This window comes from Solanum lycopersicum, chromosome 3, assembly GCF_036512215.1.
Source record: "Solanum lycopersicum chromosome 3, SLM_r2.1".
NCBI classification, from domain to species: domain Eukaryota; kingdom Viridiplantae; phylum Streptophyta; class Magnoliopsida; order Solanales; family Solanaceae; genus Solanum; species Solanum lycopersicum.
In genome coordinates, this window is record NC_090802.1 from 48,695,125 (window position 1) to 48,767,213 (window position 72,089).

At 30.2% G+C, this 72,089-nt stretch overlaps 7 protein-coding genes, 1 long non-coding RNA gene and 1 other non-coding gene across 11 annotated transcripts; 8 read left to right on the plus strand and 1 right to left on the minus strand.

The window, feature by feature from the left end:
* The first annotated feature begins 2,050 nt into the window (after positions 1–2,050).
* On the plus strand, positions 2,051–5,428 carry LOC101259517 (WAT1-related protein At5g64700-like). Its single transcript, XM_010319764.4, has 7 exons — positions 2,051–2,407; positions 2,493–2,555; positions 3,940–4,056; positions 4,154–4,379; positions 4,447–4,605; positions 4,773–4,924; positions 4,990–5,428. Exons 1-7 carry the CDS (start codon positions 2,205–2,207, stop codon positions 5,249–5,251), a joined length of 1,182 nt encoding a protein of 393 aa, XP_010318066.1. The 5' UTR covers positions 2,051–2,204; the 3' UTR covers positions 5,252–5,428.
* A 9,077-nt stretch (positions 5,429–14,505) lies between these two features.
* LOC138347627 (uncharacterized) lies at positions 14,506–15,564 on the plus strand. Its single transcript, XM_069295932.1, has 2 exons — positions 14,506–15,211; positions 15,368–15,564. The coding sequence occupies exons 1-2, from the start codon at positions 14,506–14,508 to the stop codon at positions 15,562–15,564; spliced, it is 903 nt and encodes a 300-aa protein (XP_069152033.1).
* Positions 15,565–18,400: 2,836 nt separating this feature from the next.
* On the plus strand, positions 18,401–19,210 carry LOC138347628 (secreted RxLR effector protein 161-like). The gene is made up of 2 exons (XM_069295933.1): positions 18,401–18,885; positions 19,006–19,210. Exons 1-2 carry the CDS (start codon positions 18,401–18,403, stop codon positions 19,208–19,210), a joined length of 690 nt encoding a protein of 229 aa, XP_069152034.1.
* A 3,038-nt stretch (positions 19,211–22,248) lies between these two features.
* On the plus strand, positions 22,249–23,721 carry LOC138347235 (uncharacterized). Its single transcript, XR_011220013.1, has 3 exons — positions 22,249–22,355; positions 23,308–23,357; positions 23,594–23,721. It is a non-coding gene; the product is annotated as an uncharacterized lncRNA (long non-coding RNA).
* A 593-nt stretch (positions 23,722–24,314) lies between these two features.
* LOC101253871 (uncharacterized calcium-binding protein At1g02270) lies at positions 24,315–28,669 on the plus strand. 2 transcript variants are annotated; one of them, XM_010319763.4, is made up of 10 exons: positions 24,315–24,828; positions 25,082–25,186; positions 25,280–25,385; positions 25,941–26,161; positions 26,258–26,334; positions 26,420–26,528; positions 26,615–26,740; positions 27,093–27,203; positions 27,354–27,461; positions 27,894–28,669. In XM_010319763.4, the coding sequence occupies exons 1-10, from the start codon at positions 24,682–24,684 to the stop codon at positions 28,131–28,133; spliced, it is 1,350 nt and encodes a 449-aa protein (XP_010318065.1). In that variant the 5' UTR covers positions 24,315–24,681; the 3' UTR covers positions 28,134–28,669. The 2 variants fall into 2 exon arrangements, with proteins under 2 accessions (XP_010318065.1, XP_004235036.1); XM_004234988.5 differs by having other exon boundaries at positions 24,326–24,828; positions 27,897–28,669.
* A 9,471-nt stretch (positions 28,670–38,140) lies between these two features.
* On the plus strand, positions 38,141–43,131 carry NACMTF2 (putative NAC domain containing protein NACMTF2). 2 transcript variants are annotated; one of them, XM_069294827.1, is made up of 6 exons: positions 38,141–38,646; positions 39,458–39,738; positions 41,161–41,463; positions 41,579–41,938; positions 42,033–42,530; positions 42,637–43,131. In XM_069294827.1, exons 1-6 carry the CDS (start codon positions 38,424–38,426, stop codon positions 42,895–42,897), a joined length of 1,926 nt encoding a protein of 641 aa, XP_069150928.1. In that variant the 5' UTR covers positions 38,141–38,423; the 3' UTR covers positions 42,898–43,131.
* Positions 43,132–43,380: 249 nt separating this feature from the next.
* TRNAM-CAU (transfer RNA methionine (anticodon CAU)) lies at positions 43,381–43,465 on the minus strand. The gene is given in 2 exon segments: positions 43,381–43,416; positions 43,428–43,465. It is a non-coding gene; the product is annotated as a tRNA-Met (tRNA).
* A 6,713-nt stretch (positions 43,466–50,178) lies between these two features.
* Positions 50,179–52,711, plus strand: LOC101253261 (heavy metal-associated isoprenylated plant protein 9-like). The gene is made up of 5 exons (XM_004234986.5): positions 50,179–50,501; positions 50,587–50,722; positions 50,856–51,028; positions 51,114–51,204; positions 51,999–52,711. Exons 1-5 carry the CDS (start codon positions 50,481–50,483, stop codon positions 52,454–52,456), a joined length of 879 nt encoding a protein of 292 aa, XP_004235034.1. The 5' UTR covers positions 50,179–50,480; the 3' UTR covers positions 52,457–52,711.
* Positions 52,712–56,156: 3,445 nt separating this feature from the next.
* LOC101252962 (heavy metal-associated isoprenylated plant protein 28) lies at positions 56,157–57,675 on the plus strand. The gene is made up of 2 exons (XM_004234985.5): positions 56,157–56,393; positions 57,252–57,675. Exons 1-2 carry the CDS (start codon positions 56,264–56,266, stop codon positions 57,536–57,538), a joined length of 417 nt encoding a protein of 138 aa, XP_004235033.2. The 5' UTR covers positions 56,157–56,263; the 3' UTR covers positions 57,539–57,675.
* Positions 57,676–72,089: the final 14,414 nt, after the last annotated feature.

A 72,089-nucleotide genomic window follows, 5' to 3' on the forward strand; every position in this document is an offset into this window, starting at 1 on the left:
TACGAATTGACAAGTGCCACTTTTATTTTAGTAGTTCTCTCTCCATCCATTGTTTGACGGGGTATACTAAACATAGATATTTAAGATTAATTGTTAATTTAACTAATCACGAAATAATTAATTATTATTATTTTCAATTATATCCTTAATAATTAGTTCATTTTGTTTAATTGAAAAGTTATGTAAGCTTTTGATATACTTGCTATAGTAGAATTATATTAGTCAAGTTATACTTTATATTAAATTTTTCTTGAAAAAAGTATATGATCTTATCCTGACAAATAATTGTGGACAAGGAAAAAACATAAAAGGATTTAAATCATAAATTTTAACATGTAAAAGTTAATTAGGGTGGACTTATTAAGACACAAGTATAGTATTGGTTAAGTGTTTAGAATTGTGTTTAATTAGGGAATGTTACGTGTAACAGAATTCTGTTACACATATCTTTAATGCTGTCTATCTGGATTTAAATATGTGTACACAAAAACTGCACCGCTACTAAATTAAGTTAAAACTAAATATATTGAAATTTCGAACATAAATATAAAGATACTTGTGCATTATCCCTACATAGAACAATAAAAATTCTTTTAATTTTTGGTACAACTAATAATGACTTTTTTGTGGAAGTCTTATTTTTCAACCCAAAATATTGGTCAATTCTTCTTTAAAAAATCAAAATACGTAACTTTATAATTAGTTCAGCAAAAAAATAATTATTATTTACCCTTATTTTACCTTAAAATAGTAAACTTTTTCTTCAAAACTACCACAACTTCGCTAATAACACATATAATAAGGCTATTATTATAAATATATATTTCCTCCGTCCATTATTTTTTGTCATAATTTCTATTTTTAGAGTCAAACTATAAGAATTTCGATTAACATTTTAAGATGTATTTTTCATCATATTGATATGCGAAAAATTGCAATTTATAGTACTTTTTATATAGTTATTGGATATCTAAATTTTTTGGTTAAAATATTGAATTAATGTAATTTAATTTGATTTTAAAAATTAATCAAATTGACTTTTAAAAAATATGTCGTGACAAATAAAAATGGACGAAGGAAGTATATTTCAGGTCGTTCCTTCATTTACTTTTATTTTAAAAATAAATTATCATTTTAATATACTAAAACATTATAAATATATTTTGTATTTAACATTAATTATTTAATCCTTAAATTGTTTTCAAAATCTAATGAGTATTAAATATTAGCTAACTTAAATATTATAATATCATACGGAAAAATAAAAATAGACAAAGAAATATTATACTTTAATTACTTGTCTAATTTTTTTTGTCCATTTTAACAAATTAAGAAATAATTATTTTTTTATTTATTAGATTCTTAATTAATTACTTTGAAAAAAATTTAAAAATTCTTATAACTTTTAAGTTTTAAATTTATCTTCTTCATATTATATGAGTAAAATGATAAAGTTATTATATCAATAATAATTTTTAAATCAGGTGTGTCAAAAATGGAGAAATAATAAAAAAACAAATCTGTCAAACGGATGTGGAAAATCAATGAAATGGAATCTAACAATAGTAATTTGTACACGTGGTGTGAGTTTATAAGATGGAAAGTAGTATTCCTTTCGTTTTTTAAAAAAATAATCTAGTTTGATTTAGAACGGAGTTTAAGAAAAGAAAAATACTTTTTATTCTTGTGGTTCAAAATTGAAGTTATATCAAATGTATCAAAATGTACTTTAATCTTGTGGTATTAAATATACCACGTGAAAATTTAAAGTTAAATAATTGTTAACAAAAAAAAAAAGTCATTCTTTTTTAAACAAATTAAAAAAAAATATGATCATTTTTTTGCAAGGGAAAGAAGTATTACTAGAGGAGATTTTCCCAACAGTTTTCATTTACACACATGGGTTAAGTATTCATAAATAAAAGAGAAAAATCTGTTTATAAGTTGGAGAGTAGTATAAATACAGGAGATTTTCCCAACAGTTTTCATTTATACACATGGGTTAAGTATTCTTAAATAGAAAATCGGAAGTATTATAAATTCTCACACAAAGAAACCACGTTTGCTCATTTTCGTTATTCCCTTAAAAACATGGGAAGATGAAAGAAAAAAACTAACACATAAAAAGATTGTGAGTTTACTTTCATTGTTTTTCTCTCTGTATTTTTTTTTTTTGTGTACCAGAAATAATATCGCGTTACGATATGAAGAAGATGATGGAGATAAAGAAAAAGTTGAAAGGATCAAATGTATTGATTGGGATGTTAATAGTTCAAGTGATAGCAACTGGATTACAACTTCTTTCAAAAGTGATTTTAAGTCACGGGACATTCGTTTTTGCCCTAATGACTTATCGTCATGTTGTTGCTACTCTATGCATAGCCCCTTTTGCTTTAATTTGGGAAAGGTTTGTTACTTTTTATCGATGCTAATCGTTAAAAAATTTTTGTTATCTTGTAAATTAATTTATCATTTTTCGATTTAATTTGTAGGGATAGTTTGGTGAAAGTGACGTGGTCAGTTTTATTCTGGCTGTTCATGATCGCATTAATTGGGTAAGTTTGTTGTTGTTTAGAGTTATCGTATTTATGGATTGTGTAACTAATTAAAAAGGGTTAATGTTTAACAACCCACGTACCGGGAATTGAGCCATTTCATGACGATACTTGCATGCGCCACCTTTCATAGTTTCATGACAAATGTCTCTTTTTTCCCTTTTTTCCGCGATACATATTGACTGTGAATTGAATTTATGAAAATACATTGAATATGTTACTATTATTTTGATATTTTACTTTTCTTTTTGTGAAATTGAACCAAAAACACTAATCACTTATTGTTATTTTGCAAAAATAGAATTTGAAAAATAGACTTTTCAGATAAATAATAAAAATAATATATTCAATGTAATCTGCAAATTTAATTATCAAGTAAGATATACTATTTGTTGCTGATAATATGTTGATTTGCACTTGTGGACGCTGCATTGAGTTTTATACAGTGTGATGTGAGATAATTTAAACTTGCATTAGATTCTATTTGGCATGGATTAGCACTAACTAATCTTTATGAACAATGCATTAGATTCTATTTGGCATGGATTAGCACTAACTAATCTTTATGAACAATTTGGTGATCTTATTGTTTGGTAGATTTTAGTGTAAATAAGCTAAGATTTCATTGAACTTCTTGGGTTAGCTAAGAGCTAGAAATGAAAGGAATTTATTTATTGATTCTATTAAGAAAGGATTAGGCTTCACTCCATTTCTTATTATCTTTATTTCTTCAAGTTTCTACTTTAATAAAGAACGTATCATTTCGAGATTAATAATTTAGATTTAATTAACTAGAATAAGAACAAATTAAAGAAAAAGGAAGCTCAATCAAAAAACATGTAAAAATTAACTTAAAATATAGAAGCTAATAATCAGAAGTTTAAAAAGTTCCAAATGGAGGATATATCGAAAATAAACTAATGAGAAAATATTTGACACTAATAAAAGATTCTTTCACCATTCGTCATAATGTTGATCGCTATGAGAAAATTTACAAACTTCAAATTATAGATCGTAAAAATCTGCTAAAAGACCTTACCATTTCTATTATAAAGATTTTTTTTTTTGAGATTTCTATTATGAAGATGAAGAAAAGAGTGTACCTATTTAACATCCTCCCCAAATGGGCTTATTCATAAGTCTTTAGGTGAAGGAATAATGGGCCAACTAAGTAGCAGCAGCTCTTAATGGATGGACTAGGCCCAAATAAAATCTCCAAAATTATTTTCATGATTGATCAGTATTCCTCCTTTGTGTATCATGTGGATACCTTTTTATGTATTGTAATACTTACAAATTACAATCTTCAAGTATTTGCGTTATTTATTTGATTTAATACTAGCATTTTGCATAGCTTCTTAATAGTTTTGTACCTATGTAACAGGATCATCATGGCTATGGGTTTTTTCTATTATGGCCTCAAAGATACAAGTGCTACATATGCTACTAACTTTCTCAATCTAGTTCCAATTGTGACCTTTATCTTCTCAACTGTGTCACGGTAAGAAACTACTCGATGTTTCGGACATGTAATTTATATATCGAATAGCTCCTTTAATTTGTTCTGATTCTGCGTTGTATATATGCAATTGTTGTAGTGTGGAAAAGTTAAGATGGAAGACGAGGCTTGGTAAAATTAAACTTTTAGGTGCAATTTTGTGCTTGGCTGGAGCATTGACAATCACTTTTTACAAAGGGAAAGTTTTCTATATCAGTCATCACCACAAGCATCAAAACAGTTCCAATTATCATGAGCATAAACTTCGTGGGACTATATTTTTGATGTGTAGTTGTATGTCTTACGGTTGTTGGTTCCTTATACAGGTAAAATTGTAGTTCAAAATTGACAGTATATAAGACGCGTATTTTATGATGTTAAATTGTGTTACAGTCTAAGGTGTCCAAATTGTTCCCGTACAAATATTCTGCAACGTTTATTATATCCATCATCGCGACTATCCAAAGCGCGATTATTGGAGTATCAATGGATAGAAGAAAAGCCTCTTGGAAGCTGGGATTCGATATGCAGCTAATTACAATTGTTTACTCGGTAAGAATACTTAATTAGCCAATCATAAACAGGTTCGTCTGAATTCAGTAACTTTCTCAGAAGTATAAATAATAGATTTTGTATTTAGTTAATCAACTAGACTGTGGTAGAATTGCTTACTCACATTTATAATTCATAATGTTGTAATCCTGAATACGCTTTTGCAGGGCGGATTGGCAACGGCAGCATCATTGTGCCTCATATCATGGGCAGTTACAAAAAGAGGACCAACTTACCCTTCTATGTTCAATCCTCTGTCATTGATATTTGTAGCTGTCGCGGAAGCTTTCTTCCTTGGTGAAGAAATCAGTATCGGAAGGTAAAAAAAAAATAAAAATACGATCCTTCATGTAATTCAAGATAAATGTTGTTTATTGATTGCAGGTTGCTTGGCATGTTTCTTATCATAGTGGGATTGTATTCATTCCTTCGGGCAAAAAGCAAAGAGTTCAGTCAAATTGGATCACCAAATGTAGGGGCCGCTGAAGCACCAGTACCTGAAATTGAAGCAACAACGCCTCGTTCAAACATGGAATTACCAATTTTAGCACGCGAAAGTGCTAGATTTCAATCAACAACAATACAAGTTGCTAGTCCAATTCTAAAACAGGACGAAGACAAAGAAGAGGAAAAACAATACATATGATTTTTTTTGTTTTTTAAAATAGGAGTGTGCTGTTCAGATTCCAAAAGGATCAATTTTTGTCCCTTGGAATATTTGAAGAGTCAGTAACCCTCAGGTGTTTGTATACAAAACACTAAAATTAAAGAAGAAAAAGTCATCCAATCTATACAAGTCAACTTGGTTCGGACTTGCGTCCTACTATGTAGCTTATCAAACTTGTTTCACTTAAATTGTTTTAAACTTTGTCAAATGACAATATTATTAAGACATTGATAGGTTAATTAGTTAAATAAACATAATATATAGCATGTCGTCTCATACTGAATTCATGGAGAATTCCCCATTTAAGTTGACAATATTTTTCTATGGTCTTGAACGGCCAGAAAAGTTAATATCCACAACTATTTTCCACTCAATAAGTGTTCCGATACCGTTGAACTTTTTAATATTTTGCACGCCCTTCGTGAAATGTTTTACTCCGTTACTGTCGCGATAATGATGTTTAAAATTAGCTCATTAAAATATGATTCATTCCATTTAAGTTCGAAGGGTTATGCATCCATCAATTTATTTGCTCAACTTACATTGATCCACCCAATTCAACCTTGGGTCGATACATTATCAATTTATTGAAAGAAAAGTTTTTTTTTTATTTGATATGTTATGTACAGTCATAATGAAGAAAACAATTTACTAGACACTTTATTATTAAAAGATAAAATGAAAATTGAGTTAAAAATAGGTAAATTGGGTTATGACCTACTCTTTTTTGGGTCATTATTAACACAATTTATTTTGACTAGTTTGAATTCAACTAAACCCGTTCATTTGACATTGCTATTTATTTGCAGTCCAGCATAGTGAGCAATCGTTGAGGTTTCATTGTCATTGAGAGGGCTAACCAGAACATAGAGAAAGATTTTACAAGTAATACTCAAAAAAGAAGAAAACATTTATGATCAAAACAAAAAGTCTTCATAAGAACAGTGAACAGTATATATTACTAATATTTACATTAAATTTTACTTCATTGAGAGGACTTTCTAAAGTGGGAGATTTTGTTTGCTTGACGTAGTCATTAAACTACTTTTGATAATAAATTAATTATTGACTTGATTTTGTTGTTGGACTTTTGGCGACAAGCAGAGACAATTTGGCTTTTGATGTGTTAAAAAAAAGGGCAAACTAAAGTCAAAACTCAAAATAGAGTTTAAATGGTGCCAAATGGAGTTTTATTAGTGATCCAATTTGTTATGTTAATCTGACTTCGGAGTCAAAAGGGTAAAAAAAAATTATCAAAAATTTTAAAAAGGCATATCAATTTTCTTTTTAATCAAATTGCAAAAACGCTCCGTTAAGAGTGATTTTTCTTGACAAAATTGACGTTGTTACTTCACTAAAAAAACGTGAAATCGCTACCCTTACAACCAAAGTGAAAAAAATATACTAATTCTGCTCAATTGTCTTTCACTTTTTTTCTAAAAAAATTACTGATTTTTTTAAAAAAAATTATTGCTTTCTTCGAGGCAGCAATATGTTTAAAATTAAAAAAAAATGTTATCGCTACCTGACAAGTGATTTAACAAAAAAAATTCAACTTTTTAAAGAATCGCTACGATTTCAAATTTAGAAAGTTTTCTTTTTTTGAAAAAAATGTTGCAGAGGCAGCGATATTTAAAAGAAAAATAATAATAAAGTCACTGTTGGGGGAACGATTTTTATGTAAAGACGTGAATTTTGTCAGAAGAAAATCACTCCATCAGGAGCGACTTTACCCTCTTGATTAAAAAGAAAATTGTTGTTATGAATTCAGTGAATGGGATATGACAAATTAGTCATCCTTTTTTTTTTGTTATTTCATGCTTAGCTAGCGTTTGGCCATAGATTTCCAAATATTCTTGGCAAATATTATTTGAGTGAAAATTTGGGTGAAATTTCACAATGTGTTTGGCCATAAAATTTGGGAAATATATTTCACCTTTTTAGAAAAATATGATTTATACACACAAGTTTTAAAAACTATCAAAACTAACTAAAAGTTTGTATTACAAGTCAATTGAATGTTAGTTACAACAATAACAAATAATGTCCATGACACTGAAGCAATGTGGTAATTTGGAGTGCAACAAGAATTATTCCATACATCGTGAAGTAGATAAAGTACATGACTTTGTTACCTAAAATCAATTTTTAATAATTTTCATCAACAATCATATCATTATTTAATATTCACTAAATATGTCATCACTATTTTGGTGTTCACGTAAAAAATGATATAATACAACGCAAGCAAATACTAGAGAGGGTGTTTTTGTAAAAGATAAAAGATTGGGGTAAAATTTTAATTTTTAAAATATCCCAAATAATGATATTTGGCCCAAATACTAGAAAAAACTAGTATTTGGAAATTTGGGATATTTGCCAAAAATATTTGCCAAATAATGAAAAATTGTATGGACAAATATTATTTGCCAAATTTTTCCCAAATATTATTTGTCTTGGATTGGACCCATAAAACGAGTTCAGAAATATTATCTGTCGGTGCGCCTAACGCTATGATTTGTTTTCTGTGTTAAAATACTCAAACGCAAAAGATTTTTATTTTTATATATAAGATAAATTATTAGCTTATACGTGATAATTTTATTGTATTAAATCTAATGATAATCCTAATATATTGTGATATTGTTTGCTAAACACTAGTGCACCTTATGTGTCATTCGTTTTCTTACTAGTATTGACTTTCAATATGAGAGTTTGTTTGCATATATAACAATTTTACATTCGAACTTAGTTTTATATGACATATTATCATTATAATATTGAGATTTGTATTGAATTTCTTTTTATTTGCACTCTTTAATCTTTACCATAAATGTATTTATTTTTGAAAAAAAATTTCAATATAAATTTTTTTTTGATAAAACATAAATATTTTATATCAAGCATTGTAATAAGCTTGAAAGTTGAGCCCCACATAGGCTCACTAATGAATGATTTTAAATAATTTGTATAATTTAAAGAGAAAAAAAGAACTGATTTTTTAAAAATTTGGCAGGTTTGTTTTGATACATATAAGTGGTGTAGCGGTCCTGCATTCTTGTCTTGTAATCCAACTGTCCCTCAAAAAGCTCCAGCTTAGGTCACCGACACCAATAAAAAGTCATCTTTTGCATTTAAAAAATAATTAAAAGAAGAAAAACAAATTAGTTTATTGTTGTTTTTTAACCAGTAGAATAATATTAAAGAGAACAATCATTACTATCAACCGACAGAATCTACCAATGTTCACATTTCTCGTTATTATTTATAATAAAATACCTGTACTGCTTCTGGGACAAATTAACTAATTAATTAATTAATTGTTTTACCTACAACTTAAATATCCTTTTTGGCCTAAATGTCATCGTAATATTGGAAAACCTGTCTTTTTTATGAGGGAAAACGATTCTTCTTATTATTCAAAAAAAAAAAAAAACTTGTTATTTTTTGACTAAACAATTTAGCTAGCGTTTGATAAAAAATTTCTAAATATATTTGTGTGTAAAATTTCACCATGTGTTTAGCCATAGTATTACAGAAATATATTTATTTTTTTAAAAAAATATAATTTATACTCATAACTTTTAAAAATATCAAAACTAACCACAAGTTTTATTACAAGTCAAATTGGATCTTTGTTACAACAATAATGATAGTGTCCATGATACTAGAGCAATTTGGTAATTTGGAGCGAGTGCAACAAGCATCATTTCATACATCGTGAAGTAGACAAAACACATGACTTAGTTATGTTGAGCCAGTTGTTCGTCATTTTCATCAATACTCATATCATGATTTAACATTCACCGGATATTTTATCATTATTTTAGAATTAACGTAAAAAAAATTATGTAATACAACGTAAACAACAACTATAAAAGGTGTTTTTGTAAATGATAAAAGTTTGGGTAAAACTTTAATTTTTAAAAGATACCAAAATAATGAGATATTGATCAAAAATATTTATTAAATAATGACAAAGTGTATGGAAAAACACTATTTGTGAAGTTTTTTCCCAAATGGGTCCTTAGTTCAGAGAGTTGAAGGTATTCTGCCATTTTATTTATTTAATAAATAAATAACACAAAATGATTTTCAACGGTGAAAGAAATTATATGTTGTTAAGGAAAAAAAAACAGAATTTTATAACTGTTCTTGTAAATGGTTATTTTTTTCGAAAGTAAAATTATATTTTTTAAAACTTATTAATTTACTTATATTAAGCTTCAAAAGAAGTAAATCTAGAATTTAGAATTTGAAGACAATAGGGGTTGGGTGCACCATTAACGGTTAATGCACGTTTATTGAAGCATGCTACACAGTGTCGATTTGTATGATAAGTTTATTAAATATAATTATGTAAAACAAAAGTACTAATGTATAAATATGAGTTAATTAACTCTATTTGATCATGTTTTCTTTGTGGAATTGTTATTTTAAAATTCACTTTACAACAAGATGTCGCAAGATCGAAATTAGAAAATGAGATTCGAGCCAAATCCCCTCACCTATGTGTGTGTAACTCAAACCTTTGCGCTCAAATAGTTTTATCTATCTCAAAGTATGTATATATATAATTTTTTGAAGTTAACAACATGTGACACTTACATGGACACGTGAGTCCGCCTCTGCCACATCAGAATGGGTGGTCGGCACTTTTCTTAGATATTTTTATATTTATTCTTATAAAAGTTAGTCTTTTGTGGAGTTAAATTAGGTTTAACGTTTAGTTTTATCGGATAATTTATACAAATATTTCCTTTAGAGGTTATTATTTAGATTTTGTCTTGCTCTGAGTTCGGAGCAAAAATTAATTTATCATGAAAATATCTATAAAATTTTAGATTGTAATTTTAAAAAGTTCAAAAATGTTAAGGGAAAAAAACTCATTTATTAAGAAATTATCCTAAAAGAGTAATAACTAGCAAAAATTTCTAATTTCTATCATGATATCAAACCTAAACTCTATCATAATTTTGATATACTTGATATTGGGGATAAACTATATCAATATTCAATTTTAGGACCGTTAATTTAAGACATAACTAAAAGTTTTTTTTTTCTTTCAAATATACTATTTTGAAATTGCTTCAAATATGCGGCATAAAAATTGCATAAATTCGTGCCTAAAATTTGAAAAACTTTAGATAAAGCTCGACTTTGTTAAGATCAAATATCAGATATTTTTGTATAAAGTTTGGTCATGTTTTTTAAGGTCAACTTAAGATAGTTTCTACTAAACACTTGTTTACTAAAGTTGTAACCTTGCCAAGTTTGAACTTTAGAGATGTAATAATTGCACTTCAACAACATAATATCTTACAGACTAATTTTAGGCTTTTTTTTTTCTTATTAAGGTTATAATTTTGAAAAGACAAAACTTCAATCAACAATTTGATATGGAGTTCAAGCATATATATAGAATTATACTTTATGTATTTTAATATGAAATTTAGATAAATACAATTTTTTCATAGAAAAGATAATAATTCTTCAAATTTTAACAATTTATTGTATCAGTGGTGAATTTAACAAACTATTTTGCCACAATAATAATACCATAGTCTATTTTGGCCACAATAGTAATTAATACCATTGTCCTCAAAAAATGTTAACAACACCCACTTAATTCAAATTTACTTTTCATATTCAAAATTATTTATAACATTATTTATCAAAATGTTTATGAGGTTATGGATTAAATATATTATTTGAGGAGCTGACTTAAAATGCAATTAGATTTTTTTTTTTAAAAAAAAAATCGAGTGGGTGAACCCCCTTTGACTTAAGCAAATGAAAAAGATCAGATTTGAACTAGAAGTTACAACAACCATGAAATTGTCAATTGATTCTATTTTTATGTGGCAAATATCTATGTTAATTGTATCCACAAAATGCAGAATCCAAATAAATGGGCCAAATGTTATCCTTAAGATAACTAATAACTGGACATTAGCAAATACAGTTTTTTTCCAAGACTACAAAGTCTTTTAATTATGGGTATTATAACTTGTTGAAGTTGTTAAATTAATTTTTTCTCACCTAGGTGTTGATTTAGATGTTCTACTCATTTTATAATTTTATTGATATGTTAGCCAGGTGATTTTGACAATTACATGTACATTAACAAAGACACATAAATCGAATAAAATATTTATAACTTAGATATAAATAAAATTAAATAGTCAAAAATCCTTTCTATATGATACATCCTCCATCACAATTTACATCTCAGCGTTTGATTGGTATAATGTCTAAGATATTATTACATCATTCTAAAAAGAATGATCTTGTTTAGCTTAATATAGGCTTTTTTAAACGGGAGACTACTACCAAAATTACTAAGTTTGATTTTTTACCTCCCCAGAATAAAATGTTAGTGAAATTCAATAAGAATGAAATGCGAGTGATAGCCATTAGAAGTCGTCATGTAAAATAAACGCTTATATGAATTACTTTTTTTAGTCATAATAATTATCACATAAATATTTTCAAAAAAAAAATCATTTAGACGAGCTCATAAGTGAAAGTACGAATTTGAGAAAACAGTGGGCGAAGCGTGGGAACCCAAAAACATGTAGCTGTCTGCTTCAGCCACAGATTTTTAACCGAAAGTATTTTGGCTATTGAGTAACCTTTAAAGCTACTTACTTTATAATCAAACTAAAGAATATAAATATGAAAGAGTCATCATTCTAAATTAAAGTTAACGACACACACACAAAAAAAAGAGTCAAATTGTACCCATTCTATCGCCTCAAGTACAAATGTGTGGGACCAGTGATTTCAATATGTCAATCATTTTTATTAAAATGTCATAAAATATTATTAAAGTATTAAAAATGGTATAAAATTGCCTTAGCTTCAAAATATCCTTCTCATCTACCTATTGGTTCCAAATACCCTTATCATTCACCTTTGGGTTCAAAATTGACCACTTATTTAACGGTTTTAAATTTAAATTATTTATATATTTTTGTAAATACTTCACACTAATTTAATTTATTAATATAATTTTTAAACCAACTCAATATCCACTCATTACTAACTAAATGTGAAGTATTTTTAAAAATATATAAATAGTTTAAATTTAAAATCGTTAAATAAGTGATCAATTTTGAACACAAAGGTGAATGACAAGGACATTTTGAAGCCAATAGGTGGATGAAAATGACATTTTGAAGCCAATAGGTGGATGGAGGGTAATTTTATACCATCTCCAATACTTTGAAGGTATTTTAGGCTTTTTTCTTTATTCGAAATACTAGAATCACATATCTATTTATTTCTCGAGGTAAATTTAGTCAAATATATTCTTTTAAGGAATTTTAAACAGAATTTTCATATAGTTATAAAATATTTAAAGTATATAATTATTAATTTAAAATATTTAAATAAAATAAGAGAATATTATAGTTAAGAAATACTTTATAAATTATTTAATTAATAATTTAAATTTCTCAGATCTCACTTTATAAAATATGTATAAGATTTCGAAAGTTAAACGGGTTCTTTCTAATTTCGAATGGAAGTAATCAACACGTGAATTAACCATGGGCTTCAGGGAACTAGGAGTCAATTTTGTATACAGAAAATCAACTCTTTAACTTTTTATATAACACAAAAAGTTATCGAAATCCATCTCTTTTGTCAATTTGTTTTTCACTATTATCACATTATGATGGGGACAAGGAATCAAGGATGGGTTCGAATCATTTATGTTTATCGAGGAAAGTAATCTAATGAAAATCATCTTTATATATTATATTATTTTTTTATTTGAAAAATTCAACAAAGTTACATTTTTAATTCCTTTAGAGTATCTTTGAATTCACTCATAAAAAAAGCGAAACCGATTTATCGTTAGTTCATGCATTATTTTCCGCTTAGACGTTACGCACGGAACAATTTTTGAGCCAATGCCTTCCCACTTGGTTGCCTAAATACATGATACACCAAGACGAATTTAAAATTAAAGATTTTATAATGATTTAAATTAATATACCATAACAATTGAGTATTTAAATATACTTAACGAATAGTCAAATATTTTATTTTCATGGAAGAATTCAGAAAAAAAAATTATTAAATTTTTATTACACTGATATAATTTTAAATCCGTCATTGCCTATCTATAATTCTATAAACATTACACAGACACGGTATCTTGTCTTCATCAATATCACAACTTTTGGCAAAGACAAGTTATTCTGGCGTTGAGGCCCACCTTATGTTCATCTTTTACTGATGAATGCTACATATAGTTTTGGTCTTATCCCAGTTTTCATTTTTCCTTTGATTTGTGACTTTTGTGGATATCTTAAGATAAGAATGAATTATTAGCCAATATAATTACATTACAATATGTTAATTTAGTGTGACCTTTTGTTCTTATAAATGTTTTAACAAAATTAGATATTTGTTGTAAATTACAAAACAGACTACATTTTGATGTAATATTTAAAATCATTCATTGATAAGCATAAATAGGAAATGGTTTTGTACATTTATAGTAAAACCAAATTAGAGTCGTCTTCTATACAAAGTTTTCTTATTCAAAGTAAATACTTTTTTTTTTGTTATTCACTACTCTAAGCTTAATGTTTAGAGGTAAAGGACAAATCCATTTGTATATTATATTCTTAAGTCCTTACGTTTATTTTTATTTGTCGCACTTTACTTCATAAAAGTTAATTTTGTCTAATCTTTGAATATTATATTAGATTAATTTAATATTAAAATATAAAATTTTGATAATATATAAAAAAAATATTATAAAATTACACTATTTTCTTATTAATATGATAAAAAAAATAGATATCTTATACTATTGGCCAAAGTCCATAAACAATTACTCTCAAAAAATAAAACGTTGTTGTAAATCCATTATATATGTGGATGATCCATTAGAGTTATCCAACAATTAATTGGATTCATGTATTAGTGTTTCCAATGTGATAAGATATCAAGGTGATATGAACCTTGATGATAACTATGGAAAATTTCAAGGTGATCTTTGACTATGATACCTCAACACTATAAATAGAAATATCATTCACCATTGTATGACATACTTGAATAAGAAAATTATCTCCTCTATCTTATACTTCTTGTCTTTTTCATCTTATATTCTGAGCTTTCTTTACAACACGTTATCAGCACGAAATCGCTACTTGCAAAGGTATTATATAAATATTTTTATTTAATTCACATATTCTCTCATAATTTTCATTATGTCGAATTTATCCAAACTTGAGTTTGTGGCATTAGATATTTCTGAAAAGAATTATCTTTCATGGGTACTCGATGCTGAGATTCACTTGGCTGCTAAAGGTCTTGATGCCACTATTACTCAGGGAAATGAAGCATCGAGTCAAGATAAGGCGAAGGTTATGATTTTCCTTCGTCATCATCTTGATGAGGGCCTGAAGATTGATTATCTGACGGTGAAAGATCCACTTGAATTGTGGACTGATTTAAAGGGGAGATATGACCACCTAAAGGCAACAGTGTTGCCAAGAGCTCGTTATGAGTGGATGCATTTACGGTTTCAAGATTTTAAGACCGTAATTGAATATAACTCTGCTATATTCAGGATAACCTCCCAGTTGAAATTATGTGGGGAGACTATAAAAGATGAGGACATGTTGGAAAAGACACTTACTACTTTTCATGCCTCGAATGTGATATTGCAGCAACAATATCGTGAAAAGGGTTTTCAGAAATATTCTGAACTAATCTCATGTCTTTTGGTGGCTGAGCAACATAATTCTCTTTTAATGAAAAATCATGAAGCTCCTCCCACTGGAGCTGCTCCATTACTGGAGGCAAATATGGTGGAAGCACGTGATCAATCTGAAGTAAAAAGAGATGATCATCGGGGATATAATAATGCACGGGGACATGACAAAGATAAAAGACGATACACTAATCCTCAAGGTGATGGTCATAATAAAAGGGAGAATAACATGAGTTCTCAAAATAACCCCTCAAAAAGTAATTGTCGTCGTTGTGGCATGAAAGGCCATTGGAAGAATGAATGTCGCACACATGAACATTTTGTAAGGCTCTATTAAAATTCCTTTAAAAATAAAGGAAATAAAAGTGGTGCTTCCTCTTCCAATGCTCGAGCTGAGTCACATATGACTCTTAAAGATGGTGATGAGCCGGGAACATCTCAGAAATATGATAAAGATGTTGAAGCAAATTTGGCTTTAAAGGATGATGTTTTTGATGGCCTTGGTGACATTACTCATATGGAAGTTGATGACTTCTTTGGAGATCGAAACTAATGTTTGATTTTTTAGCTGGGGAATGAAGTCTGTTAATATTTTACTTATGTATTTTTAATTATTATGTTATTCATGTTGAAGTATTTAAATTTCCGTTGTTAATTTTGTTTCTTGCTTCTTTTGATGTATTTTATTTTAATGAAAATTAATAGAAATCCCCAGTTGTCAGTTGGATTCAAGATGAGTAATGAAGATGTATGCCTTCTTGATAGTGCTACAACGCATACAATATTAAAAGAAAAGAAATACTTTTCTAATTTGGTTATGAAAATAGCATATGTCAACACAATATCAGGTAGTACAAAATTAATTGAGGGCTCTGGAAGAGCGACCTTATTACTACCTGGAGGGACAATATTAAGCATTGATAAAGCATTATATTGTAGTAAGTCTCAAAGAAACTTATTAAGTTTCAAAGTTATTCGCCAAAATGGCTACCATGTTGAGACGGCTAATGAAGGAAAGGTTGAATACCTTTACATTACTACAATTAATGTAGAGAAGAAAATTGTACATGAAAAATTACCTACATTTTCTTCTGGGTTGTACTATATAAGTATAAGTACAGTTTAATCACATGTCGTAGTAAACAAAAGGTTTACTAATTTTAATGATTTTATCATTTGGCATGACCGGTTGGGCCATCCCGAATTTAATATGATGCGCAAAATCATTGAGAATTCACATGGACACACCTTAAAGAACCCAAATACCCTTCAATCAAAGGAATTCTCTTGTGCTGCTTGTTCTCAAGGAAAGTTGATCATTAAACCATCAACAGTTAAGGTTGGAATTGAATCCCCTGCGTTACTGGAACGTATACAGGGTTATATATATGGACCAATTCAACCTGCATGTGGACCCTTTAAATATTATATGGTCTTGATAGATGCTTCTATAAGATGGTCACATGTTTGTTTATTATCAACTCGCAACATGGCGTTTGCGAGATTGCTGGCTCAAATAATAAGATTGAAAGCACAATTTCCAGTCCATACAATAAAGACAATCCGTCTAGATAATGCTGGTGAGTTTACATCTCAAGCATTTAATGATTATTGTATGTCTACTGGTATAACAGTTGAACATCCAGTTGCTCATGTTCACACTCAAAACGGTCTAGCATAATCATTGATTAAATGTCTGCAATTGATAGCTAGACCATTACTAATGAGAACAAAGATATCTGTGTCTATGTGGGGGCATACTATTTTGCATGCAGCAACACTTGTGCGCATAAGGCCGACCAATTATCATGAATTCTCCCCATTACAATTGACTTTTGGTCAAGAACCAAACATTTCCCATCTTAGAGTTTTTGGATGTGCGGTGTATGTCCCAATTGCTCCACCACAACGCACAAAGATGGGGCCTCAAAGAAGGTTGGGGATATATGTTGGGTATGAATCTCCTTCAATCATAAAATATTTGGAGCCTATGACTGGAGATTTATTTAAGGCAAGATTTGTTGATTGTCATTTTGATGAATCAGTATACCAAACATTAGGGGGAGAACATAAGTCATTGGGAAAAGAGATAGATTGGAATTCATCATCTCTATCTCATCTGGATCCTCGAACAAACCAATGTGAGCAAGAAGTTCAAAGAATAATTTATTTGCAGAACATTGCAAATCATCTACCAGATGCATTTACTAATCTTCCAAGGATTACTAAATCGTATATTCCAGCTGTTAATACTCCAATTCGAGATGATATCCCGACGGGACAAATTGTTAAGGCAAATGAGTCTAGATCACATTTGAAGCATGGTAGACCAATTGGTTCCAAGGATAAAAATTCTCGAAAGAGAAAAGGAATAAATGATCAAGATGATCATGGGTTGAAAGAAATTTCTCAAGATGAGACCCAAGTCATTACACATGATGAGGAGGAGGTTCGAACTTCTGAAAATAATGAAATTTTAATGAATTATGTCTCGACGAGAAAGTTGTGGAACCGAAATAATGTTGTGATTGACAACATATTTGCCTATAATGTTGCTATTGAAATAATGCAACAAGATGAAGATTTTGAGCCAAAATTTGTTCACGAATGTAGACAGAGAAATGATTGGCCAAAATGGAAGGATGCAATTCAAGCTGAATTGGCTTCACTAGAAAAACGTGAAGTTTTTGGACCGATAATCCGAACACCTGAAGATATCAAACCAGTGGGGTACAAATAGATTTTTGTACAAAAAAAGAAATGAGAAAGGTGAAGTCATGAGATATAAGGCCCGACTCGTTGCTCAAGGTTTTTCTCAAAGACCTGGCATTGATTATATGGAGACATATTCTCCAGTGGTAGATGCAATCACCTTCAGATATCTTATAAATTTGAAAGTTCATGAAAAACTTGAAATGCGTCTAATGGAAGTTGTCACAGCCTATCTATATGGCTCATTGGACCACAACATTTTCATGAAAATTTCTGAAGCATTCAAAGTGCCTGAAGCATACAAAGATTCAAGAGAAACTTGTTCAATAAAACTTCAGAAATATCTGTATGGATTGAAACAATTAGGAAGGATGTGGTACAATCGTCTGAGTAAATATTTGTTAAAGAAAGGGTACAAAAATGACCCGATTTGTCCCTGCATTTTCATTAAACGGTTGGGGTCTGAATTTGTAATAATAGCTGTGTGTGTTGATGATTTGAACATCATTGACACTCATAAAGAGCTTTTAGAAGCTGTTGAGTGTCTGAAAAAAGAATTTGAAATGAAAGATCTTGGCAAGACAAAATTTTGTCTTGGCTTATAGATTGAGAATTTGTCAAATGGAATACTTGTTCATCAATCAACGTACACATAAAAGGTACTAAAGCGTGTTTACATGGATAACTCACATCCATTGAGTACTCCAATGGTGGTAAGATCGCTTAACATCAATACAGATCCATTTCGACCTCAAGAGAATGATGAAGAGCTTCTTGGTGATGAAACTCCTTCTCTTAGTGCGATCGGGGCACTAATGTACCTTGCTAACAATACTCGACCAGATATCTGTTTTGCAGTAAGTCTACTGGCAAGATTCAGTTCCTCCCCAATAAAAAGACATTGGAATGGTGTTAAACACATACTTCGATATCTTCGAGGGACCATGGACGTGGGTTTATTCTATTCCAATGAATCCAAATCAGAACTGATTGGTTACGCAAATGCAGGGTATTTATCAGATCCGCATAAAGCTCGATCACAAACAGGCTATATGTTTACATGTGGAGACACGACAATATTTTGGCGATCAATGAAGCAAACGTTGGTAGCCACTTCTTCAAATCATGCAGAAATAATAGTCATCCATGAAGCAAGTCGAGAGTGCGTCTGGTTGAGATCAATGACCCATCGTATTCAGGAAATGTGTGGTTTTTCTTTGAAAAAGAATATACCAACCACAATGTACGAAAATAATGCTGCATGTATAGCTTAATTGAACAGAGGATACATCAAAGAAGACCGGACAAAACACATCTCACCAAAGTTCTTTTTCACGCATGATCTTCAACAAAATGGTGAGATAGAAGTTCAACAAATTTGTTCAAGTGATAATCTTGCTGATTTATTCACTAAGGCATTGCCAACATCAACATTTGAGAAGTTGAGATACAACATTGGAATGCGCCGTCTCCGAGAAATCAAGTAAAGTTTTCATCAGAGGGAGTGAAATACGCGTTGTACTCTTTTCCTTAACTATGGTTTTGTCCCAAGTTGGATTTTCCTGGTAAGGTTTTTAACGAGACAACATTCAAAGGTATTAGAGATATGTGTACTCTTTTTCCTTCACTAGGCTTTTTCCCACTGGGTGTTTCCTAGTAAGGTTTTAATGAGGCACATAATCTATGGATATCCATGGGGGAGTGTTGTAAATCCATTGTATATGTGGATGATCCATTAGATTTATCCAACAGGATTCATGTATTAGTGTTTCTAATGTGATAAGATATCAAGGTGATATGAACCTTGATGATAACTATGTGAAATTTCAAGGTGACCTTTGACTATGATATCTCAACAATAAATAGAGATATCATTCACCATTGTATGACATACTTGAATAAGAAAATTATCTCCTCTATCTTATATTTCTTGTCTTTTTCATCTTATATTCTGAGCTTTCTTTACAACAAACGTGATATATAAATTTAATGAAAAAGAATTTTTACAAAGGCAAATATTTAACTAACCAATTGTTAACTACTAACTACTCCTACTAACTATATATATATACTTCTAATAAAATTCAGTTTACAGCTAACTGCAGTTAGTAACTTCTATACATGTGAAGGTGGTTTATACCTTTACACAATTGTATCCGAATTGATTTTATTTTATAATCTAAGCTAAAATTAATCTATTTTTATTTATTGTATATCTTCCGATGAACCGACTCCTAGTTTTGGAGTTTTGGATCAAGTTGATACGTTGTTGTCTTAGTTAGTACACCTCATTTTGATTTATATGATAATGTTTAATTTGATACAGAATTGATTAAAAAATAACAGAAAATATTTAGAAATTTAGGTTTGAACATAAATTATAGATATTGTGGCTATAGATAATACTATTACGAATCATGAACACAAAGTTAAAATTATATAATTTTCTCTATTTTAATTTTAACTAAGAAAACAAATAAATTCTTGAATTTTTGAGAGTCTTAATTAAAAGTATTTAAAGTGTATCTAATATCCATTAATATTTTTGATTTTAAACATGTCATATTATATAATCGTCTAAAATTAAATACATTTCTTAATTAAACATACAAATTAAAACTGAAAATTACTTAATATATATATATTTTTTTAGATCGAAAGAGAGAGTAAATTTCTTATGTAGTGAAATTAGGTGTTAATCAAAAGGTCAAACAGAGGGATTGTTGGAGTATTTCTCATAACAACGTTTATGCATAAAATAAATTGGCCCTTGGGATGAACCTTAAATCTCGATGCATAAATGTTAGAATATGTTATTAGTATTTCTCGTAACAACATTTATGCATAAAACAAATTGGCCCTTGGGATGGACCTTAAATTTCGATGCATAAATATTGAATATGTTATAAGTATTTCTGGTAATAACGTTTATGCATTAAAACAAATTGGCCCTTGGGATGGACCTTAAATCTCGATGCATAAACGTTGAATATGTTATAAGTATTTCTCGTAACAGCGTTTAGACGAAAAAATTAAACCCCATTTTTATCTAAAATTGTTTCACAAAATTAGTATTAACTTATAAGTTTTTATTGAAAATAATTTTTCTATGATGAAATTTGTTTACTCTATTTTTATATACTCTACTTTATGTAATTACATTGAATATGTATTATTATCGTAATATTAACTTACAAGATTTTAGTTATATATAATGGTATAGTAAAACACTAGGTTAATTCAAACCTAACATATGACGAGAAAAATTCATCCTGCTATTGCGATCATATTATTACGAAAATATTGCATTCGAAAAGAGAGAGAAATAATATGCTTATTTTAAAAAATGGTATTCTTTATTTAAAATTATTAATGTGATAGAAATATTTTTAAATCAAACTATTTTGAGTAAGATATTTTTATGAATTCACATAATTAAAAAATATTTGCATTCCCATTTATAAATAGTTTAGTGTAATATACTATGTAATAAACATAATAAAAGAAAATAAATAAAAACTTAAGCTAAGTGACAAACTATTAAAAGTCAAATGATAATTCTAGAACAAAATTAATAAATACGATAATAAAAGCTTTTAATCGATAGAATAAAAGTAATTAATAATACAATAGGCTTTTAATATATATATATATATATATATATATATATATATATATATAAGAGAGAGAGAGAGAATAGGTTACAATGTTGTTAAGCCAACTGAAAGTTATTGGAAAGTCATTTGGTAATTGTAGGAATTTTTTTTTATTATTATTATTATTATTTACTATTGTAGCTTTTTAATAATTTGAAAAAATGTATTAAAAAAATATTAAAATTTTAGGGAAATTTTTTTTTTTTTAGTTAGCTTAAAAGTAGAAACTAATGGCTCAGGAGTTCTAAATCAACTCCAACTTTTTCATAAACTTGTTACCATCAAATATTATAAAATATATTTGATTACATTCAATATTAATATTAGATAAAATAAAAAATATGATATAATAATAATAATAAACAAATTATAGCAGCAGCAATAATAAATTAATAATAATAATAGTAATAATATATATATAAAAAAGAAAAAAACAACCAAAGGAGAAAAAAGAAATATAAAAGATAAGGAGGGCGAAAAACGTAGGAAAAAATAAAATATTACTCTTATATATTTAATTTATGTTAGTTGTTTTTTCAGAAAATAAATAACAAATCAACAAAAGAAAGAAAAGAAACAAAAAAGCGTAGGAAAAACAAATTTCATTAATTTTCAAATATTTTGTTGAAATTCAAATATATAGCTTATAAGAAATATGCATTATTTTAAAAAATTAAGAATAAGTAAGGTAACAAAAATATTTTCTTTCTAAAAAAAGATATTATATTAAATTTAAATTTAAATGATGTTTGAGTTCAAATAGAATTCTAACTTTTTAACCTCTTTTATTTATATTTTCACAATGTCATATAATGTTAATCTTCATATTTTTCACCACCGGTCATTAGATTCATTGGTGAGTTTACTATCTTCTTCATATTCTTTATTTTATTATAGATTTTTTAAAAAATATTTTTATTTTCTATACGCAGATGAGAGATTGTCTATTACAAACTAAATCATATCTTGAATTGAAGTAAGTAATTTTTTTCATTATTATGTTTTTCGTTTATTTTTTTAATATAATCAAACCAGTAGTACTGCTTAAATTATTTGAGATGCAATATATGTTAGAGTATTAGCAAGGTAACAATATACTACACAATATTTTTATAATTAGTTTTTTTTTTTACTTTTATGTATATGAATTTTTATTATATAATGAAAGGTTAGTTTAAGGACACGAGAACAACAAGTTTTTATAGATTTATTATAATTAGCTTTTTGATAAAGCATAAACAAATAAATCGATAATTGATAGATGAATTAAATGAGTAAATTTATCACGTGGGGAATTTCAATCTATATGAAATTTGAGTTGGAATAGAATTCTAACTTTTCTCATAGATTTGAAATTGAAATTCATAGCCATAAGAATTCTAAATCAACTCATACTATTTTATAAGTTTGTCTTTTTCAAATTTTACAAAATAAATTCTAATAAAGTTGATTTACTTTTAAAGATATAAAATTAATACTAACAATAGTTATAATAATAATAATAATTAATATATAAATATTAATAGTAATACATTGCCACGATAGTAATAATAATAATAAATATAAAATATAACAATCAAAAGAAAAAATGAAGATACACGAGGGAAAGATAAAAGAAAAACAAAATATAGGAAAAAATAAAATATCCTAAATATTTATCTCAATTTAAATATATAATTTATTAGAAAAATATATATTATATTTTCAACAATCTAGGATAAGGAAGAAAAATAAAAAGATCTTTTTTTTCCCAAAAAAAAGGTGGTATTTAAATTTAAATTCAAATGAGATTTGAGTTGGAGTGAAGTTCTAACTTCTTAACCACTTTTATGTATATTCTACATTAATAATTAATATTAAACTACCTTCTTTTTTGATTGATCATTAGCTTTATTCGTATATTAATTTATTATTTTTTTTATATGCAGATTATATTACACGCTATGTTTTTTTCTTCTATATACAAATTTGGATTGAAGTAAGTATTCTAATTTTAATAGTTTATTTTTAAGAAATTAGTACATTTAATTGAGTAAATGAAAAATGAAAAATATATTTTTATCAAGAATTTTTGGATGAAAACAAGCCATCGTAGAACTAAGAATACTCTAATTTTTTTTTAGATGAATTTCTTTTATCATTTATTATTTTTAATAGTCATCTAGATAATTGATTTTCTTGTTATTTTATTGATAATTGTGAAATTTTATACAGGCCATCTTACAGGCTTACAAATACATTAAATATGTAAGTTGCTCAGTCTTTATTTTTTTTTTTTGAAATTTTCTCTCATATATTATATATATATAAGAGAAACATTCTCAAAAAATGCTATTTTTATCACCAACTCATTTTCACAATAAGTCATTAATCAAGTACATTTCTCCAGGTGCATGGACCAAACCCCACACCATCTATTTATATATTTACTAGAGACTAGCAAACAATTTGCAAGATATATAAATTATTTCATATCATAATAATAAATCTTTTTTCAATATATATATAGATTTATAAATGAAATCAAGAAAAAATAAATGTATGCAAGTTTTATTTGTATAGAGATTTTTTTTATATACGTTCTATTCAACATATTACTGTCGAATGGGAAAAAAAGCACATCCATTATTGTGAAGCACTTTGCCGCCGTTCACTTTAATTTCTTTTTTACTTGTTGTAATTATTAAGGAAAATAACACTTTTAGTAAATTTTAACAAGTTATAAAATATTCATTAGCAAAAATAAATAGAAAACATTATTCAAATAATTGAATATTAAATAACACAAAAAATAATTAAAGGATAAAAAAGCTATTGACTCATGATGATTTAATTCTTCTCATATTTTTAAATTGGGCAAGTTTTAATATATTTGCTAAGTAGGACCCACGTATGATATTCAGAACAAATCATACAAATTAAAAGGTCGAAGAATATTGTATTTTTATTTCAAAAAAGTAAAAAACAATTAAAAAAAAAAGTAGAAATAGGAGAGGAGGAGAAACATTCACTGGCACCCATGAAAAAAAACAAATTATATATTTCAACTTCCCCACTTCTCTCCATTCATAACAATTTTCATATATATTTTTTTCCATCTCTCTAAAAAAAAATCCGCATTGGTTCTTTTTCTGAAAAAAGTTTTTCCATATAAATCTTGTGTTTATTTTTGTCAGAGTTCCATTGTTGGTAAAGGATATTGGCGGTTTTTGTTGGGTTTATAAATCATCAATCATTGGGTTTATACATTGGGAAAATTTTGTATGTTGTAATAATACGTTTGTGTTGGATTGAATTGAAGTATGGGAAGGAAGAATAGAGGAACAACGAACGGGAGGGTCTCAAGAATTGGAACTTATGCGATTGCATCGTCAATCGATGAACCCAATTCGATTTCATGTACCACCTTCAATATTCTCGCACCCATTTATAAAAGACTCAATCATGAGGTTGGTTTCAATTGCCATTATTGCCTTTTTTTTTATTCATGATAAAGGGAATCGCAGTTGCTACCCTTTGGTGTTGCACGGTGGTATGCAAATCCCGTTCGGCAAGGGATTTTGAATTTGAGACCTCCGTTGTGGAAGTTTCAAGCCTAATCATCTGAGACACCCGAAGGGTAGTTTCGTCTGTGTTTTTTTGTCCTGCTTTTTGTTTGGTTTAACGATCTGTTAATGGGAATTTTTTTTATGGGGATTTTAGGACCAGAGTTGTAGAGAAAGCGATTACAAGGCGAATTGGTTGAGCAGGAACAATAGGATATTGGATTGGTTGTTGTTTGAGAGGTCATCCATTATTTGTCTTCAGGTTAGGAGTTTTAATCACTTTTTTTTGTTTATGATATTGGTTCTTAATATGTTTGTTGTGGATGATATTTAAGATGGTTAAATTGGTTTATAGGAATTCTGGGTTGGGAATGAAGAACTTGTTGGTATGTATGACAAGAGGCTTGGAGATGCTGGATATAATAATTTCAAGCTTGCACGAACCAATAATCGTGGTGATGGTATACTTCTTTCTTTCTATTTTATTATTGACACCAGAAAAGTTGTTGTTTTTACCTGTACAGTTTAGCCAACCCACCCCCTCTTTGACTAAAACCCTGTAAAATCAGTTGTAAGTTCAAATAATTTGTCAACTAGTCTTCTTTTAGAACCGTATAAACTCAAAATTCTAGCTCCTTCACGGTTTTGATGTTTATGGTTGCCAATAATCCCTCTCAAATTAATAAAAGTAGTCTTTTATATGTTACGGTAACTAGGGGGTCAAACCCATATAAATGGCAAACTAAGCTTAAGTGTGGGTTCCTTCACTATCGTAGAACCAAGTGACTGTTTTGTTATTGGGTTTCCCACAGATATTTTTTTTATATATTTTAATAGATTTCTCACTATCTCTGCTTTTTAACTAAATCAATACTTTCAAGTTGGGAGGCTGTTTTCCAATTTTGTTGATATAAATTTTTGTTGACCTCTATGCAAAGTGCACAGTATTGCCTTAGGTCTTTGTTATGTTGGGTGGATTCTTGATTCATTGTTGAATTGCTTCATGTCATATATAGGTCTGCTGACAGCTGTTCATAAGGATTACTTCAAGGTTATTGCTCATAGAGAGTTGCTTTTCAATGATTTTGGTGACCGTGTTGCACAGCTACTGCATGTTGAACTACTTGCACCTTTCGCACAATGTCGAACCAAGAACGTTCGGCAAGAAATGTTGATAGTGAACACACACCTTTTGTTTCCTCATGATTCAAGTTTCTCTATGGAACGTCTGCGACAGGTAAATCAATCTTTATATGGTCATTTTTCTCAGCAGCAGAGCGAAAATCTCCTTCAATTTTTACTGATACATTTGTCTCCAATCATGGTTGCACAGGTCTACAAGATTTTGCAATATGTGGACTCATACCAGAAAGAAAATAAGCTTAACCCCTTGCCAATCATTCTGTGCGGGTAATACATAACTACCTCTTCTTGTGTTTGTTTTTGGATTCGAACGTCACTGGCCTATTTTGCTAAATCTTTTGTAATTTTGAAGTGACTGGAATGGGAGCAAGCGCGGCCATATTTACAAATTCCTCAGATCTCAAGGATTTGTATCATCGTATGATATTGCTCACCAGTACACTGATACTGATGCTCAAAAGGTCCCTTATCTTTCATTGCTTAATCTACTCATGACCCCCCGACATTGCAAACCTACTTTGATGCTGATTCCTTTTCTATTTTGCAGTGGGTGAGCCACCGTAATCACCGCGGGAACATCTGTGGTGTGGATTTTATATGGCTTTTGAATCCAAATAGCTACAGGAAATTGCTGAAAACAAGTTGGAGAAATGCAATTTTCAGTATGTTCAAGGTAAAGATAGTATATTCTTTAACTTTAGTAGCTGGTCATTGGGCATCATCTGATTATATGTTGAAATCATGATTGCAAAGCATTCCACTTTGGTCACAATAAGAAGCTGAAACTTGATGCAGATTCCACTATGATTACCTACATGCTTTTCTGTTGTAATTCCAATTTTATGTGAAATATTGTTGTGCAGGATTTGAATCTTGTGGTTTTTCTCTTAATTAGTTCCTAGTCCTTGGTCCACTTTATTTTATACATGAACGTGTGTATGACATGTTTTGATTTGTTCAGCATTGTAAAAGAATGAAATTTTCCTTTTAGAGGGTACTCTATCTAACTATTAGTTCAATTTCAGTATCAACTTCGTCGAGCCTCGTTGACTGAGAAAGATGCATTTGCTTTCCTTAAAGCAGACAGTGATGGTGATTACATTACATATGCTGGGTTTTGTGAAGCACTCCGGCAGGTACTTTCAAGTCATGAACTCATAACGTCTCTACCACTGTACATGTGCTGCAGTCTGCACACATGTGGATTGAACTTCCAGAGGATTTTCTGTTCTTTCTCTTATTCTATCCTGTGAAACGATGCTAAACATTTGTACCCTGACCCACAGCTTAATTTGATTGGTCAATGCTATGGGCTGAGTGCTGAGGAGATAAACGACTTGTGGTTGCAAGCAGATATAGATGGAAATGGAGTTCTTGATTACAATGAATTTCAGGTATTGACACAAACTGATTTTAGAGAATTTTTACAGTTCTCTTCCGTGATTGAGTTATTTCTTATTTGTCTATTTATTCACATAATTCACAAGTTGATTTACTGTATAAAACTGCAATGAGATTGTTTTAAACTTGAAGGCACTTCGGCTTGATAATTGATATCATGGGTTTATTAAGAGCATAGCAATCCTAGTAGTTACTGTATTTGATTTAATGGCGTGATGTATATTTGTCTGAGCATCAAACAGTCTACATTTGACTTAACTTTCTATTATATTAGGTTAGAAGCAATCTATCTTCACGTAGGAATAAAATGTATCTAGAGATTCAAAAGACTTTGAAACACACACAATTGAATCATATTTTTGTTTTTTAAGATCCAAATGACTTTGAAACATACACAATTGAATCATATTTCTGTTTTTTAATAGCAGCATCGGGTATGGAATCCTTCACGGTCAGAGCCAAGAGATGGTATTTGCGATGAGTCATGGGACGGCATTGTTAGTGATACAGAAGAAACCATTGGTTTTAGTGTCAAGAATGCAGTTCTCTTCCCCAGCGAAGCTGAGAAAGGAACATGGCCCGAAGATTATTCACTTTCTGATCACGCCAAACTTACAGTGGTGTTTTCACCTGTAAGAATGCTATGCTGTCAATTGTCCCGTTAGTTTTCTTGAATGTTGATTGCCTTGGAACTGAATTTTTAAGTAAAAGAGACTTTGAGGGTTGTAGCCAGACTACAAGATTCTCAAACTGCTGCCTGAGTTGTCGAACGGGGAGACTTATGCTTGCTTCCAACTGAACTCTGCTGAAGATAATAATACCACCTTGAGGTTTGTAAGTAAAGATAGTACAAGAGGGTGCCTAGTCTTTCAGAAGAGATATGGCTGATGCCTGTATCTTGGTGTTCATTCAAAGTGTCTGTTCATGTCGATCAAAGACTTACTCTAGCGTTCAAGTATAATGCCATAATGGGTTCATGTCGTCATTTCCTCTTCTTACTCTCTACATGTTCCATGCTCGTATATAACGATAGAGGTGGAAGTATATAGAGTAAGTAGGAAATGTAAATATTTAGTTTTAATGAAAGAGTAGTAGCTTAGAGACTAATCTACTGAGCATTTTGACTGCTGCAATGTTCAGTCTTGATTGTAATACAACAACTGTTAATGCTTCTTCAAACTAAAATGATATTTTTGCACTATATTTTACTTAATTACTCATCATCACATGTATAATATATAATTATCTAACATGTATTCATATATAATTCACCTCTCTCTCATTATAGTTATAGAGAGTAATTAGACTATTTCTGAGTAAAGCTTTCCCTGTTTTTATTGATGCTTCTCCTTGGTAGAAGAAATTTTAAACCTGTATGTAAGTAGAAAGTTTTTGACTGATGAATTATTTGCTCATTAGTTGTTCTTGCGGCTGGCTAGCTCTTGACTTTATTACCAATTGAGCATTTGCTCTTTGTACAAGCAAACAAAGAGCTAGTAAGAGCCATTGTATGTATTATTGAAACCAATTTGAAGCAACCTTGATCTCTGTCTAGTACTGTTTTGACTAATCGTGTTACATTTCTAACTCGATAACGAATTAAATCTCGAATATTCTAATAACAATAATAACTTTATGGCAACAATTATTTTATCATTGCACTGTTCTCCTTGTGTAATAATTGAAAATAAAAATAGAGAACCATTTGTGTATGGATCGTATTGTTGGTAAACAAAATTATGAAGAGAGGAGTGAATATCATAGTCCAAATACAATCATTGAGCCCCCAGCATATAGTACGAATCTTTCTTTTAAAAGAGTAGTAAAAAAGTTTGGGGCTTGTCACACCTTTTAATACTTTGAACTTTTGAGAAAAGACCCATTGGCCTACAACTACAAGCACATGTTGCTTTTTCATACGTTAAAAAAATAACATTAGGACCAAAAAGTTCGATAATAAAACAATTTCTCATTTCTAGTCGTAATTAAAGTTATAAAGATCATTGCACATCCACTTTTAGCCGAAAATCGAAAAGCATGACGGGATGGTGGGTGCTAAGAAGAAAATTATTAGTAGTATTGATTTGTAAGAGAGCAAGAACACAAAATCCTCGTTCAATTATGCAATTATTATTCTTGATATTCAAAACTAAAGATATTCGTACATAATTCATTGGTAAGTTTATCAATTATTGCATATATAACGTGAGATAAGTATCAACTTCAAGATAAAGCAAGAGTTATTTAAATGATTGAGTATCTTCAACATTAATCAAAGATTTGAGTTACTCCAGAAAAAAAGTTAAAACACTATTGAACCTTCAACGGCATGATTTAAAAAAAAATTGTCCCAAGTTCAAAATTTTCTAGATGTAAAAATATTAATTTTAGATTATTTCTTTCGATTTGATAGATAATACCTAGACTTAGTCGAAATAGTATGAGCTAACCCAACACCACACTTATAAAAAGATAAAATAAGGGTGTCCTTTTCTTTGCTTATATAGCACTAAGTAAGAGCTATATAATGAAATAGATCGAAGAGGTGCAGATAAGGAAGAAAAAGGGATGATGAAAATGACAACACATAGTGCTTCCACCGTCCCTTGTCCAATTCTTGATAGTACATCTCTTCAACAAACACTTATAAATATCTTTTAGTTGAGATATAATATATCGTAATTTAATTATAATCAATATATATAACTCATTTAATTTTAAATATGTATAAATCGACATGAAATACACTTTTTTATAATACGTCTATGCAAACTAGACAAAATACTAAACAGTCCCCGCTGAGGGCATCTTCCTACCGAAGAAAAACAAGAAAACGAAACTTCTTTTTATTTTAGCCAAAACAGTATTTTTTTTTCTTTCGATATTTTCGTTTCACTTATATAATTTAAATATTTATTTGTGTATTGAAAATTGAAGAGCATAATATGAGGTGAAATCAAGATAAAAAATATATTTATGTATTAGATTTCTTTAAATAATATCACATAAAATACGAGTGACGAAATATTAAATTAATTTGCCGACCAAGATAAATCGTGCTAGCTATTACGCCGTATTCATGCTAACCGCTCATATTTAATTTGGAATACCCTTATAAATTAGTACTAAAATAATAATGTATTATATAATCCTTAATTATTTCAAGGCATGTCATTTATGGGAAAATGAATAGTCTGCCTGGTCTATTTTACAATGACCTATATACTTTTTAGGGGGAAAAAAGAGTTTTAATTTCACTAGTTCATTTAATAAAGTTTTATTACTTCATTCTAATCTCAATTTTGAATATTTAAAAATTACTTCATAATAATGTAATTGCCAATACTAAAATTAATTTACTAAAATATATCCCAAATTAAAAAATTAATTAGTAAATTTCGTAAAAATGAAATATTGCCAACAGTAAAAGTTAAAAGGGTATACAACAGAAAAATTATTTTCTTGATTTTATGAATTAGACACGTAAAAATGAAATATTAAAAGGAACCTATTAAAATAATACTAGTAATTATTTTTGTAAAAGTGGTGTGGTGGTACTTTGCTGGCTCCTTTGTTGCTAGTACTTAATATTTGGAAGGAAGAAAAGATATATATAGAATTCGAAGTATAAACGGTATAAAATATTAACAAAAGTTTTAAAATGGTATATAAATTTTTATATTAATCAAAACGGTAAAATCGCTCCACCAACAACGACTTACCCCACCAGAAAAAGCAAAATCGCAGCCTCTGCAGCGATTTTGCAAAATGTGATTTTTTTTAAAAAAAATGAAATCGCTGCCTAGGTAGCGATATATAGAAAAAAAAATTAAAAATAAGGAAATCGCTGCGGGGCATCGATTTCAAAAAGAATAATTAAGGAAATCTCTGCAGGGGCAACGATTTCAAAATTTAATATTTTTTTTTATGAAATCGCTGCTCCAAGCAGCGATTTCTTTATTCTTTTTTTAAAAAAATTTCGTTTTTTGAAATCCCTGGGGCAGTGTTTTCCTTACTTTTTAAAAAAAAAATTATGAAATCGCTGCAGCGATTTCTTTATTTTTTAAAAAAATTCTTTTTTAAATATTAAATCGCTGCCACTGCAACGGTTTCCTTAATTATTATTTTTTTAAATTTTTTTCTTTTGGAAATCGCTTCATTTTTTTTAAAAAAAAAAATCAGATTTTGCAAAATCGCTGCAGAGGCAGCGATTTTGCTTTTCCCGGTGGGGGTAAGCCGCTGTTGGCGTAGCGATTTTATCGTTTTGGTTAATATAAAATTTTATATACCATTTTGGAATTTTTGTTAATATTTTGTACCCTTTAGGCTTCGGACTCGATATATATATATATATATACACACACACATTTTCGAACTTTTGAAAATGATATGTTAATATTTTTTGATATATTTTTTATTCATTAGTCTCACCGTTCAATAACTAATGCATATATACTCCTCCCATTAACAAAAAACTTAAATATTTAGTCAATCTGAATTGAACCGTAAAATTATGTCACATGTATAAAATAAGTTTTTCGTTAATAAAAGAGGAAAATGAAAACTAATTATTAAACAACAAGCACAATAATAGAACAAAAATATTACCGAGGATATTAACATATCATTTTTAATAATTCAAAATATATTTGTTCTTTTCCCTACTTTGAATGAAAGATTCCTCCCCCACCCAACTCTCTTTTTCTTTTTCACTTTTCCATATCTCGCCTTTTTTAGAAAAATAAAAATAAAAATTTGTATTCAATATTTATATTTGGTGTAATTTAATTAATCTTGATTACTGTAGTATTAAAGCTTGTTTAGAGAAGATAGTCCTATCAAAAAGATTTTCATATAAATGGAAGATCCAATTTTTCTATTAAAATACGATAACATTCGCAATATAGAAGTTAAGTAATTTTATTTATGAGAAATTTTCTCCTAATATGTTTAAGTTTCTTTAATACTAGTTTTATTATATGTAGGCTGTTTGGTCAAACCATATCAATAATATACTTTTAGTATGTTTTTGATTGCCATCTATTTATCACCAATATATTTATAATTGTAACCTTTTGGGTGACACTATAATTACTTTTAAGGGAAATTTTCACATATAGCAAATAAAAAATTTATATTTGTATGTTATAGTAAAATTTGCATAATTCCGCTCCATAGCAAACATAGAAACTGTATAATTCGACATACATATAGAGTTCAAGCAAATTGTATAAAACGAAGTGTATAAAGCAAGAAAGAGAAAGACACATGGGCAGAGAACTATATAAAAACGAAGTGTATAAAACAAATTGTATTATTATAAGTGTATAGAACAATTTTATACAATTTGAATTTGTATAAAATGAGAAAGAGAGAAAAATAAAAGAGACTTGACAAGGAATATACAATTGAATCGAATTGTATAAAACGAGAAAGAGAGAAATTAGATTCAATTTGAAAATTGTATAAAATGAGTAGAGAGAAAGGCAAAAGAAACTGAGTAGGGGAGTATTTTTATTGTAATTATAAGTGTGTAGGAAGAAAATATTTGTACTTGCAGTTGTATATATAATTTTCTCACGATTTATACAAACAAAAACACAATTAGTATATTTCGCTTCTGTTTGTATAAGTAAGAAAGGCGAGGGTCGCGAGCGAGATTCGGGAGAGTGGCGAGCGAGATCTGGAAGAGGGAAGAGAGGGGAACAAAAATATATGTATTTATACAATTTTCTCTGTTTTATACAATTACAAACAATTTTTATACATTTGTGTTTGTATAAAAAGTGAGAAAGCGAGCGAGAGATTGGAGGAGAGTGCCGAGCGAGATATTTGGGAGATAATTATATCTTTGAAGAAAATAATTAAAAGAAAATAGAATTAAGAAAATGAAAAACAAGAGCATTACTCAAGAAAATAAGCAGAAACGTTCCATGAATCCATGTGTGAACACAATTTATTTAGGTTGTTTCGTTAAAGTTATATTTATTGTGATTTATAATATTAAATGACGGTTGGATTGTATAATAAATAAAATTTTGAAAAACTTTTAATATTAATTTTAATCTTTAGTTTCTTAAAAGATTTTGGAAGAACAAATGTATCATTTATATTGAATCCGAAATTAATAGTTCTAAAAATTTTATCTGATATAAAATATATAACTAATACCACAATTATGCTTTAAATAATACTCAGGGAGTAACAAAATAACTTATGCCAATGCTACATAAGACCAGAGGGCATATTGACTATATCAATATCTATATCTCCTCAAATTTATTCATTGAATTGCAAAGACTTCTTTAAAGTTTGTTCAATATTTTTTAAGAGTAATTTTGAGGGTAAAAAGAAAATATCTTTTTGATTTCTTTAAAACTAGTTTTTTTTTAAGGTTCATTGTTAAAAACAAAATAATCTTAAAAAAAAAATACTGTCACAAAATACAAAAAATAATGAATGACGAACCAATAAATAGTTAAAAAAAAAAAACTAGGAAACAGATAGAGGAGGAGCAAAAAGACAAATAAGAAAAGAACCGGCCTTATCCAATACGCAAGGCCCAAAGGAGAAAAAAGAGTAAAAAGTAGAAGAAAAGTTTGTGTTAAGTGGCTTAATGATTGATGATTGCGTGGTGATGAATTAAGAATTTTCATTATAAAAATTTTAAAATATGAGAACGTGAATTTTGAATTTATATGTCAAAATTTTTTATTATTGAAAAGAGATTAGGAAGAGGCTCCACCACTAGATTCTAGTGAATGTAGTGAAGAACAAATCGATTTATCTCAAATTTTAAGCTAGCGTTTGGTCATAGATATTCAAATATTTTTGGCAAATATTATTTGGGTGAAATTTTATCATGTGTTTGGCCATAGAATTTGACAAACATATTTCATTTTTTTAAGAAATATGATTTATACCCATAAGTTTTTAAAATTATCAAACTAACCATAAATTTGTATTACATAGCACAATAGAAATCTCACGTAACAAAATTTATGACTTCCGCAACAAATCAACAAGAATCATTACAGTAAATATTCGTATAGTGAAAAGGTCTTGGTACAAATCATGATAATGAAAATACAACTAATATAAATTCGGGGAAAAAAAAAGAGAAGAAAACAAAAGGAAATAAATATTGGAATCACTGAAGAACATATGATTTCTCGTCTGAAAGAATTCAACCTATTCTTTAATATAATCTTCCCACATTTTATGAACAATCTCTTCTCGATGAGCTTACATTTTCGAATCAGACGATCGAGAAGATGAAGCGATATTGTTACCCTGAGCCAGTAGTTCGTCACTTTCATCAACCACCATATCATCATTTTCATTTTCATTGAATATTCCATCACTACTTTGGTGTTCACGTAAAAAATTATGCAATACAGCGCAAGCAATTACTATTTTCACTTGCATGTCACATTCATAGTTGTTCATGCCTTGTCTTAGTATTCTTAATCTACTTTTCCATGCACCAAAAGTTCTTTCAATTACATTGCGTAGAGAAGTATGTTTATAGTTAAATAGCTCTTTTCCATTCTTAGGCTCTCTTTCACTTCCTCGGTAGTCCTGCAAATGATAGCGCATTCCAATGAATGGAGCTAGAAATCCTCTTGTGTTCCGTAGACCAGCATCAACAACGTAATATTTATCTACCAAAATAAAATAAATGCAATTCATGTTTTATTTAGTAGCTAGTTCATTAAGACTAACTGTAATAAAGGAATATATGAAATCAAAAGAATGCATGTAGAAGGGAGCTAATTGAATTGGTTGGTGTCAATAAATATATTATTTTTGTAAAATAAAAAGTTAAGGGTAAAAATTGAATTTCTAAAACTTTCCAAATAATGAAATTTGGCCCAAATACTAGTTTTTTCTAGTATTTGAGAATTTGGAAAATTTATCAAAAATTTTTGCCAAATAATAAAAAAGTGTATAGACAAACAAAATTTGCCAAGTTTCTATTCAATATAAGTATATTACAACCCTCCTCTTTGAGAATGGGAAGTTGTAAATAAATATTAGGGTTTAAGGAGGTAATAGATAGAGGAGAAATTATTATTTTTATAAGATGAAAGAAGACGAGTGTGTCTCACCTTTATTTTAATTAAAATATTTTAGAATTGGTCCCAAATACTCATCTAAAAACACATGATACAACCCTCAAAGATTATTAGGAATAAGTTATATCAGGATTAGTTATCGCATGGTTAGTTATTTTGGGAAAATTTATCCGGTCATGGATATGAGATAATTTATTCTATCACTGTAATAAATTATCTCAAACATGAAAACCAAAATAAAATGAAATTTTTTATTCCATCACAGCTATATTTTTATTCTACCACTATTTACCTTTATCCCTCGTATCAACCGACCTCATAATATTTCATCATGAAGGTTAAGAGATCGATCCTTCTACCTGTGTTTTCTCAAACAAAATCATTATATTAGACTTGTGCACCCGAAAGGATAATACGAATTTGAGGGTTCAAAAATAAAATAAAAATGACGCAATTATAGAAAGTAAGGTGCAATATTATTTTTCTTTTTTTTCGAAACACTAGTTGCCACTAGCGTAAGTAAACTAGTTTTGACATTATTTTTTGTTAAAAAAGGTGGGCTAATAAATCTTTTCGCACACATTGATTAGAATGAGGCAAATGAAAGATGTTTATTTATCACAAATAAATTAAACAAAAGAAAGGAGTGGTTGTCTAGAAAACAAATATACTACAAAATATTTTCCACTTTTAAAAAGACATACTACACTATTAAAAATTGAAAGTTTGATCAATAAATAATCAAATTAGTTTTAATAGTATATATTTAAACAATTTAACTTAATCTTCACTAACAATTAAATGCTTATTCTCATCTCAATCGTGGACATCAAATTTTAATGATATTCATAAATTTAAAAAGTGTTTAAATAATTAATTTATAAATTTAATACTTAAATGACACAAAAAAGAGTTAATTATTTAAAGTTATAATGCTGACTTGTCAACTGACATTAATTTGAGTGTGTTATATATTATGCCTTTAAGAAGACAATTACTTTAATACAAAAAAAAAAGAAAAAAAGAGTAGCACTCAAGAAAACAAACAAACACGTTCCTGTTGTGAACGGGATTTTATTTAACTTCTTTTGGTCGAGCTTTATTATTGTGGTTATATTTATATGAAATATCTGTTAGATTTCGTACTAAATATAACTTTAAAAAGCTCTTTTATATTTCATCCGAAATTAATATTCAAAAATTATCATCTCACATAAAAAATACAATATAACTAAAACCTTAGTTATGCTATAAATAATCACACAATAACTTATATCTAAATATAAAATTCAACTAAATGTGAAATAAAATAATTTCATATTAATTTCACAATTATTATTCTTATTCCAGGTTTAACAAAATAACTTTTAAATTGTTAAATAAAATGAAAGTAACAATATATCGGAAAAGGAAAATTAACAAGAATATGAGAGAAAAAAGAATATAATTTGTTAGAATTAAATACTTATGTTCGATAGTGACTCATATTCTGGCCCCTTCAACTCCCTCATGAACCTTACCATAAGCTCGATGTCAATGATACCCAACAAATCCTCTTTAAAACATTTGCCCTGTATAATTTTTTGTTGCCTTTTGGAATATATATATATTCATGTCTTCAATCAAAATTACCTCAATCTCTAATAGACTTAATTACGGATTAAATATTGACATTAGTAACAAAAAATATTTATTTTTTTAAAAAGCAAATGTTTCACAATTACTTTTCATATTTTTATCTATACTGTTATCACATGTAGAAGATTTAAAAAAAAACTAATACATGATAATAATTGAATTTATGAAGATATAAATATCACCAACGTAATAATAGATCTATAATTTACATGATCAAAAGTTACATATATAATACATCATCATCATATTATTATTACATAATCTATGCTGGTCAAAATTCCCAACTACCCTAAACATAACCAAATGGAACTTGAATTGTTGAACATTGTTTCTGTACCCCTTTACTTTTTATATTTATTTTATTTGAATTTTCTTCTTCTTTAAATGGATACTTTTTATTTGTAAGATCAATTTCTTTTTTTATAGTTATCCATGAATTATGTTGATTCGTAGATGTTAAAAGTATTTCTTCTAAATGTTAAACTTTTATAATTTTCTCTAAAAAATTTCATACATATTTTAAATCAGTTGTCGCTTTAATTTCTTAGGACAATTAATATATAAACTAAAATGACTCTTAATTTAAAATCGAGGCGGTAATAGTAAAATAAAATTTCGTTCGCGAAGCTTTTTTTCCATTTTAACTTATCACACTCTCGGTGGTATTATCTGTTATTAATGTTTTAATTAAGTTTAATTAAAAAATGGTTTACGTCATTAATATTTCTAAGATAACCTCTCCACGCGTCGTTTTCTCATTCGTTGTACGACTTCCGTGGCTTATTCTTAGTAGCTACGTTTCCTCAGTTTCCTTATTTACCCTTTCCATCCCTTCATCTATTAGTTCGCATCTAGGTGGGCATAAACGGAATTTACCGAACTCAATGGCGTTCATGTAATTATAATCAAAACTACGCCCTAACAATTTTACGCGGTATATACACAGAGAACGTAAAAACGCGGTTGTTTTCTCTCTTCCACGTCAGCATTTTCACCATATAGACCATTTAAGAAATTTTAACGAAACTCACTCAGCTCACTTTCTAATGGAGTTTTTGCCTCTTACGAAAAACTTCACTTCAGAATATCTTCTCTAATTCCTAAGAATTTTTCAGATCTCCTTTCAATACTTTTACTTTTTTTTATTATATAAATCGTCAGTTCATCGGCTTTTTTGCTTTTTTCACTTTTTTTTTTCATCACATCTCGAAACTTTGCATCTTTTTTTGTCTACTGTAAATGATGGCCGTACTTCCTGGAGAAAATCCGATCGCCGTACTTCCGGTGGATAAACAGATGGGTATACCGCCGTTGAATACTCTGCCGGTGGGATACCGTTTCCGGCCGACAGATGAGGAGTTGGTGAATCATTATCTGAGGTTGAAGATCAACGGTGCTGATAGTCAGGTCAGCGTTATTCGAGAAGTTGATATCTGTAAACTCGAGCCTTGGGACTTACCTGGTTAGTTTCCTTGCTTTAATTTTTTAGTTCATCAATTTTTATGAAAATCCCCCAATTTTTGGAGCTTTTTTAAACCCTAACTTTCCCTTTTTTTACATTATACGGACATTTTATTTCTGGAATAGTTGTTGATTTCATTTCTAAAGTCTAATGCTTTGGCTTTGTGCATAGGATACAATTTTGCTTCATGAGTTGATTTTCACAGCACTATGTAGGACATTCGTTGGTGAAAATCACATAAGTAATTGTGTTAGATTCATGATTGATACTCATACAGTGGTCGGTTCATTATAGAGATCACTTGTGTTTGTTTTTGTAAGGATAAGGTTTTAAGGAGTTTGACGAATAGTCCATTCTTAAGTATGTTATAGACTATATTTTTCGGGCAGAAAATGGAAGAAAAGAAAGTGAATTTGATTGAATAACTGATGGAAGTGGGCGAGGGGAACTATTCTATTGAGAATTGATCTCTAGTCTCTACAGTAGGGGAAGGAGTGTACTGATTTGCTTTCGATATCGTATTTTACTTGAGCTCAAAATTTGTCATTTGTTATAGTAGAATGAAGGAAGGAAGAAAGACAAGAGAGTAACATATATGCTCTGACAGTTCTTTGCTATATTAATTTTTCATTTTGCAGTGTGTAGGATCTCTTCCCCTTAAATCACCCGAAAACCTTAACACACAAAACGCTTTTGATTGTCTTTTTGTTTTTTATCATAGGCTAGATCCCAAAACACCCTATGTTTTTGGAATGCAGTAGTTTAGATTTAGAAAGTAAATAATAGAGTGAATTGGTTTGAATGGTTGCAGATTTGTCTGTGGTAGAGTCGCACGACAACGAGTGGTTCTTCTTCTGCCCAAAGGATCGTAAGTATCAAAATGGGCAGCGACTGAACCGAGCAACAGAACGAGGCTACTGGAAAGCCACTGGTAAAGATAGAAACATTGTTACTAAGAAGGGCTCAAAAATTGGGATGAAGAAGACCTTGGTATACTACATTGGTCGAGCTCCTGAAGGCAAGAGGACTCATTGGGTGATTCATGAATATCGTGCAACTGAAAAGTCATTGGATGGATCACATCCTGGTCAGGTAAGCACATCCTTTATCCATCTTGTGCCTTGGATTTGTATTTCTATTTTCCGTGTGAAAGATCGGTTGCATCATGTTGCAATAATTAGTTGCTTTGATCATATTCTACGATGTAATTATATACATAAGATGTTGCTTAGATCACGTAGATCATGCCTTATGCAATACGCTGCATAGTCATGTTGTGGGTTACTTGAACATATGTGGTTGGTTAGTTCTATTTAATTTGTTTTTTTTCTGTTTTTCTGGAGTCACAAAATGGATGTGTGTACTTGCTAATTTTACAGCTATAGAAATTCATTTAATCCGTTTGTATCAGCCCCATGGACTGGGCATGTAAGGATTCTATTGCACTAGTGGGGAATGAGGGGAACACAATTCATGATATTATATATTGCTACAGAAAGAAAAATATTTATTATAAAAACTCTTTTTTGTGCTTGATTGTTTTGGTGGATTATATGTTAAGCAAACATGAATTGTTATTACTCGTCGCAAAATTGATGATCCTTAGCTACATCCACATGAGGATTTTTTCATGCTGTATCTGTAGCAATAGTAGCGTAACTACATGTTGGATTTTTCTAGCTTTGTTCTTTAAGGACATTTTAGAGATAAACTCTTTTTTTTTCTTTTTCTTCTTGACGACAAGGGAAACCCAGCCGCTACCCTTTGGGTGCGCACAGGGTAAAACCCCGCTCCTATGCAATAGCTCGCAAACCACATAGGAGAGGTAACCCGCACTAGGCAAGCCTGTTGCGACGAGCTCGACCTAGAAGGGAAACCCTTGCTTTCGCTGGCAAGGAGTTTCGAACTTGAGACCTCCAACATGGAAGTGCCAAGCTCAAAGTACTGGGCCACCCCGAAGGGTCATTTTAGAGATAAACTCCTCTTGTAAGATTTTATTTATTTTTTAGTTCTTCCCTAATTAGTCTAGACTTTTGAAGTGCCTTACCCTTAGGAGCAGCATATTATTGAAATATGCTGCAAGCGCTCTCACAATTAATGCCAATTCTGTAGTGTTTTTTTTAGATGTCCCAGTTAATGCATTCAGATCCAAAGCATCTACTTTCAAAAATAAATTGAAAAACTTTGTATCTGTGCCATACTTCTAAAATTGACTCAATACCACACTTACATTTTTATTGTTATTAGTGGTGAAGCAATGAAAATTAGTTCATACTTGGAAATGTTATTTGCCTGTTTCAGGGTGCCTTTGTGCCAATTCTGTAGTGTTTTTTTTAGATGTCCCAGTTAATGCATTCAGATCCAAAGCATCTACTTTCAAAAATAAATTGAAAAACTTTGTAACTGTGCCATACTTCTAAAATTGACTCAATACCACACTTACATTTTTATTGTTATTGGTGGTGAAGCAATGAAAATTAGTTCATACTTGGAAATGTTATTTGCCTGTTTCAGGGTGCCTTTGTGCTTTGTCGTCTTTTTAGGAAGAATGATTTGAAGCAGGATGAGCATGTTGACAATTCCAATTTAGATGCGGAACAGAATGCCTCAGTTGACAAGTCACCTGCTGAAGATGAATTATCAGAGGCAGCCACTCCATTAACGGTCATACCACCTTTAAATGATTGTGATAAAAGCTATGCAGCAAAGTTTTCCAAAGGCGAAATGTATGGCAAACAATTACCCATTGAGAGTCACAGCAATAGCTGTATTGCTGATGATACTGAAGATCAAATGTTGGACATAACATCCATACCGGTAAGTTAACCTACATCAGGATTCTACTTTTTGATTGAGTGGAAAGCTTTTTATCATGGATTAATTATTTTTGAAGCGATTGTTTCTTTTTCTTCTTCATGTTAAGCCGGTTCAGGATCTAGAGAAGGAGTTGGGAAATTTTTATGACCCGTCATCGCAGCCAGATTGGAAGATCTTCTCCCCATTGCACTCACAGATGCAGGCGGAACTTGGATCTTCTTATTTGCAGGCCCCCTTGAATAATGACATGTTTGGCTATCAAAAAGATGTCCAGTTTCCATATGGAACAAATGCTCTTGATATTAATGACTTTTTGAACTCAGTACTCGTCAACTCAGATGAGTTTTCATGTGAAGATTCTGGACAAGAATTGGCATCACATCATATTGACACAAAAAATTGCAGCATAACTGGCCCGATGATTAAGGACTCTGGATCATGTAGTGAGTCAGAAGCAGAAGTTACCCAAGGGCTGGTGAGTGGAACCATGTATTGCATCATTCATCCGTGTCGCTTGGTTAGAAAGTTCTGTAAGTACATGATCTGTGCTGCTTTTCTTTTTATTCCAGGTTGAGCCAGACTTCTTTGATCCTGAGGTGCTGTGGGACAATTTTGATCGAGAGGCTGCAGTTAAGAGAGAGGTTAATTCCCTTGAAGCTACAGCGCTAAAGGCGCGCAGTCCACTAGGTTTATCTTATGTTGGCAATGATTACGCTGTAGGAAATCTAGGTTTCTTTCAGAATACCTACCCTGGACATTATGGTTATCCTGCTAGTATTGGTGGAAGTCAGGTCCCGAACTTCCTAAAAGTAGAACAATCCGGTGTTCGCAATAATGTAGCAAGCACTGAATCTGGCTCAGGAACTGGAATAAAACTCAGGACCAGGCAAATGCATAATCAACTTGATGACACGCAGTTCAACCAACCTGACAACACACAGTCTAGACAACAGGGTACTGCTCACAGAAGAATACGTTTACATATGAAAATGCAAGTCGGACCAGTTGAGTGTCGCATGCGCTCTGATTCTAGTGAGGGGGCAGAAATTCATGAAGCAGTGGCTGAGGTAAAGCCTGTCTTTTCTCCTAAAGGTTTTAGCTTGTTTCTTAAATTAGAAAATATATTACCCTCTCAGACATTAAAATGTGAAGTATCATGTTGGGATTGTGCAGGGTGAGAAAGCCTCTGATGAACATAGTTCTACCACCAGTGATACTACAACAATTAAAGATCTTGTTGGGGAAACTGATGAGTTGAGCACTCAAGTGAAAGATGCAGATGACTCTCCAGTTGAAGAAAGTCTTGATGTGTCCTTTAAGTCCGCTACAAAGCTCTCAAGTTCATCACACGTTTACATGTCCAAGGTTCTTGTGGTTGCAAGTCTTCTTGTGGTCTTTATTGGTGTTTGGAGTTGCTTTAGACTCTGTGTATAGTGTGCGTCGGCTACTGTACTTGTATTTATAGATTCCCAATATATAATGGGGTATGTATTCAGGGTAGAATGAACTAACCGTTCCTCTTTGTTTAATTTAACCTTGTATTTTTATTGCCAGCAGGAACTTGAGTTGAGACATTAGAGATTGCTAGTGTATATTTGAAGAGCTTGCTCGTTATGTACATGTTTCTTGTAGAGTAAGATATTAATATTGAGTAGTTTTCTTGGCAAATTTTTTATTTTGGGATTTTAACTCTCATCCTGTTGAGTCCCTTTTCCTCGTCTTTTCACATGCAAACACCAAAACAAAAGGATTTATGACGATCTAATAAACTTCACAGATGCGTTAGAAACAATTTTTCTGTAGGCAGCAGATGTAAATGAATGGTTAAGAGGACAACTCGAAACAAAAGCAAAAAATTGAGCAGATAACAAACGCCTTTTGTTTATTAAAAAAACACATTCCAATTAGAAAAAGGTGTGGGGTGAGAGAGGCTCGAACTCTCGACCTCAGGATTACTCAGTAGCTATGAGACTTACGCGCTAGCCAACTGCGCCACCACCCCTTGTTTATTTTGCTGTAGTAATTTGTACAAGGACTAAATCAGCACTTAATTAAGATTCACACAACGGAAATCTCCAGGCCTGCGTTTCTATGTTTATCTTTATTTCTTGCGTTCATCATAAGTTTGACATGTTTAACTATGTGCAACTTTCACATATAACAAATAAAAAATTTATATTTGTATGTAATAACAAATTTTGCATAATTACGCTTTATAGCAAACATATAACTGTATAATTCGCTATACATATACAATTGTATTATTCGCTGGCCTAAATTATATAATTCGCTGGCCTCGCTATACATATACAATTGTATGAATCGCTGGCCTAGATTGTATAAATCGATGGCCTATTTCACTGCAACTGTATAATTCGCTGGTCTATTTCACTGCAATTGTATAATTCGCTGCAATATTTATATAAAATTTGCTTTGCATACAATTGAATTGAAGTAAAATGTTTGTATATTGTATAATTATAAGACTATAAGAAGAAGATATATCTTTTTCTCTCGCTTTATACAAAATCAGAAACACATTTATACACTTTTGTTGTATAAAGCGAGAGAAAATTGTATTTCACTGCAATTGTATAATTCGTTGGCCTTTTTCGCTACAATATTTGTATAAAATTTGCATTTGTCTACAATTGAATCGAAGCAAAATGTTTGTAAATTGTATAATTAAGTGTATATCACGAAGATATATGTTTTTGCATGTGGATATACAATTTTCTCTTGCTTTATACAAAATAGAAACACAATTTATACACTTCTGTGTGTAAAGCGAGGTAAAAAATTAAGGAATCCCATAGTGTAATTCAATAATTACACTCTGTCCCGACAAATTTAGTATTTACAAAAAATCCCTTTAATTTGTTGTGCCGTGATACTTTAGACTCTACTGATACATGGTAAATGATACATGGTAAGTTTAAACTGTTGAGAAAAAAATGGGAAAAAAACGGTAAATTTAATGTTGTTACTAAAACAGCTTATTTTACGGTAACAGATCATTAATCAGCATAAATTCGGCACATAATTGGATATTAATTTCAAATTTTGAAAATCAAAGATTATATCATTTAGTTTGAATACATTTTTTATGAACAATCTGTTAAATTTTGAACTATAGTAATTTTATTGTTGTTACTGTGGATTTTTCAAGATGAATACTTCAATTTTGATGAGACATTCCGGAATTTGGGTGAACGAATTGCAGTATGAAAGTTACAAAATCGATACATTATAACAATTTTCAAAACATATCAGTACATCAACTAAACAACTAATACCTTACTGATACATGATATCAATTTTCAGAAAATTCATACTACATGAAAAACATGTGATACATATATACTACATGTATCAGTGCATTGACTAAACATTATAACATGTGGTACATATCTAATACATGTATCAGTACATCGACTAAACACTATACACACTGATTCTATATGTATCATCAAGCACAGTTGATGACGCAGTTATTAAACTTAGTGAATGATACATTGTAACAAATTTTCAGAACTTCATGATACATGATAATAATTTTCATGATTTTTGATACATATTGGATTCCTTAAAATTTTTACTAATTTCAGCAACAGTTTTAAGTACCAAAATACTAACCCGAGACAATGTAGGCCTAACAACAATGTTTGCTGCTTTTTTTTGTTGTTGTATTTTGACAACCATTGATTTTGATGTTTCGCCAGAGTCTTTGTTTGAATCCTTCTGAAGATTCATACGATCATGCAAAGACTTTTTTCTATTTTCTTTCCAATTTTCATCGTCGGAATCATATATCCTTCTATTAATTAACGGATCCATTACTATGATGTCATAGAACAATTAACAAAAACAAAAAAGGGAAGAAAAGAAGACCTGATGATGGATTAAAAAGAAAAAGATGCTGGGTTAAAACGATGATGGATTAAGTAGAAAAAGACGATGATGGATTAAGAAGAAAAAGAAGAAACCAATAAAATATGCTGGTTAAGAAGAAGAAAGACGATTATGGAGAAAGAAGAACTGAAAACGTGATGGAGTAAGAACTGAACGGGAGAGAAATTGTCCAAATTTTTGAAATTTCAAATATTTTGAATTTTGAAATTCAAAATTTCAAAATTGGGTGTTTTAATTAAAATTAATAATTCAAAATCCAAAAACTGATTTAAAAGGTTGAGTGTTTTAATGGAGAAAATCCAAAATCCAAAAACTGATTTAAAAGGTTGAGTGTTTTAATGGAGAAAAAATAGGCATTAAAATGGATAATTGTGTATTATAGGAGAGAGAATGTTATGTATCTATAAACTTATACTAAAATTAAAAAAAAAGGAATTATGTAATATTTAAAAAAAGAAGGGAAAATTAGAGAATATAAAACTTATAGTTGTGTATTTAAGTTATTTTTCCTAAAGCGACAAAGGCGAGTAGAGGGAGAGTGGCGAGCGAGAATTTTGGGAGAGAGGCGACTGACAAACTTTGAAAAACATTTACTATGAAGCACAATTAAATCAAACCGTAGCTACTCCATTTATTTTAGGTTGTTAGTTTGCTATTATATATAATTATTCCTTTAATCAGAATTTTCCTTGGTTTTTATAGTTCTAAGACGGTAGGGTAGTATAGTAGTTGTTTCGTTGATTGCTTATTATGATCCTTTTTGTGTTTGCTTTATGCATTAAACAAAAAAGAAAATTTTGCGATTTAGTTTTGGTTTAAGACTCAACTCTGTCCATGTGTTTGCTCTTGAAATATGATCATCAATCTACATAAATCTAGTATTAGTAGACATGGGAATTTGAATTTAATTGATTATACAAATGAAGATACAGATGCTCTATTGTCTTCGAATTTAATTTAATTATTTATCGCCCTTTTTGTTAGTAATTCTTAAGTAAGCTTGTTAATTAGAGCACAAAATTATAGAGGAATTGAACCTGGATTTTTTTCAACTTCCAAGCATCCTTTAGACTTAGTTGAAACAGTAATTCAGTGGTCATTCATTGAATAAGTGATATTGTTGAGTAATTATTAATCAATACGATATGAAATAAAATAATAATGTACTACAACTTATACAAAACAGTTGCCTTAAGCAACATAGCTCTCTTTGCCTATATATTCCATTTGAAAATTCAATTGCTTTTTCACTGCATCGAGGATAGGTGAAAAACATATTACACCCACACAATCCATCTAAAATGCATTTATTAACTATATTTCATTTTATTTCAAGTCTCAAAATATGAAAACTTATTATATGTCATAACAGGTGCGTCGATATTTATTATATGCGTCGATACTAGTGTTCACTTGAATCTCATAGGTAAAAAGTTATACGATATAAACAAGAAAAAAATATTAGTGTATATATAGATTTATATTCTCTTAAACATAAAAGAGTAGAGGTTGGTTCAGTCGTTTAGTAAATTGAAGATTCAAAAACTAGACACTAAATTTTTGCTTCCAAACTCATGAATCCGCTAATTATAGTATTATTTTCATCGGTCATTCGAAATAATTTCTTTATCTTCATGAGGTAATGATAAGATGTGATTCAGTCAGTGGCTATGTTGTTGTATTGATTACTAAGCCGAATCTAGCTAAATCCCATTTTTTCAATTAAGGAACATAATTGAAAGTATATTCTGTAGTTTGAATTGTAACAAGAAAGGTAATGGGTGGTTGAGTTTTGATTGCCTTTTTGCTACAAATGATGCAATATGCATATGAGGTGTCTGCATGTTACCAACTTTTCTGTTCCACTTAACAAAATACTAATCAAAATTCCAGATCTAGTGACCCACAATTCCACACCTAAAAAGAACAAAAAACTATTTTCATCAACCATACACACACACAAAAAAAAAAACACCCCAACTATAATTAACGAACAAATTCACAAATTTCAAACACGTAAGAAATTTCATGTAAAACATCTCTATTTGAAGAAATATTTTATCAATCCAACTAGATCTCAAATCAAACTTGAAAACTTCAATTATCTCAAAATTTTCCTTTGGTTGGCAATATGTCATAATAATTCAAGTTTAACGTTTTCTGTTAGGTGAAGTGGGGTAATAAGTAATCTTATAAGTTGTAATTAATGCAACAAAACTACTGATTAGTGCTGACTCATTTCCACGTAAACTTAGCGTCCATGTTGTGTCACAATAGGGACATATTCACAACTTTGATCTCAAAAGTACTTACTTTAATTACCTAATTAATCAATTCCACATAGAAAAATCCTTTTGAAATTAATCAAACTATTTGTTATCTTCTCTTTAACATGTAACTAAGAAATAGATAAAATTAAAAAAAAAGGTCTAATAAACAAATAATTTGAGATAATTATTTTTAAAAGTCACGACAGATAATTTAGATTTGACAAAATGAATGTTAAAGTATTAGTAGTTACTAGTTATCAATCAATTTCATTGTCTGGATTCTGGACCTGTTTGGTAAGGTTGGTTTAGTGAAAGAATCGTAAGTATGAATTTTATAATTAATCGATCGTTAAACAGAAAAATGTCACATGAACTACAAACTCTAATTTAAGTCTATAACATTTATCTATTTTCCTTTCTTTATTTACCAGTTTCTGTTTTCCTTTTTGTTGGGTCTCTTTTCTTTTCTATTTCTGCTATTATTTCTGTTTTATACAATTTTATTATTCAGGAGTACATAGACGTGATTAATTTTGGCACCCACTAAATTTGAATTTAAAACTCTAAATTAATATATTATTACTTTATATAAATTTCAATTATTAAATTTAGGATAATACTCAATTATCCCCTAGCCTATACTCAAAATCCCTATGATACACCTTATCTTTGATGAGGTCCTATTACCCTCCATTTTTTTTAAGTAATTTATTACCCCTTGCGTGCCTACGTGGCAATAGTCGTGATTTCACCCATGTAGGACGCGTGAGTGCAGAGTGAGTGCAGATTTTGACTAACAATGACCAATACAAGTTAGCCACGTGTCAAAGCAATTTGAAAAGAAAACAAAAATAAATTTTATTGTTTCTCTCAAAAGCATCTTCTTCCTCTTTTCAAAAAATAACTCCATGTTCATGGTTCTTCATTTTTGAAGAAGCTCCATCCATTATCATTCAAGTTAAATAGCTCCTTGTTTTGAAAAGGTAAAGTAAAATTTAATATATTCGTTACATCTTTTTATGTCGATTATTAAATCTTATTTTTTTTTTGACAATGTTTATAAAGTTAGGGTTATGACAAAATTCGAGTTGAATAAGTTGTGTATGGATGAGAACGATTCAATGTTACACTGCAACCAAAAATTAACTCCCAAAATCCAATAACGAAAATCAAATTTCAGTTGAAAATCTAATTTCTAACCTTTGAAATCGATCCCGTCCACACATGCAACACTTTCTCTCTTTCTACTTCATCTACTTTTTGGTAAAATTAATTTGGAAAAGAGGAAACGCCAGCTTTTCAAACTTGGGAAGTGTAAAGTAACTTTATCGAAAGCTGAAACAGTGGGTCCCGGCGCGTGTTCAACAAACAAATCGACCTTGCAGATTATTATTGCCACGTAGGCACGCAAGGGGTAATAAATAACTTGAACAAAAAGTTGAAGGGGTAATAGGACCTCATCAAAGATAAGGTGTGTCGTAGGGATTTTGGGTATAGGCTAGAGGGATAATTGAGTATTATCACTTAAATTTATTATATTTCACGTTTAACATACTGAATTAAATCGATCGGGGAGTTTGAGATGTAGAAATGGAACAACCCATGTGATACCAACTTTGAAGCTCAAAGAACTTTACACGCAAATCATTAGAAATTTAGCATCCCCATATTTTGTTCAAAGTTACCAAGTTGTATCGCATAAATTAAAGTTTAGAGATATATATATATATATATTTTTTTATCTGCGACAAAAAAGTTGATAAATTTATGCAGGGAAAAAAAAGTACCTTTAAAATTGAAGATCAGATAAAAGGGAGAAAAAAAAGTTCAAATAATGGAGTTTGCTAGTTCATTATGAAGCATAGCAAATTGGAGTATTGTTTACTGATCCATTAACATTCTCTATACGAGGCCCCCCACGTGTTTAATTTTTCATCTTCTGTTCTAGAATTTTCTACAATTAAAAAGAAGATTAGGAAAATGTGAAATGAATTAAAGGTCTGATTAACGCATAGTTGAAGTTAATCAGTGATGGTTTGGCTAATTAATCTGCTCTTGGGTCAATGTATTAAGACAAATTATGTGATTAGGTAGGTGATTAATAATGGTGGGACACACTCAAACAGGAGACAACAATAGTTCTCGAAACCTAAGCAACATACTCACTCTTAGTTGAAAAAAAGTTACACGTGGACAATCCTCCTTTTGTAGAGTCAATTAGTATTAGAACAATATTTATTTTGCTCGACTTCAAATTAAATGCTCACTCACTAAATATTTGATTTTAGGTCTAAAATAAAGTGTTAAATAATGAAAAAATCATAAATAATTTTGATTTTTGAGAGTTAATCTAATGAATGTTTAAAGTTAAAATTCAATATAATTTCAACTCTCAAAAAGCTCTAAACTAAATAAATGGAGATAGTACATTTTATATAATAATTTGATTAAATTAGTATTCTCACAAAGCACAATATTCTCTTTTGTATCTAATCTCTCTCCTACTAATTATTTTTTTAATTAAATTGAATCCACTTTATTATGTCTATAAATTTGATTAGCCCCTACTCTTTGGAAACCCCTCTTCTTCTCTCTTTAAAAAAAAAATTGGTTCTTCCGTAACTAATATACAAAAAGAAGGAATAAATTTAGTTTGATTGTAGTCTGCATGTGCTCTGCCATCGCATAGACTCTGCTTTTTTGAGTAATAATCGCACCGCCCATTTCTCTCTTTACAATCTTATTTTGTCATAGAACTCCTTATTTGATTCTCCAACTTTTCAACTATATAAAACCTATCCCTCTGTTTTTGACTCAATCGAAAAAACAGAGACAATGGGTGAAGAAACGAAACAGGTTAGTACTCTGTTTTTTTTTAATGAATGGATTTATATTTGTTTATCGAATGGATGAGATTGTGATTGAAATGTACGTAAAACAGGAGCCACCAAAGGAAGAAGTAAAAACAGAGGAAGAGCAAACAGAGCCAAAACCACCTTCGCCTTTTGTTTTGTACGTTGACTTGCATTGTGTTGGATGTGCAAAGAAAATTGAGAGGTCCATTTCAAAGATTAGAGGTTTGTATACCTTCTATGTTTTTATATCGCAGCGGCAGAATTTTCATAACAGGAAGTGTATGTAGTATAGTATAGTGTTATTTTTCGATCCCCTTTAGCTCTCTCGACCCTAATTTTGTGTACCTTGGAGCAGGGGTTGAGGGAGTAGTAATAGAAATGGCGAAAAACACAGTGACAATAAAGGGAGTAATAGAGCCACAAGCAGTGTGCGACAGAATTACGAAGAAAACTAAAAGAGTTGCAAAAGTGTTATCACCCCTGCCGGCTGCTGAAGGTGAACCAATTCCTCAAGTGGTTGCTTCACAGGTATAATTGTTGTGGCATGTTATACTACTTTTTTTTTGATTGATTGTTCATATAATTAAAGAATCATAATGTTTGCTTTTATTAGGTAAGTGGATTGACTACTGTGGAGCTTAATGTCAACATGCATTGTGAGGCTTGCGCCGAGCAACTTAAAAAAAAGATTCTCAGAATGAAAGGTAACCATGTTATTCAAAACTTTTAACTAGTTAACGATTGGGATCCATCATCAATAACACTAACGTTATTAGATTTTCGGGTGGTAATGAGGAAATCATATTCACACAGCACAGTGAAATGAATAATTAGTTAGTTATTCTTTTATCATGCGTTTTGCTTCACTTTATTTTTTCAACACGAAAAATACTAAGCAAGAGCAAGCCATAGAATGTCAACATAAAGCTTCTAAGAGTAAAATTTATCCATATCAAATGTTTAGATATAACCTTATCAATCAGTTAATATGAAGTAAAGTACAAATCATTTAATCAAGGTTGAGTAAAACCATTTTATATTCAAATAAATACCATATATATATATATATACACACACTAGGATAAAAATAAGTTTTTACCTAGAGAGATGGTGAGTTATTCCCCTCTGTCCCCATATTTTAGGTGGTGGTGGGACAATGGGCAGGTGCACAAATGTTATCCATATATATAAAGTTGCAACAGCATTTACAAATTATTTGAATAATTTGCACATAATTAATAGCCTGAAAAACATGATAAGAAATCTCAGAAATGATGGGTAATTAATTGCTTAAAGTCTGTCGATTGACCGTGTAAAATCAGAACTATTCTCTTTGACCAAATAGAATTTAGCGATTCTGGATTTATTCCTTACTAAACCTATTATTCTGTCCGCCATAAATTAAGTATTACTATAATTTAATGATACGATAATATTTATTTAATTAACACACAATAATATTAAATTAATTAGTGTTTGTACATCTTGTTGAATTTAGGTGTTAGAAGTGCGGAAACAGAAGCCAGCACTGGCAAAGTAACGGTGACGGGCACTATGGACGCTAACAAACTCGTCGACTACGTCTATCGACGCACCAAAAAACAAGCCAAAATTGTCCCTCAGCCCGAACCTGAGCCCGAAAAGCCCGTTGAAGAGACCAAGCCCGACGAGGCGAAGCCCGTTGAAGAACCAACGCCCGAAGATAAGAAAGATGAAGGTACACCCCCGACTGAAAATAAAGAAGGGGGCGATGGTGAAAAACCACCGGAGGGAGAAAAAAACGAAGGCGGTGGTGGAGGAGAAGCGATGATCATTCCAATTGAAGATCATTATGATGAACATACGATTAATAAGTTGATGTACTATCATCCTTATCAGCCACTTTACGTCATTGAAAGAATTCCACCTCCGCAGTTATTCTCAGATGAAAATCCCAATGCATGTTGCATTACATAATTAATAAATAAACATGCTATCAATTATAGTACGTACTTGATTAATCAATCCTCACACTAAGTTTTTATGATATTGTGAAACGATGATTAATTTAAAACGTAGGAGTATTGAATTTGATTTGTTGCTTGGATGGTCATGTGAAGGGGATTATTCTATCTCTAGATGAATAATGATAAATACAAATGTTTATCGTGTAATATATATCTAATCTGAATATGTTATTTCAAGAGTAGATATAAAAATGTTACATCATTATTGTTTGTTGTGTATAAATATTATTTACCATCTTTGATAATGTTACGATATGATATTTTATTTAATGTTAATTACGCAGAGTTGTCTATCTTAGATGATTCTTAGATGTTTATATTTTATTATATGCTCGTTCGATTATATACGACGAAACTTATATTGATATAAGCACTTTTAATTTGCAACTGATTTATAAATATGATTTAAGTATGTTCACACATATGATTGTAGTTTATCACATATAAATTACAATCATATATGATAAAATTAGAGATACCATAAAAGCAGGCTCGAAACAAAAACACTTTGTAATGAAGCCACTGTGAAAACAATTGGAAAAAATTTTATGGTTTCTCCGTTTGACAAAGTATGACCTGGTTTAATTTGGCACGGAGTTTAAAAATATAAAGGAGACTTTTGAATCTTATAACCCTAATTTAAAGTTAGATGAAATGTACAAAACTGCCTGTTGATCTTGTGGCTTAAAAGTGTGACGAGGAAAGTTGAAATTAAAATATTACCAAAAGAAGGAAGAAGTCATTTTTTTTAAACAAACCAAAAAGGAAAGGAGATCAATTCCAGTAATTTTTAGACCTCAATTTAAGAGGACATTTTCCCATAAAAATAGGAAAATTAAACACTTTATTTTATAAAATTAAAGTTGTGTTCGGCCATATTTTTATAACAAATATTTAAAATTAAGAAGTACATTTATTTTTTTTTAAAAAAAGTAAAATATCATTTTAAAAAGTTTATTTTATATATAAAAAAAAAGATAAATTTGTAGATGAAAATCTTCTAAAAGTGAAAACAAAGGTTTTGATCCGAAACTCAAAGTACAACAAAAATTTTATGGCTCATTGTTGAATTTCCAATAAAATCCCAAAAAAGTGAAATGTTTTGATGTTTAATTATAAAAATTTCTTTTTTTTTTAAGTGTCTTTAACAAAATGCCTCTTTTTATTATTAGCAAAAAAAATTTAATTTCAAAATTCATTTATAATAATAAAATTTCTCCTATCAGTCTTAATTTGTATTCTCAAACTTAATAAACACTCAATTACATCCAACAAATTGAGAAGGAGCCATGACCACTCCTAAAAATACAAATTGAGACATAATGCGTGTTAGAAAGTGTTCGATAGTAGATTCTACTTTTTCCCTCTACACAGACAAATGCATGGGTTCCACGTGGTTCGGTCCCACCGTTTGGGATTTACGCAGATCTGAGTCAGCTACCGACTTGGAAGTTATACTTTTTAATATTGTGATTCTAAATTAAAGTTATATTAAAAAACGTGTTTTCTAATGTTAAAATTAAAATTTTATCAAAAAAGGAAATGAATCACAGACTAAAAAATAAATAAAGTCATTTTTAAAAAACAGGAGAGTTTCATAGCAAAAGAGTGGGCCCGTGGGACCCTTTTGTAACGTGGGAGTGGCCCACTTTTCCTCTCAAAATACGTTCATCTCCTTTTGTCTCCATAAATTTCATTTCTCCGCACTCCATTGTGTCGCTTGTAGCGACAATCCACGTTTAGCATTGGAATAGTCTATATTGGGGTTTTGATAGGATTGGAGCGATAATTAAAGATTTCAAATTTATATTTCTGTTTCAATAAATAATTAAGAAAGTCAAAAATCGTAAAACAACCTTTTTAACATTGTTTCTAAATGGAGTGACGGACTCAATTAAGAAGTATCTATGTTATCACAATCAGTGGGTAGAATTATTGCTGATCAAGATGATGATAGGGAATGTCGTTTAACTCTTATTTGATGAAAAGAAAGAACATGCTTTATTAACTCGAAATCTTGTCACTATACATCCTCTTTGTCATTGTCATTAAATTCTATTTAAGCAGGGGTTAGTTGTCCTGTTGTGTTTCTATTCAAATATTGCTGCTATACTTTAAAATAAAAATGCTAGGGCATGCAGCACAAATAGAGCAATTAATAGGCTTTACTTTTGTCGTGAGCCCATGTTCGCATGCTGTCTACGGTAGCTACTGCATGCATCCAAGTATCTTTTGGCCGTTTAATTTCAATAACAATATCTAGTATAATTTTATAAGTGAGTTTTTCGAGAGGGAGATGTGCGGATAAACATTACACTTTTATCAATTAATTTTTTAGTACATTAATTTTATGGTGTAACATGTTTTAATTAATGCCTATTTTTATGCTTGATGGCGCACTTGATGTTCAAATTAAAACAATATATACATTTGGATAGTTAAAGCTGGTTTAATTTGGAGTAAGTTTAAAACTATCTAAAATAAATCAATTCAAACGAATTTAAAAATCGGCGTAATAAGTGCAGCCTTATTCCTTAAACTTTAGGTTCACTGAAGAATATATGTATAGGATAAGATTACTTTGGCGTCATCTAAGACCATGAGCTACGTAAAAGTGCGACCACCTTTTCCATGACAGTAAAAGGAATCACGACAATTCTTTTAGGTTTATCACCATTTGACACTACAGAAAAAATTTTCCTTCAATCTCCCTATTACTTTAGGTTTTTGATTTGGACGTAAATTCAAAATTTGAATTTAAGATTTTATAAATGATCTATTTAATTTATCAAATTCGATATTACTTATATACTTATTTAGTGAATTTGTAATACAAATCATTATAACGAGTCAAAATTATTGAGTTTGAAAGAATTCAAAAATTACCCACTCTAAGTCCGCCTTGCTTCAACCAGGGGAGGACTTAAAATTTAAATTGTAAATCCATCTCAAACGTGTCCAATAAATAGTAAGTAATAAACTCACGACCTTACATATATAATGGGCTCAATATTAATAACCCTAGTACTAAATACATCTAATTTATGAATCCGTCTCAAACTCTTGCAAAGCTTATAAATATAATGGGATCAATATTAGAAATTATATGACTAAATTGTGTTACTGCCTCAATTCCAACCACATTTTTTTTTATACAAGAGATTAAAGAGTAGTTCAACTATCCTAACTTCACACTGCAAAAAGCCAAATGGGCCGGGTATCAGAACTAGGAAGCATGAAGAAATATTAGTAAACTTTTGTAGAAAAGAAAAAAAAACAGTTGAAATCCTTAACAATATCCATTTCTTAGCATTTATAATAACTAAACTTACATGCTAAGCAATGCAGTGCACATGGGTTGTGAAAAAGAAACTTTATCGTTTGAATGATGACACTAATCTTTTTAAAAGAATTAAATAAAATTTCCTCTATGCAGTGAACCTTAGATTAGTAGATGCGACAATTTTTATGACTTTCAGCAGCAGTAGGATTAATTAATTTGTACTATAAAAAAAATTATGGATGAATTAAGCGAAAAGTAGAAAAGGGATGCTAGCTAACTTTTTAGAAAGAATCTTTTAGTATGTTGTCTGTTGCTTTTGATTTTAGATGGTGTCATCAATTTCATAATATTCTAAAATGTTAATTAGCACTATATATACAACGTAACTCATCATCAGCCCAAGTACTCAACTTAATGTGACACATACTGTATTAATAACACAATTATAGTTGCGTTGAGTATTCGAATTTGGGCATGGCTAACATGCAGATAGTCCCGGCAGGCAGAAATGTTAACGTAGAACCTCAGTATGTGGAAATGATGGTGCCACTCTACTCTTATGGTTGTGAGAGAAAAATCAACAATGCTCTTTCCCATATCAAAGGTAAAATTATTTTTATTTTAGCATGTGTATTGGGACACAACTTTCATGAAGTCATCAGATGTCTTGTTTTATTGGTTCTTGTATGTATTCAGTTAATTTGTAGAGATATAGGATGGTACATGAAGATATGTAAAAGGCCCAAGTCAATGGACCGATATGTTCCGACTGTAGATTTAAGCAATCAGGCCCAGGAAAACGGGCTTAGAGCCTGTTTGGCTCAGTTTAAAAGCTGGTCAAACTGACTTAAAAACTGGTTTTTGACTTATTTAGTTGTTTGACAATACTCAAAATAACATATTTTAAGTTAAAAAAAAAACTTATTTTAAACCAAAAGTTAAAAGTTGGGTAGGGGTGTTTTTTTTTTTTTTTTAGCTTAGCATTTTTATCTTTTTGCCTTAATATTTTTATACAATTTCCAAATTACCCACATAACCCTAACATCTCTTTCTTCCATTTTTTCCTTTTTCACGTTTGGCATAGCAACTTCAACACTTTTATCCAAACGCATAACTGCTTATTTTAAAAATAAATTTCAGCACTTTCAAAATTACTTTTTAAAGCTGCTTTTATTAAGCCCATCCAAACGGACCTTACACTATCTATAGATTATGTGTTTGTCACTCTGGCAAATGCTCCTCTGGGTCATCTAGTTTACATTGTGTATATGTAAGGTATATTAATATACATACAACTTATACGATAAAAGTGCATAGATAGGACATACTTAGATAAACTAGATGGATATTTAATACGTAAATTTCCCTATTAATAATACAATACTTACTTCTTTTTTCCTTTGAGCTTTTGACAAATAATACATGCACTCATTGTATTAATTATATGTAAAAAAAATATCAGGGATATATTCAGTGAACGTAGATTTTGAACAACAAAAGGTGACAATATGGGGAATCTGCAACAAGTATGATGTGTTAGCCAGAGTTAGAAGCAAACGAAAGGCGGCTCGTTTTTGGAATGAAGAAGACAACATGGAAGAATCAGAAAGAGATTCATCATCAAGCTCACCAGCATCTTCTCGTTATCGAATTAGGCCTAGGGCGCAACCTTTAGCTCTCATAAGGGCTCGATCTCTAAGCTTGAAATTAGCTTTAAAAAAGGCCTTCACAAGATCATATTCATTCTAATGAAAACATCAACCCCTCAATTATAAATGAGCCACATTGTAAATAGATGCCAATTTTGTTAATTGGCGATTAATTAAGTTTTCCTAGGTTCGCTTTTTGTGGCACAAATGAATATTAATCCCTATATGTTTTGTTTATTATGGCAATAGTTTTATGGAGTTTTAACATAAAAACTCAACTTCTATTTTTACTTTATCAATTAATGCTCCTAATTAAGCTACTACTAATCTCACTACCAAGAACAATCGTATGCTTTGTTATATGAAAATATGACTAAGATGGAGGATTCATGTGGAAATATATCGAATTACTTTTGTAACCCTGAGAAGATGCTTATATATAGAAGAGTAAATTAATGTATTTGTACTATGTTATGAACGTGTCTCTTATTTCTTAGTTGCTTAGAATTGTCTGGAACCTCCCTAGCTCCATTCTTCCTTGTTATATTTACTTCTTCCCTTGTAAGAATTTGTTGCTAGTTTGGAGTAATTATATCAATGAACTTTTATATTTGTATGTGTAATCCAAACTATCCATTTCAATACAATATGATTTCATTATATGCTTTCTATGGCGAGCATTATTATATATTTAGTTTTTGCTAATTTTTCAAGATATATATATAAACATGATTTTTTCAAAGTTAACGAGTGCTCATATGATTTTATCGTGATTCTGTATTTTAAATATGAGAGCTCAACTAAAACAATTAGTCTGTTAGGTGAGAGAGATCAGTGCACTAAAACTTTGGCTCAATAATTGAAATTTGATTCTTGAATCCCCGAAATTAAAATTTTGAATCCATTTAGGTGTATATAAGTAGCTACAAGTCAGTTGAAGATTTGATGTATTTTCACGCCTAGAATTGAAATACTATTCATTTGGCATGTGAGGTACGATAAATTAAATGTCATGTCATATTTCGTTTACAAATTAGAGATTAGAGATACCAATAATAATAATAATAATATACTTGTGACTTGCGAGGCCTTTCTTTTATTTGTCTAATAAAATAAAATGAGGCTTGTAAGTTTTCTAGTTAGGAATATGTCCGCATCGACTTTGCCATACAATGCATTTGCCGCCATTACTTGCGTTAACTACTCTTAGTCAAAGTAAAAGCATAAATACAACTAAGTACGTACATAGTTTTAGATAATTTATGTTTTGTATTTTAGATTATCTATTTGTCCTCTTTTTGAAAACTTTTTAATTTTTCATACACGTTATTATCTTATGTTTGACCCTTCACTTATTTTTGCCATTCTATTGTAGCTAGAAACTCAAAAATATAAAGTTGATTATATTAAATCAATAAATATATAATATGTGTTTAAATATAAACAATTGTCATTTGACCATCGTACATTAATATATATATACACACTCAGCACTCCAATTAATTGATGATTTATAGGAGTATATGGACCTCATATTTGTTGAGATCCTTGCTCTCCTTAGACGACCACGCAAGAGGTACGAATAATAGTAGATCATTATTCATTATAAATCAATAACAGTAGTAGTAGATCATAAAGGTACGATTCATGATTTGAAATAGAGTACTTATAATCTATTATTGTCAGACATATATTTTTAATAATAATAAGGATGACAATGAGACGGAACGATTAATGTCAGACATATATTTTTAATAATAATAAGGATGACAATGAGACGGAACGATCGTGAAGCAGAACACATTTAAATTCATATATGTGGGATGAGTTTGAATCTATGCTGGTGCAACGGATTTATTCCTTTTTTAAAAAAAAAATTATTTGCGGGTTTTAAGGCAGGTGGGCAAAATCTTCAATGCCTAAAGCTCACCGTTTCTTGTCAAATGACACCTCTTCTGCAATCTAACACATTCTTGAAGAATTTTTATTTTTCTTTAACATCGTAATGCTACTACGATTGTTTGTGACGAATTTTAATATTGTAGAAAATAATTGTAATCACAATAATTTTATTGATAAAATAATATGGATATACTCTAGTTCCTCACCAAGTAGGGATGGTAATAGAGCGGGGCGGGTGGGTTTAAGGCTATGTTGGGCAGGAGTTTTAAGGTTATGTGCGGCGGTTTTAAGTGAATTTTTTTAAAATTAATGTGGAGTGGGGCGGATTGCAGGTATATGTGATTTTATGCGTACTTAATTTTAACTTTTTACATGTTATAGAGGGATATAACATTATTTATTAAGATAATTTCATTAAACCTACTAAAAAGTTCAAGATAATAAATGAAAATGGTTCAATAAAAATAATGCAATTTCTTGCATGTGTCTCAATTGACCCCTAAAAAATAAAATTTTACGTCACTATCCTATTAAACTAATACAACTTAATGAAAAAATGAATAAATTTTTATGAATTTTATTTTAAGTATTAAATATAATTAGAAAAAGAAAATATTAAAAAATTATTCGGCAGGGGTTTATGCGGGGAGGGGTGAGAAGGGTTGAAAATGAAAAGTGTTGCTATGCGGGGCGAATTAAGCTCAACCTGCACCACCCGCGTCATACAGTGCCCCATTGCCATCCCTACCCCCAAGAGAGGTTTATTGTGTATTTCTTAAATTAATATGATTTGGAATCCTTTGATGCATGAACTAGCGTTTAGGATGGGATAGGAATTTTAACTAAAATTGCTAGTTCAAACGGACCCAACTCTGATACCATGTTAATTAAATTTTGAGTGTAGCTCACACCTCAAAAGAACTAGCTCAAAGAAAGGAGGACTGTTTAACCCTTGTAAAGAGTTCGTCAATCAATATAAGACTTTTTTCATTGTTTAACAACATTTCTGTTATATCAAAGGAAAAGAGAATATATATTTTTTCTTGTAGGAGTATAACTTCGTAACCAGAAAATATTTGCGTTTATAATTCATATTTATATCCATTTGGCCGATATTGATCGTTTTCTTTTTTTAATTAAACGAAAACTGAGGACGTAGCATCGAGTTTCTAAATGAATAAGTCGTGACACATGACCTAATTAATCTGAGACGACTTTGTACCAAATTTGATTCCAAAAAAAAAAAAAGAAAAAAAAGTCACCTGCATTTCATTATTTATTAAACGTTGAACTTGAATTCAATCCAAACTAACCATACACATTATGGTATAACTTCCATCTTGAAAAAAAAAGTATTCGAACAATGAAAAATTTACCAATAAATTAATAGGCCTTTAACAATCTTGATTAAGAAAATTGACTACTCATATATTTTATTTCATTGCGTAGCTCATAAGCAACTAACGATAGTGACTGCAAACACTATTTAAGTCAACAAAACCACGCCTTAATTAATTAGACCCAATAATAGTAAGGATATTAGTTAAGTATAATATCTTGTATGCGTAAATTAATTTATCAAATTCAACAGAAAAATATAACGAAATTTTAAGTTTAACATTTTAGTTGTTGAATATTAAATGTAATAATAAGGTAAAAAAAATGACGAAAATCTCATATTTACTGTCAATAAAAATTATCAAGGAATTTGAAATGAAAAATAGAAAATTAAAGAGAGGTAGAGAACTAAATATAAGTGAGTTAATTATTTTATCAACTAGGGCTTGACCGAGCAAAACTTTTTGTTTACTTTTTTACAGTTACAAAGTTTCCATCTTTGAATTTATTTCATCTTTTAAGAAGTTTTTCAATAATATCATTAAATTTTGTTGGAAATATTTATAGATTTTATAGTTGAGAAAGACTAGACTTGTATTATTATTAGTAGGTTCATCGAGTAGGTAACAATTGTTTGAAATCTCTTTATGTCTAGATGATGAGTTGTCATATTCATCATATAAATATAATCCACATTTCTCATGAGAATATATTTTTTAAATCTTTTATTTGACCTTATTTTCGTAGTTTTTATTTATAATATATAAGGATTTCTCTATATAAAATATATTTTTAATTATCATTATATATTCTCCTTCCTTTGCGGTGTAAAACGCTAATTATTTGTCTATTAAACAAAACCTAAATGATGAAGAAAGGCCAAAGGTTTTTTTTAGCAAAAATAAAAATATAAAAACGATTATGACTAGTAGCTTCATGAAAGGTAAAACATGTGTAATTTTTAAAAATGAAAAAAAAAACACTTAACACTTATTTCCAAGAATAAAGGAGTTTGATTAAGCTTTTGTTGAAGAATTTATTGGAGAAGAAACGCTTCATTCAGATAGAAGCGTCTCTTCAAAGAAAGTGAGAGACACATCGAGTTTCAGACCTCCTCGATCAAATCAAAAACATAAAATTAATTCGGAAGAATCTGAGCCGTTGATCGCAAACAATAAGATGAAATCATGGCCTTTGGATTCGAGGCCAGCTGTACAGGAAAAGGAACCTTCCAAGAAATTCCTCTCACGTGCTGAACATGTGAGGGAATAATTTTGTTATTTTTGTACAAATTAGAAGAAGACATGTGTATAGTTAGTTATTTTATTTTGTTTGTTTTTCATTTAATTTAAGCATCAAGGTGTTTGTATATATACAAAATATTAAATGGAATAAATCATCAGAAAATTTCCCAAACATTTTCTTTTCATTCTTTCATGGTATCAGAGCATTAGCTCGATCGAATTCATCCTTCAAATCTTCTCCTAATCTACCAACACGATGGAAGAAAGCATTCCTCCACAGAACACAACTCCTCAAGTAAATGTCAACACTAATCTCACCAATCTCAACACAACAGCTAATAACAATAACCCTTATTTTCTTGCTCATTCTGATTCACCTGGAATGACAATTGTCAATTCAGTCTTTGATGGAAGAGGTTTTCCAGGATGGAGAAGAGGAGTTCTGATAGCATTATCTACGAAAAAGAAATTAGGTTTCATCAATGGAACATGTAAAGCACCAGATTTGAATGCAGTAGATTATGAGCAATGGAGCTTCTGTAATGATATGGTGATATCATGGATACTTAATTCATTACTAAAGGACATTGGGGACAGTGTTATCTATTCCAAAACAGCAAAGGAATTATGGGATAGCTTGGAGCACAGATTTGGTAGATCTAATGGTGCTAAACTATATCATTTACAAAAAGAACTCTCAGGCCTTGTTCAAGCTAACAGTGACATAGCAGGGTATTTCACTCGACTCAAACGACTGTGGGATGAACTCGATTCTCTCAATCACACTATATCTTGCACTTGTGTGTGTACATGTCAAGGAAAGGATAAGTTAGTGAAGTCCTTGGAAGATCAGAAGTTGATCCAATTTTTGATGGGGCTTAATGATGTCTATGCACAAGCAAGAGGAAACATCTTAATGATGAATCCTTTGCCAAATATTGATCATGCATATTCTCTCCTACTTCTAGATGAAAATCAAAGGGAAGTATATGTTAATTCAACTTTGAATGCTGAGTCTGCAGCTTTCATGACAACATCTCAAGGAAGGTTCAATCAGAAAACTGGAAATCAGGAACACAAATGCAACACAGAAATATGCAGTTAACAATAATCAAAGAAATGGAAAAGGAGCAGTGAAGGGAAAAGCAAGGGGAACCAAGTATGATCCTAATGTCACTTGTTCTTACTGTGGAAAAGTAGGTCATGTGGAATTAAATTGTTTTAGACTCATAGGGTTTCCTGATGATTTTTAATTTACCAAGTCTAAGTTCTATCCAAGCAAAACAAATAGGGCAATTGCAGGTGTTAAAGCTGAGACAGTTCACAATTCACATAAGGAAACAAATGGAGGCAGTTTTAATCATGGAAGTAGTTCTAATCATGATAACAATTTTGGTCAGTATCTTAACAAGGATCAGTATGCTAATTTGGTTGAACAGGTTGCCAAAGATATCCAAGTAAGGCAGGGAAGTAACTCTGCAACTGGATTCAATGCAGGAGCAATTGCTGGTACAATTTTACAATATACTGGGTTATGTTTCTCAGTTTTCAATTCCAGCACCTGGATCATTGATTCAGGTGCTTCAGAACACATGTGTTTTGATTCCAAATCCTTCACCTCCTTGATTCCTCTTCCTACACATATGACTATCACTTTGCCTAACTCTTTCAGGATAATTGTGACTCATACAGGAAGTGTCCCTATTTTGCCCAAGATAACTCTCCATAATGTGCTCCATGTTCCTATTTTTAAATACAATTTATTATCTGTTCATAAATTGTGTAGTTAATATAATTGTCATGTGTTACTTACAGCTAGTGAGTGTATATTACAGGACCCTTCAATGAAGACCACTCAAGCTTTTGGTGAGATGAAAGAAGGACTTTATCTCATGCAGCCCACTAGCACTAAGTCTGAAGTTAGTTTCAAGAACAATGTAGTTTCTTTTCAAAAGAAAAACAATCCCATTCTTCAGTCAAGTTCAGTTTCTTTTCCAGTTTCAGCAAATGTAGTTCCTACTTTAAATCTTTGGCATGTAAGGTTGGGACATGTTCCTTATTCAGTGATGAAAACTCTTACATTCATTCAATCTTCTTTCAATTCTGATCATGTATGTGATGTGTGTCCTAAAGCAAGGCAAACCAGATTGCCTTTTCCAGTTAGTCAAATTCATTCCCAGCAAGTGTTTGATTTAATACATGTTGATACATGGGGTCCCTATAAATCATGCACTTATGATGGATATAGATACTTTCTCACTATAGTTGATGATTATAGTAGAGGTACTTGGGTGTTTTTGTTGAGTTCTAAAAGTAATGCTTTTCCTATTCTTAAAGAATTTCTGATCATGATTGAAAGACAGTTTGGCAAAAGGGTTAAGTGTATAAGATCTGACGATGCTCTAGAGTTAAGAAAAGGGACTCAAGAAGGTATGTACCTAAGATCACAGGGAATTTTACATCAAACATCATGTGTGGGGACTCCACAACAAAATGGAGTAGTAGAGAGAAAACATAGGCATTTGCTAGAACTTGCAAGGGCTCTTATGTTTCAATCTCATTTGCCTATTTCCTATTGGGGTGACAGTATCTTAACAGCAACATATCTCATCAATAGATTGCCTTCCAGAGTACTCAAAGGAAAGACTCCTTATGAGGTTCTTTTTGGGAAAAAACCAACTTATCATAACCTAAGATGTTTTGGATGCCTTTGTTATGCCTCCACCCTTCCTCAAAACAGAGCTAAGTTTGAACCTAGGGCTACAGCTTGTGTGTTTTTGGGATACCCTTTAGGGAAGAAAGGTTACAAGTTGGTTGATCTAATAACAAAAAGAGTTTTTGTCTCAAGAGATGTTCATTTTTTTTAAGATCAATTCCCTTTTGCCTCTCAATCACCCACTTCTCCACCATTTTTTCCAACTTCCCCTCCTGATTTATGTGATTCTCCATCTATGCCTTCTGTTCCAGATATTCCAATAAACACAGGCTCTCATTTACAAGACCCTACTGTCCCTCCATCTCCTACTTCTTCCAATCCTATTTCTCCCAATACTTCTATTCTTTCAAGTGAACCCACCAGAAAATCCACTAGAGTCTCCCATCGACCAGGGTACCTTTCTGATTATGTTTGCAACAACATATACCTTGCTGATCTCACCAATGCTTGTTTTGTTCATCCACCTACATCCACTGCCTATTCTTTTGGATCTTTATCACTTCAAAATCAACATGTTTTTCTTTCTATTTCTAATATTACTGAGCCTAAAAGTTTTAGTCAAGCATCTACCCACCCTGGATGGGTCTCTGCCATGAATAAAGAGCTAGCTGCTCTTGAATACAATCATACTTGGGATTTAGTAGAGTTACCCCCTGGTAAGAAACCATTACCTTGTAAGTGGGTTTATAAGGTCAAGCATAAATCTGATGGTACACTAGAAAGGCTTAAAGCTAGACTAGTGGTTAGGGGGGATGTTCAAAGAGAAGGAGTGGACTTTACTGAGACATTCTCCCCAGTGGTCAAGATGACCACCATTAGATGTCTTCTCACTGTTGCTATTAAAAAAGGGTGGTTTGTACATCAGTTGGATGTAAGTAATGCTTTTCTACATGGGGATCTACAAGAAGAAGTATACATGAAGCTACCTACTGGTATGTCCACTGCAAATCCTACTTTGGTTTGTCTTTTAAAGAAATCCCTCTATGGATTAAAGCAAGCATCTCGACAATGGTATGCTAAGCTTGCTGAAGCTCTCACTTATAAAGGGTACACCGGTTCCTTAAATGACTATTCCCTATTTTATAAGAAGAATGGAGAACTGGTTTCTCTTATAGCAGTCTATGTCGATGATATCTTAATTACAGGTGATGATCAGTCAGAAATCAGTCATATTATGCAGTTTCTCAACACAGAATTCAAGGTTAAATATTTGGGGGAAATTCACTATTTTTTGGGCATGGAAGTGTTCCGAGAAAAACATGGATTTATCATTAATCAACGGAAATTTACCTTGGAGCTTCTTCAAGAATTTGATTGTTCGGGTACAGCAGTGTCTTCCCCTCTTGATCCATACTCCAAATTACTTGCTGATGAAGGTCCACTTCTCTCAAATCCCACCATCTACAGACATCTTGTGGGCAAGCTCAACTACTTGACACATACTAGGCCAGATCTGTCATTTGCTGTGTTATCGCTCAGCCAATACATGCGGCAACCGCGACAGCCTCACTTCAATGCAGCTCTTCGTGTTCTACGCTATCTTCGCACAAATCCAGGACAAGGGATTCTCCTCTCATCAAATCCCTCATTTGAATTGCTGTCTTTCTGCGATGCCGATTGGGCTTCCTGTAGGGATAGCAGACGCTCCGTTAGTGGTTATTTCATTACTCTTGGAGGTGCTCCTGTGTCCTGGAAATCGAAGAAACAAGTCTCCATCTCATTATCTTCTGCGGAGGCAGAATACAGATCTATGAGGAGAGTCACTACTGAAATTACCTGGCTTGTTCGTCTTCATGCAGATCTCTCCATCCCTCCGTCTTTGCCCATAACTGTTCACTCAGACAGCCAGGCGGCCATTCACATCGCAAAGAACCTTGTTTTTCATGAAAGAACGAAGCATGTTGAATTGGACTGTCACTTTGTCCGTCAACAGTTCATTGCCGACCTAATCATCCTATCTTATGTACCCTCTGCTCAACAGCTTGCCGACATCTTTACCAAGCCTTTGTCAGGCGACTCCCATCGTTTTGTGCTACACAAATTGGGGGTTTCATCGACCTCCAATTTGAGGGGGGATATTGGAGAAGAAACGCTTCATTCAGATAGAAGCGTCTCTTCAAAGAAAGTGAGAGACACATCGAGTTTCAGACCTCCTCGACCAAATCAAAAACATAAAATTAATTCGAAAGAATCTGAGCCGTTGATCGCAAACAATAAGATGAAATCATGGCCTTTGGATTCGAGGCCAGCTGTACAGGAAAAGGAACCTTCCAAGAAATTCCTCTCACGTGCTGAACATGTGAGGGAATAATTTTGTTATTTTTGTACAAATTAGAAGAAGACATGTGTATAGTTAGTTATTTTATTTTGTTTGTTTTTCATTTAATTTAAGCATCAAGGTGTTTGTATATATACAAAATATTGAATGGAATAAATCATAAGAAAATTTCCCAAACGTTTTCTTTTACATATACAGAATATTGAATGGAATAAATCATCAGAAAATTTCCCAAGCGTTTTCTTTTCATTCTTTCAGAATTAAGTATTTGAGAATTCTACCTTTTTTTGGCTTTTAAACCGACAAAGTAGTTTCTCTTGCTTTTAATTTGTATCAATCAAATTAAATTTTTGTAACATCTTTTTTTTTTTTAATTTGATACGTAAAAGCCTTTTTAAAAAATGTTGCCAAGCTATATTACTAACAAATCAAATGTTGTCTCAAATAATTTAGTCAAATGTAAACTGATTTCGACAACTAGGCCAAACAATTTCACATTGCAACATCAAAAGTATATTGAATTTAAATCAGTACAAGATTAGCTCTACATAAATCTATGTTCTATATTGACCAAGTTCTTTAATTATAATATTATTTTCACTTGACCTAAACGTGAACTATCCAAGTGTTGTCATTCACATTTAGTGTGATTTGGATAAGAAAGATGAATAACACAACACGGAGAATCTTGAAATTTGTCTTTTTGATGAAAACAATAAAGGTGGATTACACATGTAACACAACTCTACCTATCTCATATTTCACGCTCCAAATTAAATAAATAAAAATACAGTAAATCTCTTTTCATGGCTAATGATGTGTACTCCATCTAAACGCGTAAATAAATTAACAAAGCCACCAAACTTTATTCACAAACAAAATCATTGTAAATTTTGTATGAGTTCAACTTTCCAATAATACTAACATCATTACGATGCAGAGTCCACATGGGAGATTGTCAAATTATCCCAAAATACAAGTCAAAAATCTCATTACAACAATAATGGCAAAGAAAATATTTCTCCCAACTCAAACTTATATGACATATTTTTTAATTAATTTTAAGTAGAGCATTATTTTTGTCATTCATTTTTAATTGTTATAATTTTTTTAGAGTTACACTGTAAAAATTTTAATCAATTTTTTTTATCATATAGATTTGTAAAAAGTTGTTTTATAGAGTACTTTTTATATAGTTTTTGAATATTTAATATTTTTATTTAAAATATCAAATTAATATAATTTAATTTAACTTTAAAAATTAATCAAATTACATAACAAATAAAAATAAACTTACTTAATGAAATAATTTATATTGGTATAAATTTTTAAAACCTCTTTTTAATTTACATTTCAATTATATCGTATAAATTGAAAGACAGTAACATATAAAATTATGTGCATATATAGGGGTAGCTATAGCTTATATTTAGTATCGACGACTCCTCTCCTTTTCATTTCGTGGTTGTTGTTTGAGGCAAATTGGTTTTTCAACTACCATTGTGCAACCAATTTTTCTAAATCAAAAAGAGATGATAAAAGTAGGGAAAATGGTGGAATTACTCGAAGAATACGGAATTGTTATATCAAGAATGAGAGAGCAGCTGTTTGTTCCAAGGCGTTTGCAGGTTCCTCTGTTTTTACAGAGCCTTCGTTCCCCTGCTATTCGAGATGATTCTTCTTCTTTCCTTGTTTACTTTTAGTTATATCTATACCAACAATTTTACTGGTTAAGCTTATAGCTCAGAGCCACTTTAATTATTTTTTTTGGTTTAATTATCCAACGTACAAATTTGTACTTTGAATCTTGTAATGCGCATCACTGTGGATGATGATTCAATTTCTTCAAATTAATAAGAAAAACAGAGGTTTATACTTCATTTCCAGCGAAGAAAGTGTATATTTGGCTGATTCAGTTTTCATGTCTCCGCCGAAACAAAAATTTTAAACCGATAATTTTAAGTGTTAAATATTCTTGAGGTTATAAACTTAAATTTTGAACTTGTCTCATACATTTCTAATGATTAAATACAGGATCTCATCTATTTTTTTGAAAGTTTAGTATTTTATTCTCGAGTTCATTTTGATTTACTAATATTTCAATTGAACGTGCTTTTCGCGTGTTCTGGTAACATAATCTATGAGTTCTTTTTATGAATTGTTATTAATTATTTTATATAGAATAATTGTCTAAATAAGATATATCATATATTTTATTGAACATGAAAAAAATTAAGGAAGCAATAGGAAAATGAATTCACTCAGTCTAACATGTTTGAATTCTCCGGTACTTTGTACTTTGCTGGCCATTAATTATATTTTTAAAATAATTATGTGTGTTGTTTGTTCTTAGCGTAGGGGCTAGTCTACTTGACTGGAGTAATGGTTTTACAATCATTTATTTATATTAGGATAGAGAAGGCCTCAACGGCTAAACCAAACTAAATGCGCATGGAAGTAATGGCAACTGTCGAGGGGTCGTAACCCATCACACTTCTGGCCCACAAATAAATAATATTAAGTGGGGCCTACATGCTCCGATTTATTTAAATTTCAAATTTAGGTTTTTATTTTTCCTAACTATACTATATATATTATTCCATTTGATGAGAAATTGAAATTGAAATTATTTCATTTCCATCTTATTACATTTTTTTTGCTCTTTTTCATCTTCAAAATGATAGTCATTTGTCATGAATTAAATTAGGGGGCGTTTTAGACATTTATCACAGCTTTTTCTGCCAAACAAATTATTTGTGTTACGATTAATGTGCTTTTCAATTATATGCTTTTATATATATATAGCCCTTTTGTTCTCAATAACTAGAGAGATTTTGTTTCAGATTTTATATGGAATAAATTATTTGAATTTTTTCTCTTCTTTAAATTATTTTCTGAATTCATTTTCATAACGAAAATAGTAGAAATCCGTGATTTATTTGTTGGGTTCGATGAAGTTCTCTAATTTGAATACGTAATAGTTTATGTAAATAGTCTGAAATGTTGACAATAATGAATTTTGTAAACTAAGAACTAAATTTTATATTATGTTAATATTGTGGAAAAAACTTTTTGGCCAAAAATTTGTATGTTCATCTTACTTTTAATTTTTGGGAGACTAAATTATTTGTGATTCTTCACTTTTGCTTTTTCGGCAAACTTCATTTTTGTGGTCCTCTACTCTAATTTTATACTCAATTTGAAGATACAAAAATTTTCATTATTTATTAAATTTGGTCTAAGAAATTGGAATATATCTCTATGTTTCATACTAGTTGATGATTTTTTATTTTACATAGTATTTAGAAAATCATAAATAAGATGATTAATAATACTAATTTACCATTTATGCATCAGTAAAATAATTTATGAAAAATATGCTAAATAGCATAAGGCATATGAGTAAATATTCATTGGAATAGATACAAAATAATTAATTAATGCATCCTTGGAAAAAGAATACTTTAGAATTTCTAAATTTATTTTTTTAAAATTAATTCTGATAAGTAAATATATATTTATTTTAATTAGATGGTCAACTCATATTGAACTGTGGGAATAAAAATTTGTAGAGCATCCCTCAAAATTTGGAAAATCAACTGTCTTAACACTGATTTAAGTGCTTAGCGCCAACTAAATCGAGTGAGTAGAGCGGTTGTTGGAATGTCATTTAACACATCACACTAAATTCTAGTGTTAGACCACTAAACTCCAACAGGATACTTAGATTTTTTTATTATTTTGGTTAGCACTAAACTCTAGTGATTAATGTATCCAAAACAAATAATATCTTCTCGTTGACGTTTTTTATTCAAGCATCTCTTTGACCAAACTTAAAACATTAGTATGAATTTAGCGGCGAAATTAGAATTTTTAATATAATTTAAAAAATCAGACATACGAACTAGTTAAGAAAGTTGCACATATACTATATATACGTAACACAAATTAATTATTCTTGCGAAAGGGTATTTAGATGAACGCCTGACCATAAAATGACTCTGTTTCTGAGTAATTTTACTACGTGGCGACGAGTAAAATATTGATTTTTGGATAGAATATATTTTTAAGCTTTGTTTGTTACTGCAAAATGAGTTATTTGAGGTTGCATTTTAGAATCCTATGTGTGAAATTTGGATATATAATTAATATTTGTGTGTACCACTTGTGGGACAGAAAAAAAGATGATTAAAGAGTAAATGTTGTGTGATTGTGTTTTTGTGTATGAAGCTCTGCCTCAGGTTTTTTGTTGACATTATGTGCAACAGCAGTTGGTGTGGACCTTACAGGCTACCCACACTGATGTTTAAGTCTCATGGCATCACATGTATATATCCTTATTAATTAAGTTCCAAATAATATCATTCACCAAAAAATAATTTGTTTTAAACCATTTTTAACTTCTTTTAATTTCATGTGTAATACAGCTCGATCGCCTCTTCAATTTTAATTTTACATCTTACGAAATTGATAAAATTGTTATGATATTTAAGATCTATCGCAAAGAACATCGAAGAGGAAAAGTTTAGTGGTTCCTCTGAGGACATCCAATTAAAATAAATAAGTGATATTTTGTATTGTTTCAAAATATTTTATATGTTTCACTTTTTAAGAGTTAATTTAACTGATGTTTAGAGAAAAGTAAAACTAGATTAATTTAATATTATATGAAAAATACTATAAGATGCATTTTTAAATATTAATATCGTAAAAAAGACTCTATTCATTCACTTTTACTTGTCAAGTTTGGACTTTATATATATTTAAAGAAATAACGAGTAAAATGAATATTTTGCCCCAATACTCGTATTAAATGTTTATTCTATGTTTAATACGCTAAATACATTTTTAGTATTATTGAAAAAAAAATGAATGAAAAAAATTATATCTTAAAATGTTAATTAAAATTTATAAAGTTTCACTCACATTAAAAAAATATATTTCAAGATGGGAGATGTTGGGGGTGGGGGTTACTATTGTTAGGATTTTTTTTAAAATTTCAAAGAAGATTCAAGTAAAACAAATTTGAAAATATATCATACATGAGTATGCAACATAACTTCAAATAAATTGTTATCATTATTATACATACATAGTGAGTAATTGTTGATCTAGCTAATAATTAAATTATGAATGATTCAATGTATTGAGTATTGACTAATTGTTGACGTCC

Excerpts from the sequence above, each read along its gene's own strand:
- LOC101259517 (XM_010319764.4), top strand. The coding sequence starts at position 2,205 with ATGAAGAAGATGATGGAGATAAAGAAAAAGTTGAAAGGATCAAATGTA. Across the intron at positions 2,556-3,939 it reads TTCATGATCGCATTAATTGG|GATCATCATGGCTATGGGTT; the intron begins GTAAGTTTGTTG and ends CCTATGTAACAG. Across the intron at positions 4,380-4,446 it reads GTTGTTGGTTCCTTATACAG|TCTAAGGTGTCCAAATTGTT; the intron begins GTAAAATTGTAG and ends ATTGTGTTACAG.
- LOC138347627 (XM_069295932.1), top strand. The coding sequence starts at position 14,506 with ATGTCGAATTTATCCAAACTTGAGTTTGTGGCATTAGATATTTCTGAA. Across the intron at positions 15,212-15,367 it reads ACGATACACTAATCCTCAAG|GAAATAAAAGTGGTGCTTCC; the intron begins GTGATGGTCATA and ends TTAAAAATAAAG.
- LOC138347628 (XM_069295933.1), top strand. The coding sequence starts at position 18,401 with ATGGATAACTCACATCCATTGAGTACTCCAATGGTGGTAAGATCGCTT. Across the intron at positions 18,886-19,005 it reads ATCCATGAAGCAAGTCGAGA|AGGATACATCAAAGAAGACC; the intron begins GTGCGTCTGGTT and ends TTAATTGAACAG.
- LOC101253871 (XM_010319763.4), top strand. The coding sequence starts at position 24,682 with ATGGGAAGGAAGAATAGAGGAACAACGAACGGGAGGGTCTCAAGAATT. Across the intron at positions 26,162-26,257 it reads CTATGGAACGTCTGCGACAG|GTCTACAAGATTTTGCAATA; the intron begins GTAAATCAATCT and ends ATGGTTGCACAG. Across the intron at positions 26,529-26,614 it reads CTGATACTGATGCTCAAAAG|TGGGTGAGCCACCGTAATCA; the intron begins GTCCCTTATCTT and ends TCTATTTTGCAG.
- NACMTF2 (XM_069294827.1), top strand. The coding sequence starts at position 38,424 with ATGATGGCCGTACTTCCTGGAGAAAATCCGATCGCCGTACTTCCGGTG. Across the intron at positions 41,939-42,032 it reads CAGAAGTTACCCAAGGGCTG|GTTGAGCCAGACTTCTTTGA; the intron begins GTGAGTGGAACC and ends TTTTTATTCCAG. Across the intron at positions 42,531-42,636 it reads TTCATGAAGCAGTGGCTGAG|GGTGAGAAAGCCTCTGATGA; the intron begins GTAAAGCCTGTC and ends GGGATTGTGCAG.
- LOC101253261 (XM_004234986.5), top strand. The coding sequence starts at position 50,481 with ATGGGTGAAGAAACGAAACAG. Across the intron at positions 50,723-50,855 it reads GTCCATTTCAAAGATTAGAG|GGGTTGAGGGAGTAGTAATA; the intron begins GTTTGTATACCT and ends ACCTTGGAGCAG. Across the intron at positions 51,029-51,113 it reads CTCAAGTGGTTGCTTCACAG|GTAAGTGGATTGACTACTGT; the intron begins GTATAATTGTTG and ends TGCTTTTATTAG.
- LOC101252962 (XM_004234985.5), top strand. The coding sequence starts at position 56,264 with ATGGCTAACATGCAGATAGTCCCGGCAGGCAGAAATGTTAACGTAGAA. Across the intron at positions 56,394-57,251 it reads TGCTCTTTCCCATATCAAAG|GGATATATTCAGTGAACGTA; the intron begins GTAAAATTATTT and ends AAAAAATATCAG.